Raw genomic sequence first — 72089 nt, 5'->3', positions numbered from 1 at the left:
GTTTTGGAGGTGCGGGGGTTGCTAACGGTGTCCTCATCATTTTATCATCATCGGTGTCCCAATCGGTGTCCCAATCATTTTAAAATATTACACATTTATTAACGAGTTTTATCACCAAAACGAGTGATACATTCATGGTGTATGATAAATGGTGCTCTAGCCAATCAGCTCCCAACTGTCAACTGTTAGAAAAGTGACAGTTGGGAGCTGATTGGCTGGAGCAACATTTATCATACACAGTGACATTTATCACTCGTTTTGGTGATAAAACTCGTTAATAAATGGGTGCCTTTGACTGTTTCCTTTTGTTCTCATCATTTTGAGGTAAATATAAGGACACAAAGGGCCTGGATGGAATTGCAGATCCGCACTTAAGCGCACACAAGCGACTGTGCAATTCTGTCCATTTAAAATGCAAATGCAGAAGGAGGTGTCGCACATCTCCTTGCTGCATTTGCGTGATCTCAGCTCTGTCACAGAGGCCGCAGCCTGGTGTCACCGTCAGAACAATTGCGACTGATGGTTGCTGATGTTCCTTAGGCCAGGCTGCGGGATCTAAAGCTTCCCACAGCCTGGCTGGGTCCTGGCAGCTTGCGAGGCCACAAAGTCTGTGTGCACCCATACGAACTATGCCCTTGCCCCTCCTGGAAAACAGGGGCAACATGCCCCTGTTTCCAGGAACGCTGCCAGGGAACTTCCCCACTCCACCTCCAAAACACAGCAACCTATCAATCAGGCTGCGGCCGGGAGACACTGCAAGCGGACTCGCAGTCAGAGGGCTGCACATGCTCAGTACACCTCCTGCGCATGTGCAGTCCTCCCACCATCGGAGATGTGCGCTAACCATCGGGTTAGCGTTGATCTCTGAATCAGGCCCAAAGAGTGCCATTCCGAGGGAGTGATATATGTGGGACTATACATACTGTAAGCCTCCATAAAATAAACATATAATAAGTATGATTTCAGAAGTTTATTAGTGTATTATATGTTTAAGCACCTACAGGTACAGTAGTTTACGTTAAAAATAGAAACATTGGTTAACATCAGTTAACATTGATGTTTCAGAACCAATGTTTAGGTCTAAACAATGTTTTGTAATTAATGTTAAAAACATTGTTACAGTACTTTCAATGACGTCTTTTTATGTCCTATCCTTAGTGCACACACTCCAAGCAGCTCTCCCCCTCCCCCCATCTCTGATAACAGCATCACTGGCTCTGTGTGCCCCCCTCCCCCACCCACAGCAGTGTAACAGCAGCAGCTCACCTCCTCCTTTCCCCTCTATGAACACAGCAGTGGTGGCTCTGTGTACACCCCTCAACCAGTGCCAAATTAAGTTCTCTGGGGGGCCCTGGGCAACAAACGTGTGGGGGCCCCTATCGATAAAAGTATATAATATATATATTTATTTATTTATTAGGGATGAGCGGGTTCGGTTCTCAGAGAACTGAACTCACCCAAATTTCGGTGATCCGGGGTGATCCGAGCCAAGCTCGGATCTCCCTACCTGCCCTGGATCCCTCACCCGAGGCAAAACCTCACAATCCCGCTGTCGGGTCGCGAGGTTTTGTATTGAGTGGGCTTAACGCTGATTGGCAGAGAGAGCCATCTGTCACGGCTCTCAGCCAAACAGCGTTAAGCCCATTTTATATGCACACAGGAAGCAAAAGAAGATGGCGCCCGCCATCTCCGCTGCCTAACACCGCCTGCACCCCCCTGCTGCCAACAATGCCGGTACCCCCACTGGCAGCATCCCCTGCTGCCGACACCGCTGCTGCCGACACCGCCGGCGCCCCTGCACTGCTGCCCCACGTACTGAGAACATAGTCCGTGACCCCCACACTGCCGACACGACCACACTGAGGACACCACCAGCACCCCCGCACTGTCGACACTGTCAGCACACATGCACTGAGGACACCGCTGGCTCCCCCACTCTGCTGACACCACCGGAAACCCTGCATTGAGAACACCCCTGCAATGCCGACACAGCCAGCAAACCTGCACTAAAGACACCGCTGGCATCTCTACACTGCCAACACTGCCAGTACCCTTCACTGAGGATACTGCCATCCCTGCAGCACTGCCATTCCATGTACTGAGGACACAGTCAGCAACCTCTGCACTGCCGACACAGCCAGCAAACCTGCACTATAGATACCGCTGGCAACCCCGCTCTGCTTACACCACTGGACACTGCCAGCACTGCAGCACTGCCATTCCATATACTGAGGACACCGTCAGCAACCATGCTCTGCCAACACTGCTGGCACAGTAAGTGCACTGTTGGTGTATCCAACGCACACTGTATAACACACTGTATCCATGTTGGAAATTAGAAGCTGAACTGCCACATGTTAGTGCCGCCCACTGTGTCACTTAGCTTAGTCAGCCAGTTAGCTGGATGCAACCTTTTGACCTTAACTAGATGAAAAAAATAATATTGTGAAGTGGTCAAAATTTATTGGAAATGACTGTAAATAAATGTTATTGAGGTTAATAATACTGTAGGAACAAAAACAGGCCCATTTTATGTGATTTTAACTGTTTTTATGATATTTTAAGAAAAAATCCAGATCCAAAACCGAAAAACAAAACACCAAGGAAAAAGATCCAAAACCAGATCCAAATCATGAGGGTCGGCACACATCTCTAATATATATGTATATCGTGGTTCCCCGATAATAAAACCTACCCCGAAAATAAACCCTACCCTTACTTTTGAAAAACAGTCTAAAATAAGCCCTACCCCGAAAATAAGCCCTAACAAAATCCCCATATTGTCCGGTCCTTGCGCTACACTAAAATGACTCCAGCTCCGCCCCCCGAATGTAATGGATGCCGCTGTTAAAGATTTAACAGTGGCATCCAATCACAGCTGCAGTGTCTCACTCTTTCACAGTTGCTGGCAGCTGGCGTGCGTGACAGCGTCATTTACAGCAGCGCGCGGAGGAGAGTAGAGAAAAAGAGGAAAAAAAATAAAGGTAAGTAAAGAATTGTAAAGCAGGACTGAGGGCATGATGTGGTAAAAGCAGGACTGAGGGCATGATGGGGATAAAAACAGGACTGAGGGCATGATGGGGATAAAAACAGGACTGAGGGCATGATGGGGATAAAAGCAGGACTGGGATTCGGGGTATGGACACTTATGATGTTGTTGAAGAAGATGACAAAAGTGTATCAGATGATGTCCCACCTGTCCCACCAACGTGTTTCGTCGCGTGATCTGTGACTTTTTCAAAGGAAGAGTCACAGATCACGTGATGAAACGCATTAGATGGGACAGGTGGGACGCCATCTGATACACTTTTGCCACACTGTTACTCGGTTATACTGGACTCTAGATACATCTACGCTCTCACTGTGTCTATCTGCTGAAGCGGCAATTGAATAACCGGGCAGTACACTGCAATTACTCTGGCTGAATACTAGAGACTCTGATTTCTGGAGAACTTGAGGGGGCCCCCAAATTGGATTCCTAATATCTGTGAGTACTCACCTATTTAAATCAAGATCACAGTCTGGCAAACCAGTAACGGCTTGCTATATATGACCAGCATTTCTCCGCTGAGTTAAGTGGAACAGCTATTTATTTGCACGCATTCAGATACTGGGCCTGATTCAGAGCAAGACGCTATTTGCGCTCGCTCGTTCATTAAAAAGGGATGGCTATTCAAATGAACCGTTCACACTTTGCTGTCTGTTCGCGCCTCTATGTCTGAACGAGCGAACAAAACTTGCGGTTGGAATTTTGAAAAAGACGCCACCTGGCTGCTCGCACCATACGTCATGTCCGCTATCTAATAGATTAATCGAGTACATCGAACAGCGTATGAACTGCTCGCTATTCTTGTGGTTGGTTTTTCCTACCACAATCTTGCGAGCAGTTCTGACTATAAATCAACCAAGTGACGTGGTCAATGAAGCTCCTGTATTAATTATGCACACCCATAAAACGCCCGTTTTGACCTTTAAGCATGCCTGCGTTCTGATTTCCCCTTCCCGTTTTCAAGCACCTTCCCCTGTTACCACCCACATACGCCTCCTCCTGTCACTCAAAATAGCAGGCATTCGCTATTTAGCGAACAAACAATTTTTGGCCGCACTGACTGGTTCGCGCATGCGTATTAAAATCCGTATGCATGCGCAGTTGTGCGAACATCGGTCAGAACGAACGAGCGGCTCTGAATCAGGCCCACTGTGCATAGAATTTATTCAATGGATTGAACATATAATATAGAAGCAAAATCTTTGAAGGATCAGCCTGCTTAATGGCTTTGATATTCAGCACAAACCTTAATTAGCCACATAGTGTGATCAGACACAGTGTGAACACTATTTTTCTATTGACGATTCAAAACTATGTTCCAGTATCAAGAATTCTATGTGGCTCTTTTTTGACCTGTGGAGAACAATTATTGATTTTTTATGATATGCTTTCAAACCATCATACGATATTTCAATATACATAGAGCGATTAATGAGAAATTATCGGTGTGTGAACAGCTACACACTCAGATAAGACACAAATATATCTGCATTGTTTAGTGATTATAGTAACTGGTATTTTACAGGTTGAAGTGTATCAGTGCGATATATATAGTATTGAAATCTGCATTGATTTTTATTCCATTCTTGTTAAATCATTTAATTATTTTTATCTGTATTAATATTATTTTTTTATTCATGTACCTATTAAAATATTCATATTAATTATATTACTTATTCTTATATATATTTGTATATAGAGGTAGCGGAAACCATTGGGTTTTTTTGTTGGTTTATCTTTACAAACATACATAGAGTTTGTTGAGTTTGCTGCAAGCCTACTACAATCCTAATAATAATATCTTCTACTAAGTACAGGCTCCAGAATTATTTCCCTTTACCCTGGGATTCAAACCCTAACTGCCAAGTGTGATGTGCAGTGACTTTACCACTATGCCACAATACCGTTGGATGGGAAGTACAGAATCTGTCTTTTCAGGAACTGATGGCAGTTTCCTAGTGACAGTTTTTTTGGTGCTAGTACAGTGTTTCAGCGACTAGTACAGTGATTTAGCTGCAAATGCATATTGCACCTTAACATAAACACTCCTCAACACTCCTCGTTTGCCCTCTATTAAAATCCAAAGGAGACCACTACTGTATCTTTGCTACAAAGGTGGAACACTATTAAGTGCTACATTACATGGTACACTGGCCATCCAGTGGTGAAAGTATGAATTGGGAGGGAGATAAGTCCTGATTGACTTTGTGAACCTATATGACTGTGTGTTTTCATTTTCTTGGAAGGAGGATCTATCATGGATCAGTAGTGATGATCTTTATATATTAATATGTGACTATTTTATATTTATTAAATTTTTTATTATGTGTAGGTTTATTTACTGAGTATCAATTATATTTAATTATTTTTATTTCAATGTGTTTGAGATTTTAAGTGATATTAAATTGTAATATTAGTACGACCCACTGTCTATTTAGTGATCACTTTACATATTTAGCGCTGGTTTTTTCTATATTTTGTGTTTACCTTTATAAGGGGCTGACATCCCGTATATTTACCAGTAGCTCTCTGGCAGCGCTTGGTTTTTTTTTCCTGTTTTTAAAGTATGAATTGCACCTTTGCTGTACCGCAGATAGCATGGCACAACAACATATGAGAATTGCTGCACCTCAGATAGCATGGCAGAACAACATATGAGAATTGCTGCACCGCAGATAGCATGGCACAACAACATATGAGAATTGCTGCACCGCAGATAGCATGGCACAACAACATATGAGAATTGCTGCACCACAGATAGCATGGCACAACAACATATGAGAATTGCTGCACCGCAGATAGCATGGCACAACAACATATGAGAATTGCTGCACCGCAGATAGCATGGCACAACAACATATGAGAATTGCTGCACCGCAGATAGCATGGCACAACAACATATGAGAATTGCTGCACCGCAGATAGCATGGCACAACAACATATGAGAATTGCTGCACCGCAGATAGCATGGCACAGCAACATATGAGAATTGCTGCACCGCAGATAGCATGGCACAACAACATATGAGAATTGCTGCACCGCAGATAGCATGGCACAGCAACATATGAGAATTGCTGCACCGCAGATAGCATGGCACAGCAACATATGAGAATTGCTGCACCGCAGATAGCATGGCACAACAACATATGAGAATTGCTGCACCGCAGATAGCATGGCACAACAACATATGAGAATTGCTGCACCGCAGATAGCATGGCACAACAACATATGAGAATTGCTGCACCGCAGATAGCATGGCACAACAACATATGAGAATTGCTGCACCACAGATAGCATGGCACAACAACATATGAGAATTGCTGCACCGCAGATAGCATGGCACAACAACATATGAGAATTGCTGCACCGCAGATAGCATGGCACAACAACATATGAGAATTGCTGCACCGCAGATAGCATGGCACAACAACATATGAGAATTGCTGCACCGCAGATAGCATGGCACAACAACATATGAGAATTGCTGCACCGCAGATAGCATGGCACAACAACATATGAGAATTGCTGCACCGCAGATAGCATGGCACAACAACATATGAGAATTGCTGCACCGCAGATAGCATGGCACAACAACATATGAGAATTGCTGCACCGCAGATAGCATGGCACAACAACATATGAGAATTGATGTCATGCCAAATTGAGAGCCAGGGCACAATTTTCAGAAAGGTGTATGTGGACACATCTGTAGGCGTCGGTATTTCGACACCTATCAAGTCCTGTGTCAGGCTTCCTTGTCGGGATTCAGACCAGCAACATGCCGTCTGCCGGTCTGATAACTACATCCCCCTGGAGGATGCCCCACAAAGTCACAACTAACACCAAGATATGGCTGGGACAGCGACACAATATGAGGGCAACTAACAGCATGTGATTCTCACATACAGTAGGTAAAACCTGTTCATCAAGGGGCTGAATTCCACATGGGAATTTGGTTCACAAAAAAATAAAACCTCAGAATATAGACATGGAGAGCCAGCTTACCTCTGAAAGCCGCTAGCTGCTGCGTCTTCATGCCTGTGATGGGCTGGGAGTGCGGTGCTTGGCTATGTTGCAACAGTAAAGTTCCACACTCCCAGTGAAGAGCAATGAATGACACTCCCACCTCCCATCTGCTAAATTAGAAGAAGTGGGGGTGGGAGTACAGTTCCTGAGGAGAACTGTACTATTTCTGATGTGGAGAGCACTCATTTATAGTATATGTGCCCGGAACATATTTAGGTGTGCTATCTTTTATCCAAAAACTTGTTATTCTGACGGGTCAAAAAGCCAAAATAATAATTACTGCTGTTCTATGATCAACAAGTGCTTCTACCTATAGCATGTGTGACTATTCTCAGGGCCGTAGAGAACACTAATGGACCCGGTGATAGGTGAGGCGTGGTCAAATCCCTCTGCAAAAAAAAGAAAGAAAATAATGAATATTACGTACTGAGATGGGGGCATTATTTCCCCCTGCACAGCTAGCCCAGGCCCCTTACACATGCCAGGGCCTGGGTAATTAGTACCCCCTCTCTGAGACCCTGACTACTCTCCCATAACGTCTTGGAGGCTCAAGAATTTCAATTCTGTCCTGAACTCAAACAAGAGTAGTCCACCCTCCTGGATCCAACTTCTCATCAACATGCCTTCTGCAGTTGTCACTCAGACATTTCCTCTGGAAGAGAAGTCCAAAATGTCATATGGGAAGCATTGATAAACAATTTGTTCATCAGGATAATGCCAGAGGCATGTACAATATGCCACCAGGAGAAAAAGTACCAATCAATCAGCTCCTGTCACTTTACAGGCTGTGTTTGATACATGACAGGAGCTGATTGGTTGGTACTTTATCTCCATCCACTTTATATCTCTCCAAGGCTTAGTATATAGTCCTCCTAGTCACCAGAGAGTTTCTGTATTGTAGTAACTGGGATGGGAGCTGGGGCAGATGAAGGCCCTATTTATCAGATTATGATGGCATTGCATGATTTTATGCACATAAAATATATATTTTTGGAGGAGTGTACTTCAAATAAAGGCATTCTTGAAGTTTCCTTTAGGGGAAAGTCCAAATATGTATTTAATAATTAATAGTCATTTATAAAGCACTCACATATTCCACAGCACTTTACAAAGAATATTTAGTAATTCATATCAGTCTCTGCCCCATGTACAATCTATATTCCCTACAATATGTACACACACATCATATACACTAGGATTTATTTTATTGTCAGAAGCCAATTAACTCCCCATTTTTTAGGATTGCAGCAGGAAACTTGAGCACCCTGGGGAAATCCATGATGGAAAACATAAAAACCTTACACAGATAGGGTCTTGGTGGCAATGAAATCCAAGTCTTCAGTGATGTGAGGCAGCAAGTTAACCATTGCACCTAGTGCCAGCTCCAGGCTATAGCAGTGCCCTGTTCCAGATTCGGTTGGCTCCCCCGTTACCCCTGTACAAAAAGGGGTGTGGGCTAATTTCAATAGACCACGCCCCCTAGATGACGTTATTTGGGGGTGTGCTCGTTCAGCGCGCCTCTAATTTTTCTTTAGGCTGGGGGCGAGTTCAGCAACTCGCCAGCAGCTGGGCAGCCCCCAGCCATCTTCCTGCACTGTATGGATGCTGGCATCCATTAAGCTTCACCAGCACTACTGCTCTCTGCTTAGCAAAGCAGAGCTGCGTCGGTGCGTGTCCCCAACCTCCCGACCGTCCGCGTGACACTGTGGCTCACGGGTGAAACAGTGGGGCAGTGCTCCAGAAACGGGACTGTCCCACTAAAATCGGGATGGTTAGGAGGACTGGGCCCTCTATGGAGGTGGCGCACCTGTTCAACCGAACTGGTCGAATGCCCCAAGAACCGGCCCTGGACCAAATATGCAATTTTAAAGTGAGTTCACTGTTATAGGTTACTCAACAAATGTACACAGTGTAGTCACAGTTAAAAAAAAAAAAAAAGCAAATAGCAAAAAAAACATATTGGTCATTAAAGAGTAATTCTAGAGGCACAAATGTAGGCTGAAAGTGAGATACACAGATGTAAACATCAATCACAAACCTACAGCATTATATTTAGTATCATTCCAAAGATATGTGTTTAACATCCTGGCGGTCAGGATGCTGGTGCCAGAATCCCCGACAGCAGTCGGAATCTCGGCGCCAGAATCCTGATCAATGGCATCCTGATGGTAAGTATTAGGGTTAGGGGGAGGGTTAGGTTTAGGGGGATGGTTAGGGTTAGGCTATGGGAAAGGTGGGTTAGGGGGTAGGTTAGAGGTTAGGGTTAAGATACTTACCTTTGGGCTTTGGGATTCTGACTGCTAGTATCCCAATTGCTGGGATCCCGTACCCAACCCATTCCAAATATTTTAAGGCGAGAATAAAAAATAGCTTTTAGAATATTATGCTACACATCTACCCAAATCTGTACCTCACATCTAAGTATTGTGTATGTGTTATCGCTTACAGAGGCTTATAAAGAGATGGGCATATTAAACCAGGAGAAAGCAGTGGTATATGTGCCAGGATAATGTCAGAAGAGGACAGTAGCATAGCATAGGTGAAGTAGGTGGAGCTCAGGCTCTGGGCACCAGAGCCGGCTGTGGTGGGCGGTGTGCCAGTTGCAGTGGTCTAGTCGGATTTGTTTAATTTAAAATTAAGACTTCTGTTGAGTGCAGAGCTTTATCACAGATGGCCCTTAGAGGGCGTCCGAAATCCCTACAGCTGTGAAGAAAGCAGATGGTTTCACGATTTCAGAAGGTAGAGAGCAGGGTTTAAAGGTGAGAAGGGCATTGGGGTGGAATGGACGGAAAGAGTTTACCAAAAAGGGAAGAAGAGGAGCTCAGGAATAGAGGTGCGAGCTAGAGAACACGGTCTGTGTCTTAGTCTGTGGGCTGATGGCACTTATTGAGCAGAGCAGTCAGGGAGGTGCAGCCAGGTGACTTCTGTCTCTGGGTGAGAAAAGGATTCTCACCAGTCATGCAGTGGTTACATGGAGGAAGTGGGACTGATTCATTACGGATTGCAACTGTGATTACTCACTCAGTCCCGCTGCAAAAATATGCTAATGTCAGCTACCACTATACCATCTCAGCCAAACATAAGGATGCCCACTTCCCCTAACACACATCTGTAATACTTTGCAAGTCTATGAAACCATTGGTAACATCGAGTAACATCGGAGCCTCACGCACACTTGCAAGGTTAGCCCTTATTCAGAAATGCTATCCTCATCACACGCAGTGAGAGCTCAAGCTTCGTATGCCATTGCAGTGTCTAATTTATGCACGCCCCTGTAATGGCGTTCAAAAACCTGCATTTCGCTGACCACCCCATCACCACCCCCAAACGTTCACCTCCTGTCAATCACTTTGCGATGGGTCTGCACAGTCTCTGCGATCACAGTACGATCAGAGTGAAGCCTTCGCGCACTATGATGCATATGCATGTGCAGTAAACAACAATCGGCCGTCTGCATGCATAATCGCACTTGCGATCCCTAATGAATCAGGCCCAGTGTTTCCACTTTAAAATTTTCAGATTTCCTTGTCTCTACTTGTTTTTTTCTGGTATTCCTGGTCAAGTTTCCTGTCAAAGGGCCTGATTCAGCATAGAACGCAGTTGCTAATATGCACGCAACCGGCCAGTTGTTGCTACTGCGCATGCATCGCAGTGCGCGAACTAGCCATTGCGATCAGACTGTGGGCCTGATTCAGAGCCGGAAGCTCTGACAAGAGCGCTCGCTCTGAATCAGGGCCCTCCTACCTAAAATTGGAGCGGCCTCCTGGCCGCTCGCATAGCTGTGGGTGACCACCCACAGCTTATGCGAGTGGCCAAAAAGATGGTCGCGATGGTCAAGACCATCGCGACCATCGGCCTTGCGATGAGACCCTGCGGTAGGGTCTTGCTGCCGCAAGAACAGAAGCTGTCGATGTTGATTGACAGCTCGCCCCGTTTGGAAGGCGGGCCGGGGGGATGGCAGCCCAAACGGAGGCGTTCCCATGGGAACGCCTGCCGTTTGGGGGAGGCCCCACTGACATCACTAGTGATGTCAGTGGAGAGCTTCCGGCTCTGACAGAGCCAGAAGCTCTCTGGGGCTTACGACAAGTGAGACCCTACCCTAGGGTCTCGTCGTAAGCCCCGATGGTCGCGATGGTCTATGACCATCGCGACCATCACCCTAGCGGTCGTTAGAGCTGTGGGTGTAAACCCACAGCCTAACGACCGAAACAGAGGCGGCCGGTCAGGATGCAAGCGGCCGCCCAGTTTCTGAGCGACCGCTTGCATCCTCTGACCGCCTCTGAATGAGGGCCTTTATCTCTTTCAGAGGCTTTATACATTTACTCCACTGTGTGAATGTCGTGATATGGACTGAGAATAATTGTGGCTCCATAGTGTTAAAAAGACATGAAAGGTGTTTGCTAAGATTACTACTGTATGCTGTGTGCCAATCTGCACTGAAGCAGTCACTTCTCTTCCTCTGAGGTATGTATGACATATGCTGGCTGTATAGAATCTTGCATCCTTCTTCTGATATTTTGTTAAACTGTTACTTAATTATCTTGGTGAACATTAGTACTACTGTATGTGTATATTTTGTAACAAATTAGGTTGAAGTTGGCTCTGGCGTCCCAGAGGTCTAGTAATTCACATATTCTGTTCTTCATACATCATTTTTCTGTTATTTTTATATTAATCAAGGAGCTTTGTTCTAATATAATGCTTGACATAATGTAATTTGCTGTTACTGATCACAATGTAATTAGAGTCTGTGGCAGGGCTATTCAATTTAGACTTTGAGTGGAGCACTCTGCAAAGTTTAGGAGAGTTCGGGGGCTGTACATTTATGTTATAATATAAGAAGACAATTAAAGTTTAAACTGTATTAGATTTATTTTAAAGTATGTATTTTAAACGTTTAAACTGAAATAAATAGAAAAAAATTTTTAAGTAGTTACTTACATTTTATATGAACGGGAATCAGAGCACAATCCCTTCTTAATGTGACAAATTTAAGTTTTTATCCCGTGCTATTAAATGTAAGTTTGGCTCATGGCAGTGACATTAATCCAAAGGCAGTCTTGCAGTCTCTTGTTGCTTAATGAGCTTCGTGTGCTGCACTGTGTGAAAATGCTGATTCACGAACATAAGTAGTTCCAAACATTGCGAACGACAAAAGGGCAGATTGGTCAGAATCAATATTAACTCAATACTTCCCTTAACTTGTGTTTCTGAATAGGTCAACTATAGATGAAGACTGTACATCCAGGGGCGTAACTAGTTATTAGAAGGCCCCATAGCAAAGTTTGGTGAAAAATGTATATAACACATGTAACTTTGACGAGGAAGATGGGCCCCCTCAGCTCTGGGTCCCATAGCAGCTGCACCCCTTGTACCTATGGTAGTTAGGCCCATGTGTACATCTATTACCTCCAACTGTAGCTGACCCATCAATTGTAGGTAGCAGCTGTTTACACAAGCTAGAAAAGTGCTCACACTGCAAAGGGGAGAATGGGTTTGTAACAAAATATATAATTTAACTTTCCTACACTGAAGCCTTGAACATTTTCTTCAAAGTTATGTTTATGTTAACCAAGAAATCTGTCCTAACTTGACACCAACAGATAGACTTGATAAAATCCCTCAATTTTGGAAAATGAGGATGTTTCCCAGAAGTCAAACAAAAACCGGTCCAATTTTAACTTGCATGCTCTGTCTTTCAATGAGGTGAACAAAGTGTACCCTTTTCTTGTAACTGTTAGCTCGGCATGTTAAGGTGAGAAAATACGTCACATGAAAAATATGGGTTGGGTATTAAATACCGGCAGCTGAATATCAAATCCTGACAGTGGCATCCCGATGGATGAAGATCTCGACAGGGGTGGTAAGTATGCTATCCCTACCCCTCTCCCCCCTAACCCTCCCTTAGTGGTGCCTAACCCTAACCTCCCCCTGGTGGTACCTAACCCTCCCGGGGGGCTGCCTAGCCCTAAAGGTGGCGCCTAACCCTAATCTCCCAGTGAGGATTCCTAAACCGAACCCCCCACCACCACCACCACCCATGGCTAAACCCTAACAAGCCCCGCTGACCTTTGTTCATTGTCGGGATAAAGATAGGCGTGGAAATCCCGGCGCCTATCTTTTGTCCTGGGCCAGCATTACAGTCGTCTGTAATATAACTACATCCTGAAAAATACATTGTCCTCAATTAACTGCTTGTATTTATTAGCATTCGTGACATTCGAAGTGCAAAGGAATTGTTAAAAATGTTGTCCTTACTCAGCCAATGTACATCACAGTACAGCAATCGATCGCTATGTTCAGCAGACATTTCAGCAAGAAACGGTTTAAAAAGTCTGTGCTGAAAACTCTGATGCAGTTAACGATTTTAGTCACAGTATCCATAACATTTTTGCGGTTACTTTATGAATAAGTCAATGCAATGACTGCATATAGGGTGAAACTCCCTTCAGTTTAGCGACCAAGCCATTCTCTATACTGATCATTAAAAGAGCGCTATCTGTGACAAGGAGACATATTTTACAAACATCAATATTATGTTGGTAAAATTCCTAGTTCTCAAACATTACTTGACCAGTAGTATGTGCTTCTAATGGAACTAAAGTGTACATCTGAGCAATTTCTGTACTATCGGTTGACTCATCTGTGGACATTGGGCCTGATTCAGAGCCGTTCGCTATTTGCGGTCGTTCGTTCAAAAACAAGGGGTGGCTATTCAAATGATCCGTTCGCAAATTGCAGTCTGTTCACACCTCTAAGTCTGAACGAGCAAGCAAAACATACGCTCGTTTATTTGTTAAAAACGCCCCCTGGCCGCTCGCACCATGTGTCATGTCCGCTATTTATTAGATTAATCGAGTACATCGACCAGCGTATGAACTGCTCGCTATTCTTGTGGTTGGTTTTTGCTACCACAATCTTGCGAGCAGTTCTGGCTATAAAATAACCCAGTGACGTGGTCAATGACGCTGCTGTATTAATTATGCACACCCATAAAACGCCCGTTTTGACCTTTAAGCACGCCTGCGTTCGGATCTCCACTCCCCATTTTCAAGCACCTTCCCCTGTTACCACCCACATACGCCTCATTCTGTCACTCAAAATAGCAGGCATTCGCTATATTGCGAGCACATGAATTTCGGCCGCACTGACTGGTTCGCGCATGCGTATAACGATCTGTACGCATGCGCAGATGTGCGAACATCGCTCGGAACGAGCGTACTGCCGCTAGCGAGTGGCTCTGAATGAGGGCCATTGTGTCTATTTCTGAATCAACCCCTACAGTATGTCTATTTTTATGCGGATCGTGCAATTGTTTGCCATTGTGCTTGCGTGTCAGCAGCAATGCACACGTGCAGTGATAGTTCTGAGGTTACGCAAGCACAGACGATCCATTTACTCTTTGGGAGTGGTAATGAGGGGTGGCTAGGCAAACGCAGTCGTGTCTCACTGTTTAAACGCCATCTCATGGATGTGCATAAATTGGTATGCAGTCAGGAAGCCAGTGGACCTAATCCCGACAAGCCAGCGTCCCGATTGCTTAATCCCAGTGCGGGTTAAATGACAGGCATCTAAATCTAGATGCCTGTCATTTTACCGTCGCGGGGAAACCGGTGCCTGGCATCCCGATCGAAGTGAAGCCAAGCGTGGACAACCGCAGAGGGGTAGAGTTAGGTTAGGGGCTCCCGGGGGGGATTTAGGGTTAGGCATCCCCCCGGGAGGCAGTGGCGTAACTAGGGCAGGGCGAGCGGGGCATGTGCCCTGGGCACCATGGGACTGGCGGCGCGAGGGACACACACCGCCGGCCATGGTACCGGCCCGCCCTAGTTAGCTATTGTAGTGCTGACCGCAGTGAGTGCGGTCAGCACTACACATTTACACAGGACCAGTGCTAGGCTTCCCAGCGCTGGTCCTGTGCTGCACAGCTGAGCCCCTTCCCTCCCCCTGAGCGCTTGCCCAATAGCACCAGGAGGAGGGTGGCAGGCAGGCGGGCTCAGGCTGTCCTGACACACACATCGCCGCCAGCACTGGCGGTGATGTGTGTGTTAACCAGCAGCCAATGAGAGTCAGACGACTCTCATTGGCTGCTGCTGCTACTGCACACACATCACCACCAGCGCTGGTGGTGATGTGTGTGTTAAACAGCAGCCAATGAGAGTCAGATAGCCTCTCATTGACTGCTGCAGCACCCACTGCAGGAGCCGGCTCCTACAGTGGGTAATGGGAGAGACGTCATGACGTCTCTCCCAGAGTGCCGGGAGGACTGACGTGCGGACGACGGTGGCGGGAGGAGTGTGGATTCAGGTAAGAATTTTTCTTTTATTTATTGTTTAATTTCTGTGTATATTTATCGGGACGGGGGGGACATTACTAAGAAGGGGACTACTACTGGGGCACTGCTTTGGGGGGGGACCACCACTACTGGGGACTACTACTAGGGGGGATACTACTTAGGGCACTGCATCAAGGGGGACCCCTACTGGGGCTGGGCACTATATAAAGGGCACTGTATAGGAGGGACTATTACTGGGGGCACTGCATTGGGGGGGACCACTACTGGGGGTGGGACTACTACTGGGGGCACTGCATCAAGGGGGACTCCTACTGGGGCACTATATAAGGGGCTTACTACTGGGGGCCTGCATAAGGGGGACCACTACTAGGGGCACTGCATAGGGGGGACTGTATAAGGGGCACTGTATTAAGGTGCAAATGGAAAGAAATGTTCCCAGTGACAAGAAAGGGGTGTATCTTGTCACGCCCCATTTTTCAGTGGCCACACCCATTTTTTGCAGCGCGCGCACATAGTGGGGGGCTCCATTTTCAAATTTGCCCTGGGCTCCAAATACCCTAGTTACACCACTGCCGCAAGGCTAGGGCTAGGCTAGGGGGAGGGAGGGTTAGGCACGCCTGGGGGGGACTTAGGGTTAGGAACCCCTAAGGGAGGGTTAGGGGGTAGAATAGGTTAGTGAATACTTATCTGGGGAGGATCAGGATTTTCAAACTTATCGGGCTGCTGCTGTCGGGATTTGAACCGCCAGCCAACCCTACAAGTACTATCTGACAGTGGAACTTGTTGAACTAAAGAAACTATGATGGTCTTTGTTTGTTTTATTACTTTGTTTAGTACAGCTACACAGGGCCGGTTCTAGTGGCGTGGTGTTGGTCCCTAGAGGGTGCCGCTGAGTCCCCAGAAAATTAATAAATTAATGGGCCGGTCTCCACATAATGGGAGGAAGCCCAGCACCTCCATAAGTGCTGGGAACGCCCAAAAGTGTGGTGAATTGGGGGCCTTCTGCAAGGACACGTCCCCTCCCTGATCGGCCACACCCCCTTTCCAGAAGCACACACAGAGGAACGCCATCTATGGGGGGGATGGGTTGTGCGCAACTGGAAACTTCCGCTCTGAGCTCCACAATATCTAGAACCAGCCCTGCAGCTACAATACACTCTTCAATCATCTGATTCTGTAAAATTCTTCTTTTTAGCTAGTATACAAGCCACCCTGTAATGGAGCAGCCATTACTTTTTTCTGTTTATAGGATGCACGCACTAGAATCACAATTCCATGTTCATGGGATGTTCCCATCGTGTACATTTTCAACAAATGCCAATGAGTGACAGACCAGGGTTGCAGTGGCTCTGTTATGGTGTGGGCTGTTGTCAGCTGGCATGCATTAGGACCTCTTATACATCTGAACACATCCCTGACCAGCTAATGCTATGTAACCATCCTTGTGGATTATTTGCACCCATTCGTGCCATGCATTCACTGAGATGGGAGCGAGCTCTTTCAACATGACAATGCGCTAATCCGTACACCAGATTATGGCAGGAGAAGACTTTCTCTGAGTTTGACATAATGTATTTGTCCCCCTTATTTGCCAAATTTTAAACCAATAGAATACATGTGGGATGCAGTTGAATGTAATATCAATGGCGGGATCCACCACTGGCAAATATTAGGGAATTGTGGAGCATTAGTTTAGCCGATGCCCCCTGAATATCTACTCTAGTTCAGAGAGCTCTATATCCCACCAAGGACCTATGTGTATATTTATTTTTTTGTACATTTACTTATCCATTTAATTATAACCACCTTTCAGTTTTATAGTTTTTAATACATTGAAATTTGTCACATAGGAATGCATATTGTATGTTTTGTATCTTCCTGGAAAAAATATATACTTTTTCCTGTCAAGTGGATTTGCTGATGCTGATGCGCTGGACGCTCTTTGCAACTGTCTAAGTAATGTGTCACATTTTTCTTTGTTGGAAAGTTGTTTTACATTGGCCACAATTCACCTAGAATTGTGCTTTCTCACAAAAAAGAGACTGGACATATCTATAATTAGTACACATGGGAACATGCATGCAGGGGAGCCCACACCACACAGTCTGCACCAGGGCCGAAGCTAGGGTAGTGCGGCCGGTGCCATGGCACAGGGCACCACAGGTCAGGGGGATCTGTTTGGGCCTGTCAAATTTCTGTTTATTATCATTCTTGCTTGTAGCTTCCTCTTATTTCATCCCCAGCATCTCCTGGCCTCTCCTATCTCTTCCCTGGCCCTTCACCATGAAGCCATGACCCTTTTTTGAGTGCATTATGTCCCTTTGAAAAATGAGGGGGGCGCCAATGCTCTTTCTGGCACAAGGCACCAAAAAGTCTAGTTATGGCTCTGGTCTGCACCCAGGACTGATTTGCTACTGTCCTCATGCACCCTCCCCTTCCTATATCTTTCAAGTAATATCTATGGAAAAATGACACCTGCACAGGAGCTACCAAAGACTCTGACACTGTGCCAAAAATCCTTGCTCTCTTCTCCACACATCACCAGAAAGATGGCTCCACCGACAACAGGTGTGGGTGGTGCCCACTGCACATGGGCTCCATCTTCCTTAAAATGCCCCTGCAACATGCATCCCAGGGTTAGACTGGCCCACAGGGGTAGAAGGGAAATCCGTGGTGGACCCCACTACCTGAAGGCCCCACCCTTTCCTATAATGTCAGGTTCCAGACTGTGCCCTTGAATGATACATTGTTACTCTATAAGAGGGTCAGATACTTGGTCTCGGATGTCTTGCTAAGCCTCTGTGGGTGCTAGCCACACCCCCTGCTGTAACAGGCCACACCCCTTAAGCATGGTCCCCCCAACTACTGCATTTCCTCATTAGGTTCCTTCATGCACCACTCCGATACTGATGCATCCCATTAAAAGTATAGGTTTGTGGTTGGGTTTCTGGCACCTCTGACAAGACATATACAGTAGTTCAACCTTTTGTGGGGAGTAAATAGCTGCTTGTCTAAATGTACACAGGGATCACTTTGAACTTCTTGCTTTGACTGGTGCATGCTCACATTCAAATTGGCCCCACCCTTTTGGGAGGGTTTGAGAATCAAAACAACTGGGAGATTTTAAGGATGGGTAGCAAACTAATTTAAACTATTATGATTAAAGCTATGTATGAGTCTTCATTAAAATAAATTTCAGTGTCAATTTAATTTTACAACAACATTTATTTTAATTATTTCGCAAACCGTAAATAAACTCAGTGGAAACATCACTACAATAATTTTAGTACTCAAATCTTGCTTAAATATCCAAGATATATTTTAATCATGACTCATCCAGATGACACATTTAGTGCTATTTTCTAGACAGCCACGATATTTTCATAGGTCAAACACTTTCGTGCAAATAGGCATTCACACCTTATTACAGTTAAGCTCTAAATATATCTACTGTTCCCTAACATCAGCCAGAACAATTTTGTAATGCATAAAGCAAAGCTCAATAAGAATGTTTAGTTGATGCTTCATTATCATTGAAAACTTTTACACTAATTAAAAGTATTATTGAAGGTCTTAGATCATTACAATTACAAGAAATAGCTAGCATTACTGCACTCATTTTTCCCATTCCTGGCAAATTATATTATTTACATCTTTAATTATTAATGAGACTATCCAACATGCTCTACTGTTCGCAAGTAATGCACAGGAATTATGACCTAATAAAAGATTAGATTTTCTATTGTGGACATTTTGTGGTGGATACATAATATTATAAGTTTTATTGTAATGTATTATCACAGCTTAGCATTTCAAAGCTGGGGATGATGGAATTTGGGAACTCCATCAATAGAAGCCAAGCGTAGGCAACCCTGTGGTCTCCACCATAGGCGTGCTCATAGGTTGTGCACCTGTACATCTCTTAGGCAGCCTCAACTTTTACTCAAAGCTTCTCTATCCTGGATCTCAGGCAGCTCCCTCGGAAGAGGCTGTCTCTTTTAAAATCCAAGATGTAAAACTGATGTATCCAAATAGAACAGTTTTTCACATCAACCATCTTGTATTCAAAATGAAACTGTCTCTTCCCAGGAGCCAGCTGAGATACAGAGAGAACATAAAAGCAGTGGCCACTTCCCAAGTGAGTAGTCCAGGGCAGTGAGTAGGGCTCCCCGCATATGTTCCTGGGGTGGGGTGGTGGTGGTGGTGGTCAGGGCAGTCATGTTCCGGAGGAAGGGGTGGTTAGGTCAAGCAATGTCAAGGTACTGTACGTCCAGGAGACCTCGCTGTGTACAGTGATAAGTCTCACCCCTCACTGTCTGTAGCTCCATCCTTTGCTCTCTCACATTAACATGTTTAGCTTGTCCTCTCACTGTGGTGTTTCAAGTCCCATCTGTCTCATCTGTGGTTGGTGTTGGGATCAGTGAAGGGAAGGAAGGCTACAGATGAGATTGATGCAAGGAATGGAAACTAGTGATGCGATCGATGGCTATTCTATGTCCTCAGCTCTATCTATATAATAAAATGACTGCTGATAAAAAATGTAATCACATTGCAATGTATTACAGTTGGTATGAACTCTGACCCCTCTCACCAGTGTCAAAGATGCTACTTCCTTAGTGTTCCAGTATAAAACATGGAATGCAGAGATCACATACAGACAAAAGAACACTCTATAGAGAAAACAAACTTAGTACATCCCAAAAAGTATTAATGATTTAAAGAACAAGATTAATACAATGTATCAATAAAATATAATCAAGGCTTTATAAAAAAACACACACAATAAACACAATGTGTAAACACATTGCATGCATGCACTTCAGATCTAATGTGCACAGCATGCATCTACCACTGAGTCTTATTATAAAAACAACCTTTCACATACTCTGAGCACCATACAACCCTGCCCACACTTTCCCCTAAAACACATGCAAAATAATTACATTGGTCCTCCATAAAGTTTAAAAACACTGTTTAAGCTAGAACATTAGGCCAATGAATTGATGTGAAGATCGGATGCTGTAGCCAATATCTGGTCAGCTCGGGAACAACTGGAAAAGTGATACTGAAGATAAGGTATTGAAGTCTAAAAAAAGAGAGAGGGAGAGAGAATGGTTAGGAGAGAAATAGAGATGCTGACACAGAGCAGGAGAGCGAGGGGGAAAAAAGAACAAGACTGAGGGGAGAACAGAGAAACAGAGTAGAAGTAGAGCGAGAGAAAAATAAAGGCATACAGCGAGAGAGAAGAGTGTCAGAGGAAGAGCAAGATTGTATAAGAGAGAAGTAGAAAGAGAGGGTGGGTAGGCACTGAAGAGAGACAAAAAGAGAGCGAGAGAAAAAGAATCCAGGCAGCACAACAGCTAGTACATTTATAAAATGATGAAAGCATATGTGCCCATGCATTTTATATCATTCTGACACCTCACTTGGTTGTGCCTGGATGAAGGCATTCTGACGTACGGATTTATCCTCATTTGATTATCCTTCTGGCCAGGCATTTCTGCTTTGTGTGATATGCAAGACACCTCGCGATAAAGTTTAACAACAAATTATAAAGTGGCATCAAGCTAGTATTCTATAGAGCTCTAGATTATGACACTTTGGGGGAGATGTACTAAGCTCTGGAAAGTGATAAACTACCAGCCACTCAGCTTCTAATTGTCATTTCACAGGCTGTGTTTGAAAAATGACAGTTAGGAGCTTATTGCTTGGTAGTTTATCACTCTCCAATTTATCACTTTCCAGAGCTTATTACATCTGTCCCTTTATCACAAGTTGTGAAATCTTATCACAAGATTTTTTTCATTAGTATGTCACTCAAAGTCACTGCCTGTATCTAATGTGTGTATGGCCAGGAGGATGGTTAAATGAGGATACATCTGTAGGTTGAGAGATTGCCTGAAAGCCAACACAGGTAGACTTGGAATAAGATTCATTTAAGCCTGATAAATGTGTATTATTTGTGGGTGGTCAGAGGAAGGTGCAAATACTGGTTGATTAAGATAGTCCCCAGCATTAGCAAACCTCTACTGATTGGCTGTTTGGGAATGCTATGATGAGGAATGGTGAATTATTTTCTGCTCACTGATATATTAAAGTTTTGTGTGCATATTTTCTAGTCTTACACAGGGAGAAGGTGCGTTTGTTCAGCGGTATTACTGAAACTTTTTTCCTTAATTGATGCATAATGGTGAATTAGTTTGGGACATAAGTATTTGTGATGTTTGCCTTGTGTAAACCAAATGCATGTGCTACTGTTGCAAATCAGCATGCATCTTAAAATAGTTGCTACTGTTTGGGCTTTTGCAGAGTACTAGATGAATACCTAGAACTAGACTTATTGAGGTCAAGCTTGATATGTTTACTGGTATTCAGATGCACACTTGAGTTATGGTTCAGATTAATAAGAGCTTTTAAAAAATGGCAGCTAGTGCAGAAATATGGATACTAACACTAGGTCAAACCAATTAGCAATTGAATGTACCTCGGTCAACATACCTAGGGGTCAAGACAAGTAGCAGATAGCGGATCACTACTTCGCTAAGGTCAGAATAGGCAGTGAATTTCCAGTAATGTTGCTGAACTCAAGATAGATAGCATAAGAGAATTTCCAGTAATGTAGTCAAGATCAGGACAGGTAGCCGACAACAATTTCATTGATGTAACCGAGGGTCAGAACAGGTAGCATACAACAGCAGGAACAGACTGGGACCAATGCACAGCAGGTAGAAGGTATTCCTCCTCATCTCTGTTGCCTGTTGCAGAATCACTATAGGACTGGAAACCTTTAATACTACTCAGTGGCTCACTCCTCAGGAGCATTCTAATCAGGATATTTTAGTTAATGCTGACAACTCCTTGCTGATATAATCCATGCTGCCCTACTTTCTGCATGGGGTGCAGTATAATAGATCTACATGAAAAAGGTTAACAGTGTCTAGATAGACACCAGGGACCAAATGTAACAGGGTGTTAGTTTTAGTTAAAAATCCAACTTACACCTTCTCGCATTTTTTTTGAAGGTGCGAGTTAGTGCAGGGACTCGCCAACGTAATAGCCTGAGAACTTTTGAGCATTTAAAGGTGCGAGTTATATAGAATCTTCACAGATCAGTGAGATCCGTGAAGGCTTCTGTCGGCTAAAAAAAGTCACTCTTTTATAAAAAAAAAAAAAAGTGATGTGCCCCTTCCCCCAGAAGCATAATCAGCCCCGGGCTCTATAGAGCCTTTTCTGGTTTTTAAAATACAGGGGACAATGGCCCTGATTCAAAGGTGCTCGCTATTTGTGAGCGCTTGCTCTGAATCAGAGCAGGCAATTTTGTGTTTTTTTTTTTTTTTTAACCGGCCTGCAGGCGGCTCGCTAAGCTGTGGGTTACCACCCACAGCTTTAGTGGGCGGCCTGGCGATGGTTGCGACCATCGGGCTTGCAACGAGACCCTTGTGGTAGGGTCTCGTCCACCGCAAGCCCCAGTGAACTTCCTGCTCTAATAGAGCAGAAAGTTCACTACTGACATCACGTGTGATGTCAGTAAGGCTGCCCCCAAATGGTAGGCATTCCTTCGGGAACGCCTCCGTTTGGCCAACCACCCCCCCGACCCACCTAAAAAATGGGGCGAGCTGTTGATCAACATCGACAGCCGCCCCGTGTTGCTGCGAGCCCCGAGTGAGTGAAGTTCTCACTCGCTCCGGGGCTCGCGCACGCTCGCACACTGCCCGGCCATCGACCCGCTTGCGAGCACTATGCGCTCGCGAGCGGGTCTGATTCAGGTCCAAAATGTGTAACGGTCTCCTGTATTTTAAGAACCAGTACCGGACTATGTAAGGCCTGTGCTGATTCTAAAAATACAGGGGACAAAATGCATAGGGTTCCCCTTTATTTTAAGTACCAGCACAGGGCTTTTCTGAGCCAGTCTTGGTTGTGGAAATACAGGGGACAAAATGAGTAGTGGTCCCCTGTATTTTCCATAACCAGCACTGGACTCTTTCAGCCAGGGGAACACTTTCAACAGGTACCCTGGCCAAAACATTACCCCTGACTGCTAGTTAGTCCAGGCTGGGGAGGTATATGTATAAACAGAACAATGCATGTTTCTGTATTACTCTGACCTGCCCAGGATGAACTCGCTATTATTTTTGCGATTTCTCAGGCAGTAATATGTGCGAGTGAAGCACTTGCACTATAAAACATCTAGATGCGAGATGCATTTTTGCGAGTTAGTTTTACTTTAGTCGCACCCTATTACATTTGCGAGTGAGTAAAAAATGCGAGTTTAACGTTAAACTCACATTTTTTACAAATTCGCACTCTATTACATTTGGCCGCAGATGTTAGATAGACAAAAGGTTGACGGGGACAAAAGGTCTACACTCTAAAGGCCGACATGAAAGAAGGTTGATAGGTACAAATGGTTGATTAAAATTATATGCGACATGGCTATGTTCTGTGTGCAACTGGGTGTATCTGCATGTGAAATGCAACATTAGTGTCACAGCTGCTGACACTGTAACGTAATATTTTGTATGCACATACACCTGCAGTTGCACACAGAATATAGCCATGTCTCATATAATTGTAATCAACAGAAGCTACTTGGCGTTCTATACCTCTGTGTGAATAAGATGCATTTGAAAAAAGTCGGTGATACTGAGTCACGCCACAGCATGGCACGACTAGAAGGGCTGTTTATTGCACACGGAGGCTAGTTGTATGTGGACACATCTGTAAGAATTAGGGTTAGGCACTAGGGGGAGGGTTAGTTTTAATGGGCCTATCCACTAGGCGACCTGAAAGACTGAACGTCTAGCGTTCAGACCTTCAGGTCGCCGAGGTGCAGTGCCCACACTGAACTGCGCTCACTGAACGTCATTCAGTGCAGGAGCCCGACCTCCTATCTCTGAACATGCCTAACCTGACGAGCATTGTCAGGTTGACAGGCATGTTCAGTAGATAGTCAGGGTCAGCAAGGACCCAGCGTGCATGCGCATCGCTGATCCTTGTTGGCTATCCATTACCCGACTTTGTGAACAATGCGACCAAAACCTCCTGGTTTTGGTCGGAGTGTTCACAAAGTCGGGTAATGGATAGGCCCCTTTAGGCTGCAGGAGGGTAGGGCTAGGGTTAGGCTGCAGGAGGGTAGGGCTAGGATTAGGCTGCAGGACAAGAATGGTCGCATGAATGGTTTCTACCTGGAAAGTCACATGAAAAGATGCTCTGAGCTACCGAGTCACTCACTCGTTGTGTAGCGCGACTTGTAGCGCAGGGAAGAAAGATTTATGTGGATAAAGATTTATGTTGGGATGCCATCCCAATAAACAAGACAAGGAAATACCAAGGTGGTAAGAGGGTCCAGCTGGCAAGCTTACAATCTATATGGAAATATTTATTTGAGACACAAGGACAAATACTACATATTGCATTTCACTCCAACCATATTGCAGAGGTTCTTGGTGGGCTGTATGATCCATTCTAACAGCAATATGGGCCTGAGGTCAGTGGGATGTGTGAGCGTAGAAAGAGAAAATATGTAAAGTTAAGTGTGGACTGTGTAGAGCATAAGTAATTAATAGAATAGATTAGAGGTTGCGTGGGTGACTCTGGAATTTGATCAGCTTGCCTGAAGAGGTGAGTTTTCAGGGAACATTAGAAGATATGGAGACTTATTGTGTATGGCAGGGTACTCCACACAGTGTATGGAGCCTGAAAAAAGTCCTGTAATTGTGAATGCGAGCAGGTAATGAGTGTGGATGAGATGCAGATCTTGCACAGAGTGGAGGGGTCGAGTTGGGAGATATTTTGAGATAAGCAAAGAGATGTTAGCGTAATTCGGTTATTACAGAAAAAAGGAAAAGGCAGGTGCACTAAGAATTCTGATGATCAAAATATTTATAATAAACTTCAACAATTAACATGGGACCAAATGTAATAGGGTGAGAGTTTAGAAAATGTGAAAGTTTAACAGTAAACTCACATCAGTCAAATTTCATCTTCAAAATGGGAAAACATCTGGATGAGGGTTTAAATCGTGATGTTTTTTTTTTTTGTCTAAAAACATGTGAGTTTGCATGTTCTCGGACTCTATTACATTCTCTCACATTTTGTAAACTCTCACCCTATTACACTTGGCCCATGGTGTTTTAAGTAAGGTTCTTAGTACATGTTTGGCCAAAGATGTTTGCCACTACCATGTCATAGTGAACTTCATAAGGTGGGTCCCTAACATACCTAATACTGACCCATTAAATAAATGTATCTAGGACTTACCCTTTATATAGCCCATTTAAATGTTTGTACTGCAATGTAAAGGACCCATACTAATTAAAAACATTGGGGGCAGATGGGAGGGCTGCTAGCCCAAGAGAAGGGGTCTCGCCTTCAAATGTACCTTTAAATACACAGAGGGAAAAAAAGGGGGGGCTTGGGATGCACATCCTACTCTTAAACATATATAAGAGGTGCTATCATAGTGAGACCTGTAGTTCTAATGCAGCTAAAAAGTAGATGCAGGTGCACACTCTAAGCACTAGAAATTCTGATGATCAAAATATTTCAGGTTCACTGTGACATGGTAGGAGGGGAAACATCTTTGGCCAAACATGTACTAAGAACCTTATTTAAAAAAACATGTTAATTGTTGTAATTTATTATAAATATTTTCATCAGAACTTGGCGGGAGGATCCAAGCTAAAACCGAACCGCTCATCTCTACTACGTAAATAGGCGCATATGCTTCTGTTTGGAGGAAGACTACATGTGGGTGCTCAACTTCTGGTACAAGTTGCGAGATGATGATGACAACTGATGGCAGCATCTAAATGTGTCTAAATCTCAATTTATGCAAAAATTCTTATAATAATGTTGCTGTGATTTGTTTGCTGGAAATTGTGAAATGAACGGTTTGCAGTAATTTCCTTTGTTAATGTGTACTTAAAAAAAAAATAATTATTTTTACTAATAGATTTTTTTCATTTAACCTGCTCCCTGTGACTTTTATTAATGAATTACACAGTCTGGCCACATTCTGTAATCCGCATTTTGCGAAGTATGCAGAGGTTGGGTGGCATTTTACGTTTGCAGTTAGACTTAAATTGCATCCAACTCAACATGTTCACCATACAGTAGTCTTTCTCATCCCTACTTTGTATTTTTAGGGTTCTGTGCATATTATTTTTCTTGTTATATGTGTCATCAACACATCGTATTGCCGTTTACCGAAAACACTTTAGGCAATGAAAAGTTAATTTATATGCATGTATCTGTGTATATATTGTGTTCTTGATTATTTGGCTGCTTTCTTTAAATTATGGGATTTGAGATTTATAAAGTTGTCTCATTTTTAACATTATAATAGGTGCATCTATCAATACTTTTTATTTTCATTAGTATTGTGATGTTCTGCAGAATTATAATATCCGAACAGGGCTATAATGGGACAAGAATCATCCATCTACCACAGACAGCCGATGCTCAATGCATTGCATAGCAAAATACTGCCACCTTGTGAGTGCTGTCATTAAACTTTTCTTTTACCGATTATGTACCTTATGCAGAGTTGTATGCAATTTACACCAAAAACATAAATTGGCATAATTTACACAACTTAAATATTTTTTTAATGCAATGTGCAGAGCAGCAATCATTTTAAGATTTTTTTGTAAACGGCACTAAGATCTCAGGAAATTTACAGTAAATGAAGATTTACCATAAGTTATGCATTTTGATACGCAGATAGCGTAAGATATGCTACAGTGTATCTCTTCGCTGTATTACAATGTGATTTCCTCATGGTCGGACCCCACAGTATAAATTGATGTTCTTTATCACTTTAAAGTATTTTGCGGGAGGACTCCATAAGGGACAAGGCTCAGCGCTGTACATGGGGTTATTTTTTTGCCAAGCCAGGATAGTGGATGTCTACATAGAACGAAGCGGACCCTCACATGGATAGAGAAGGCTGTGTGGAGGAGTTTTTATTTGCAATAACATACTTCAGTCTGCTTTTTAAATGCATTCTCCTTGGTAGACTACAGGTCTTATCATGCTCTGGATGCCAGATCATGCTGTACATGTCATTTCTAAGTTTCAGCATGTCTTGGCAGCCAAGGGTATGCTGTAGCTTGTTGTACTACAAACACTAGCACACCCTCTTTACATAGAGGCAGCTGGGATATGCTTAGTGCACCAGTGAAAAAATTATTTTTTTCCCCCCAGTTTACACATATTAACCCAACACCCACTTTCCAGGAGTGTTGGGAATAGGCTGATATTCCTAGGGGGTTCCTGTACTTTTTTTTTTACAATTATGATGCTAGTTACCAATATGGACAGATCCCGCACTGCAGGTCAGTGGCGAAACTAGTGAATACTGGGCACAGATGCAAAAAATGTGGATTGTCCCCCCAACCCTCTGTCACCTCTACCAGATAATAACTGTATTAGTCACATTGTAATGACCTGATGCAAGTTACATCTGTAATTAAAAATCCACCAACTTTTTCTGTATTGTTTTTTCTGTATTGTTGTAATATTTTATTTATTAATGTATATATTTATTAAAGGTTAATTTAGCATGCGACTCATTAAATCACAGAGGCCACAATGTATCATGTGATGTCCATGTAGAACAAAACAAATCAAGGTAAAATCCAAATACAAAAGATATCATACATGAAAACACAAAAATAACTCACTAATTACAGATAGAGAGGGTTACCGTAATAGGTGGGTGTATACTGTCAGGGTAACACTAACTAGCTGCTGAAAGTCAGAATGGAAGGGTTCCATTGACCCACATATGCTAAACTATACCAAAAAGTTAAATGGATAGAAGATTTAAGAGCAAATTTAGTTTGATTTGGTAGGGGGCATTGCCCCCAGAGCCGCAGGCTGATGGACAGACTGCGGCCATTTGGCGGTGGAATGAGGGCAGCGCTGGCCACTATTTTCTGGGAGTGCCGAGGCAAGGGTCTGCGTCTTCCGAAGCAGACTTCCTGTCCTCAGCTATGGAGCTGCGAGGACCAAATCTCAGTGAGTAAACCTCCTGGGATTGTTGGATATAACCGTCTGGTAAACAGAAAAGAACCAAGGTAGAGTGGTAATGTACAAAACCCTTTATTTTAAGTCACAATGCTTAAAGGAATTGCTGTCACTCAGTTGGAGGAATGAGGGGAGGGATATGACTCCTATTGGAATATGTGGAGAACAGTGTAATCATTATTATGGGTCAGACTGTCTAGGTGGGATTAATGAGGGAAATGTCCAGGGAAATTGGGGAGTTAGCGGGAGAGTTACCGGAGGTGGGCTTCCATCACCACCGGTACTTGCAAGCCGATAATATATAGTCAGTGAGTTGTAAATGTGAAAATCCTGGTGAGGCCTCTGCTGTCTTCTGTCCGCTGGTCCTCTTGATCCCTCGGTGCTGGTCTCTGGAGCTCATTCAGACCCTCTCGCTAGATGCGTTCGCTCGCACCCTACATTTGCAAATTCAGCGCACGCCCAGCAAAGCAAGCAATTGCACGGCAAGGCATTAACACGCCCACTATGTCTTGGCATGTGATCACTTTGTGTATGCCTTGAGAGAGCTTACAAACAGCAAAACGCACGTCGGCATGTCCGCGCTGTATGTCTGAACAAATTGGTGTAATTCTAACAAAGAATGCAATAATATAAATTAGTTATGTGGGAATGGTCCTAGTTACAAGGACAAGTTAGACGGTTCCTCAATAGTGATTGCATAACATGTGAAAAACTGCTATAATGTTTCCCCTTTGAATACTTTGGTGACAGTGATCTGAGCAAATGCATGCAGAATGAGAGAGTTCTTAACAAACTCTGCAGAAATAACATGATACAACGTAGTGGACATTACCTTTCTCAAAGGGATTTAGACATAAATGAATTCCCTCATATTATATATATATTCTTTAATAATATGAGCAACAATGTTTCCTCTTTGAGATAATAACAATAGGGAAACTGATACTAATTGCAGTGAAATACAACATCATCTTATATCACTTGACCAGAGATGTAGTGGACAAGTGGAATAGCCTCCCATCAGAGGTGGTAGAGGGTAAGGGCCTGATTCAGAGCTGAACCCTCTGACCAGAGCGCTCGCTCTGAATCAGGGCCCTCCTCCCTGAAAATGGAGCGGCCTCCCGGCCGCTCGCATACCTGTGGGTGACTACCCACAGCATATGCGAGCGGCCAAAAAGATGGTCGCGATGGTCTTGACCATCGCGACCATCGGATTTGCGACAGAGACCCTGCGGTAGGGTCTCCCTGCCGCAAGCCCTGGAGTGATTTTGGCTCTATCAGAGCCAAAATCACTCCCACTGGCATCACTAGTGATGTCAGTGGGGCCGGCCTCAGACGGTAGGCGTTCCATGGGAACGCCTCCGTCTGGCAGGCATGCCCCCGGCACGCCCACCAAAGGGGGCGTGCTGTCAATCAACATCGACAGCACGCCCCCTTTGGTGTGAGACCTGGAGTGATGGTGAGCCCGTCGCTCGCCGGGTCTCGCGCATGCGCACGACGGAGCTCCCTCCGTCGTGCGCATGCGCAGTGGGGAACATCAACCCGCTTACGAGCGTACTGCCGTTCGCGAGCGGGTCTGAATGACCCCCTAAGACCGTAGAGCAATTTAAACATGCATGGGATATCCTTCAGAAAAAATAAGGATCAATAAGGGTTGACTTAATAATATTTTTAAAAATGGGGCAGACTAGATGGGCCAAGTGGTTTTTATCTGCCGTCAAATTCTGTGTTTCTATCACTCTGGAACCATTGTGAACTGATTTTCACAATAAAATAACATCAGAGATACAGATGAGACAGGAAATCTTGAACATAATCTATAAGCCTGACTGGTACATATCTATAACATGTGGATAGAGAAGACAAGCTCACTCTCCCTATTTTTTGGTACAATTAAGGATACAAGTGTAAAGCTTTATACAATAAGATCTCACCTTATCCATTAAGACTATAATATTAACCAGAGAAATATAACTCTGTGTGAGCTAAGCATTTAACTTGAACATTCCTTTTACATTACGCAGCAATAATTACACAGACAAATAGCAGGGTTAATTTATTTTATTGCACATTTTCATTAACTTTTTTTCACCATTATCTCTCAGAATTTTTATTCCGTATTTCGCTGGCCTATGTCCTAAAAGATAAAGGACACTTTTAAAGCATACCTAATAAATGTTAAGTTTTCTTTGTATTTCTGGTATGCAGATGCCCATCAGCAATACATTAGATTCCCACTTGCGCACGTCATCTCCTTGAAGTGCATGAAACCATTGGTACATCGAGCACCATCGGATGTGATCGCAGCACTTGAGGTTGACTATACCCTGGCGCAAGTACGGCGATCCCTTCAGTGTGAAATACAACCAGGTGACGTGTACAATGATGCTGCCTGTTAATTATGTACGCCCCTGAAATGGCGTTGAGACGCCCAGGCACACCTGCGTTTGAACCTCCACCTCCCCCCCCCCTCTTTCTAGTGGCCTGCCACCACACACAATTGGCCTCTCCTGTCACTCATTCAGATGGGCTGTCTATGCTGGGTGAGCAAACACTTCCCGATCTTTCACAGTGGTTTGCGCGATGCATGCACAGATTGCAAATATTGGCCAGCTACGAGCGTTTGCATCTTAGTAAGAGGGTCTGTATGAGCTCCTCTATTCTAGGGATGGCCATCGATCATCAATGATGCACAATCATCGATGGTTTATGGCCGATTTTGATGCTTTTACCATCGATGGGGAGAACCTGGTGGTTTCCCTCCATCGATGTCTAAGCATAACAGAATGGGTTTTGGTGAAACCATCGTTGGTCATTCATTGTATAGTTGGTAGCCATACTTGCTATTTTGCCATCAATGGTAACCATCCATGGTAACCAAACCGATGGCTATCCCTACCCTAGTAGAAGTGGATAGATCCCCTTCAGTTTTTGTACCTTGACTTCAACATTTACTGTCCAATGTTATTCCTTACTATCCACGTGGACATAGAGGGGGAATATAAAGTCTATTCCAGTGAACGCTTGCTGTGCACTCACTGGCGTGGTCCCGCAGTGCTTACCAGGAGTGACGCGACCTCTGGCGCTGCGATCTCGTGAGATCATGCGGCTCGGAAGATCACCGGTCCCAGCGGCAGCTGTGTGCTCGACTCGCCTCACTGGTGAGGAGACTTGATTCTGCGCTCTTGGATAGACCAATGCCGCGGTCTCAAAAGATCACGTGGTCCGAGAGGTCGTGGGTCCCGGGACAGTTGGTACCTCCAGGGTTCTAAGAGAGAATCTTGTAGTAGTGTCAGTGCAGATGGTGCACTGCCCTGCCACCGGCCTCTCGGTTCCAACATGTCCAGAGCCAACAGCACATCACTATCACGTCTTCCTCCACCTAGTCCTGCAGATGGATACATATATATATATATATCCATTATATTTGTGACAAGAATCATATAAAATCCATCAGCAGCTTTTATTGCTCACCACAGGCAGGTACACAGGATATGGCCGTTTCACAGGCAAAATGTCATACAAAGTCTCCAATACAGCAATATTTCTTCAGTGGACTCGCAGGTCCAGGAACCCTAACACTAGTCACCCCCAGGCCTATAAGCTGGGCGACTATTTCACCATCAGGGTCAGTTTCCCCAGTGTCTCTGCAGTTCTTAAACCAGCTTCTCGCAGGTGTCTGTAATCAGCTGCCTTTCCAGGCACTGATTGAGGCAACACCTGAACTGGACATTTACACAATCCTAATGCCTTTGCTCTGCCAAACCTGGGAGATCTGGATATTCCACATTTACTTCAGGTTGAATTATGCTGACCCTCTCACAATATATATATATAATTATAGCAGGGGTGTATAGGTGTTGCATCAGTCAGGTCCCACCCTAACGCATTTCGTATAGTACTTCGTCAGAGAGGACGCCATCTGACGAAGTACTATACGAAACACGTTAGGGCGGGACCCAGGGGCGGATTGGGATTGTAAACCAGCCCGGGAAATTTTTGAAAGCAGCCCTAATGGGGGCGGGCTCTGTTGAAAGGGCGGGTCTGTTGATGGAAGATAACACAGGGAACATCACAGCTACCAGCCTATAATAGTATCACAGCTGCCACCACATAATACAGAGAACATTGTAGCAACCACCATATAATGCAGAGAGCATCACAGCGACCACCAAATACAGAGAACATCGCAGCGACCACTATATAATGCAGAGGGAGTCATAGTCACCACCAAATAATGCAGAGAGCATTGCAGTGATGTATATAATACAGATATGTATTATAATTAATAAATATATATATAATGTCTAACTATATATATATATATATATATATATATATATACACACACACAGTATATAGCAAGTGGATAGGATATATATATATATTCAGACAGGCAGACATATTTTAAATATAGTAAATCAGCTTACTGTCACACAGACTGTGACAGTCAGAAACTTTAGGCTGCCGGCTCCTGTGTGCAGGATGCTACTGTGCCGTCTTGTACTGTGTGTGTGCCTGCTGCTTGTTGTCACGGAGCCGGAGCTGTGAGTGGTGCACTCAGGGCCGGTGCTATGCTTCTAGGCACCCTATTCAAAGCTTCACTCAAAAGCCCCTGCTTTCCCCAGCGCATGTGCTATAGTCACGTGCATCCCACAAGCATAAAACAGTTAGTATATGCCACACATCCCTTGTGCATAGTTATGGATGCAGGGGCATATCTATATTGGGTGCAGGGTGCACACGGACCCCTGGGTCCAAGGGGGCCCAAACTGCACACATTTAGGACCTCATTCAGAGTCGGTCGTTGCGGCCGCACGGTCGTAGGGGAAAAGGGCTGGATATGCAAATGAAGTGTTCGCAAGTTGCGTCGCTAAGATGAGATCGTTAGCTGAACGACCGAGGGTAAGAAGCGGTCGTAAGACTAAATCACGCCCCCTTCTCGATCACAACACACGTCATCTCCTGGGATATAAGGATTAATCGCGACCATCGGGACCCATCGGAGCTGATCGCAGAGCTTAAGGCTGACCATACCCTCTCTTAAGCACTACGATCAGGTCAGTGTAAAAACCTCCCATGTCACATGTGCCATGACACTACTTTGTTAATTATGCACTCCCATTAAACGCCGTTCGCATAGTCAGGCACGCCTGCGTTCGGATCTCCACTCCCCCGTTTTCAAGCACCTTCCCCTGTTACCACCCACAAACGGTTGATTTTGTCACTCAAACTAACGACCTGGCTGTGTTCAAGGAGAGAGAAATTTCTGATCATAGCGGCTAGGTTGCGCAGTTTAGCGAACATCGGCTGTGTACGACCGAGCGGCCGCAACGACCGACTCTGAATGAGGTCCTTAGTCTCATACTTCCCTGTCCGGAGTCTCCACAGTGCTGCTCTGACCGGGTTGGCGCTGCAGAGCAGCAAAAAAAATAAAAAATCACTGGGAATATGACGGCGGCCATTTTCCTGGTGACTCGCGCATGCGCAGTACTGCTGTTCCCCGGAAACCTATGCATAGATACATACACTCGTATACATACATACTCACGTGCAAATATACTCCCTTTTAGAGTGGAAAACATACTGCCATTTGTTTATTTATGCTGTTCATTCATTATTACATAGGTACATGTATACATAAATAAACACACACAGACCCTAACATACATAGGGCCACGTATATACACAGATACATAGGTACATATACTGTACAGTCATATACATAGAAATTCACATATACATAATATATATTCCCTTTGCTAAAAGAAAACATGCTGCCTCTTGTTTATTTATACTGTATTACATACATACACATATATATTTATAAGTAGATACATATTAAATAGGTACATACGGTATATACACACATACAGATACATACAGTAAGTACATACATACTCAATATACTCGTATACTAGATGCTCATATTATAGGTACATACATGCATACAGACATACATATACCAGATATATATCTAACACATATACAGATACAAGATGCGCAATTACATAGGTACATACATACACCAGATATACATAGTTACATGCATACATATACCAGATACATAAATACACACATAACACATACATACAAATACCAGATGTACATATACAGTATATAGGTACATACCACAGTAGTGCAATGCAAGCTTTTAATTCTCACTGCAGGCCTGGCAGCTCGCTCCTCGTCAGTAATATCAGTCATGGTGAGGAGGAGAAAGAAGGGGAGGTGCTGGATACAGGTGCCCGCCCTGGTGCCACAGCGGAGCGGACGTCAGTGCTGTGACTGCCCGGGTGTCAGATGGACCTGGAGTAGTCAGTGTGGGTGGGGGTGATGTTTAGTGGAGAGGTCTCGGAAAATGGCAGCAGCGGGGGCGGCGGCGGCAGCGGCAGAGTGGACACGCAGCTGCTGCCAATGCCATAGAGATGAAGGATGTCTATTAGAGACATTCTTCATTTTTTTGCAGGGGGACTCAGCAGCTGCGCATGCGCGGTTGTAACACTGCTTGATCGGACAGCTCCGATCGCGGCAGCTGGGGCCGGCGGATCATATGCGTGGTGAGTGACGGAAGCGTGCCAGGTGGCCGCCGGCCCCTAAAGACATATATAGGGACCGGCCCGGCGTCCCGGCGGCCCAATCCGCCCCTGGCGGGACCTGACTGACGCAACACCTATACACCCCTGGCAACCTCCAGCTGGCGTAGAGTTTCGGTGGTCACCGAGAGCGGCTTGTGAGCGGGCTCCAAGCGCGGTGAGTGGATGAAGGAAACTCGTGGTGGAGAAACAGCATGCCGGTATGGTGCAGTATTATATTGTGGTATCCAGCCCACAGAGTTTTATAAGCGGGTACGAGCAATATTATCTCGATACCAGGAGCTATATTTTACTCTATGCAAATAAATTGATTCATGCACTATAGAGCACCCCTTTTTTTCTTCTCATACTTCCAAGATTATCCTGAACCCAGTGAATCCCTGGGTATATAAAGGGGAGCTGCGATCCGTAAAGATAGGATCCTGGTGCCATTTATCCTATACATACAGTGGAGGATACGGTTGTGCTGGACTGATTTATGGTGATCATAAAATACAGACGGTTAAAGTGATAGCGCATGGTATTTGTATTTTTTGTGATATATATATATATGTGTGTGTGTATATATATATATATATATATATATATAATATGGAATTGTATATACAGTATTGGAGGGGCATTTAAAAATAATTTGGATGGTAGTTAAGGCCTTTAGAGAATAATGTTCCTAACCTCATAATCCATCTGGATTCACACTGATGGAATTTTTGACCACGACTACCCCCTCTGAGAGAGTCAGGGATGTGGTCGATCATATGATATTTCAGCATCGCCAGGTTATGTGCTGCCTTAACAAAATATCTTGTGACTGGTTGGTCGCTAGTTAAGATGGCGGCTGTAATGGTAGACCGGTGAGCGGTCATGCATTCCTTTAAACATCCTCTCAGTCTTACCTACATATGAATAGCCATAAATTACTGTATCTGATAAATTACGAATTTGGATGTACCAATAATGTGATGTCTGATATATAAAGTTTTACCAGACTGTGGATGATGGAAGATATCACCCACAATAAGATACCTACAGTACATGTCACACAACCACATCTGAAACACCCATTACGAACAAATAAAAACTGTTGAGGTTTTTTACATACCAGAGGGGTCATATCCATTTTTCTCAAATAATCACAGAGGTTTACGGCCTCTGGTGTAACAGGAAATCAAATTACCCTCTGTTAAGTGCAGGTCAGGATCTGACTGGACTAAAGGCCAGAATTTTTTGGAAGCTTTATTAATGTAGTCACTACCAACATTATAAGCATTAACCCATGGTAAGTGGGGTATATCTTTTTTTTCTTAAGTGATTTTATTTCAAAAGATCACTTTGCTTGTTCCTGTGCTGTAAATCCTGCTGAGATACAGGGAAATGTACAGGGAAATGTTTCATTGTGCAACCAACCAATTGTATGGTGAATTTAAGGTACCTCTATGTGGTTCATATGTGTGTGTCAATCTGGCTCTGATAGTAGCCAGGGCATCCCCAACCATTGACCTCACTGCACGTCACTGCAACAGAGGGAGATATTGGAGGCAGATATTTCTGAGGATGAGATTTTACATACTGTACTTTTTCTTCCCTTTCCTCTGGTAAACCCCCTGTCCCTGATGGTCTCAATGGAGACTATTACAAAGTCTTGGGGAAAGATATTGTTCCCACTCTGACTAATTTATTTCAGTCCATTCTTTCGAATAATGTGTTTTGTTGAATTTTTGCAGAAACATATCAATAATAACGAAAGGAGAAATTGGGGAAGGAAAAAACAGAAAAAGAAAAAGGGAAAGGTTAGGGAGGGAATAAGGGTACAACACAATATGCACATGCAGGCATAAATTACAAACTTAACTACACCACATACAGTGGCAGATTTTACCTAGGGCTGCGAGGCTGCAGCTCCCCCCTGCTAAATCCTTTACTTCGGTGAGCCAGCGCAGTTCATGACTGCACTGGCTACACTGTGACTGGAGGTGGCTTCCCATTGGAAGCGCCACCTGCCAGTAACGCACAGGATAGGCAGCCCCAGGGGGAGGTGTCTCTTCCCCCTGGGACTGCCAGTCCTTGCTGCCATAAGCAGAGAGCAGCTTCCAGTGGAAGCCGCTGCTCTGCCTTTTGGGCAGCTACCAATGCATCCCGAGAATCTGGTCTAGTGTTATGGGCATGCGCAGCGCTACCGCCGCTCATGTGCATGACCCGGTGCCTGACATGCATTGTGCAGGCCCCGGGACCAGAAGCAGCGGCAGCCCCGCTCAGGTAAGAGGGCAGGAGCTGCTGACTACATACATGTTATCAAAGACAGCTAAACGTTATTGAAATCTGCAACGATTAAATGTCTGTTCAAAAATGAAATGTCATAGGACTCACTGGATAAGTAACCAGAGGAAGAATCAGATTCCAACAATAAATCGGCCCTCTCCCCAGCAGAAATGAACTCATGCCATCTAATCCATTTAATTAATGCTAAGAAAACAGACGTAGAGTAGGGAACACTTAGAGTTTCCATTAAAAACACATAATGGACTTTATGTACAATCCTATATAGAGACGGGAGATGAGGGCATTTCCAGAGTTGGGCTATCGCTGTTCAGGTAGCAATGAGATTATGTCTCAAAAGGGATACAGCTTATAGACCGGCGGACGTCTATCTGAATCCCGACACCCCTAGGGGTAGCATTAGGGTTAGGCACTCCCGGGGGTAGGTTAGGGTTAGGCACTCCCCCCAGGAGAGTTAGTTTTAGAGTGCGGGAAGAGGGGGTTAGGTTTAGGCACCCCCAGGGGGGACTTAGGGTTAGGCACCACCCCGGGAGTTTTAGGGTTAGGCACCCCTAAGGGAGTATTAGGGGGGGGAGAGGGCAGGGTTAGGGTACTCACCAGCAGGTGTCCGGATCTCCTGCTGTTGGGCTTCTCATATCGGGGATTTGACCCGGCTAAACAGCCGCCGGTATTACATACTGATTCCGTTCCAAAATATAGCTGTCACAATTTTGCATGTCTGTCTGATAATCGTGGAAAAGAGCAAGCGCTGGGGGAGGTTGTATAAGAATGTTCAAAACTTATATACCAGGTTAAGTATCGCGCACCATAAAGGATGTAGAGATGGTCAGCCCCAGAAGATATGATATGATAAATGTCACCAACTTCCAAGCAGTTGCGCCATCAAAATTTGGATTGAGTCAGCCATATGGAGTATAGCTTAACTGGGGTAAAAAATAAACGGTGAAGGATTTTGTATTGCAGTTCTAGATGGTTATGACATTAAGACAATTGATGTGACTTTAAATAAAACTATTCCCACTGTTGTGGTGGGAAAATAAAACTTACGTTTATCTCCCACATTAGTTGGGAGTTAAGTTTGTCAGGGTTATTAGCATTAGGAGGAAAAAATATGTGACTGGCGCCAAGCAAACACCTGTAGTTCAGTATGTGCTGCTATTGCGCTGCACACACTTAAACAAATAGATATCAACCAACAACTACTAATAATATACATTTATTTAGGAATCCTTAGAATAAATGGAGACTATCCTTGCCACATAGGTGTTCAATGAATAAGCTGTGAAGCTTAAAACCTGCCTCAACAGTTCCACATGTAATGCTCACCCAGTAATATGCGATGTGCAGCCTTTATAACAATGTTATGTTCATGCGGATGGATACTCCAAAGATGTTGGTATTGATACTCTGGAGTGATACACTGATGTAACAGACCACACTGTTCTTTATAGATTTAAAAGCAGATGGAAATTTTGCTCATACTTCAATTTAACCAGGAACGCATTCTGGCATGAGAGTGTCTGATAGCAGTGCGGGATCAGGCCCGGCGACAGAGGGATACTAAGGATACACCCGTCCCAGGCCCGAAGGTTCAGGGCGCTCCCAGGTTCAGAGGTGTAAAACCAGGGCTGTAATGCCTAAATGTAATTTATAAACTGACGGGAGTCCGCGCTGCACAGAGATAATCAAATTATCAAGTGGCCACAGGCTAAGACACTCTCCTCCCGTTACCTGTTCTGGTCTGGTCTGCGCGCGTTGCGACATCATTATAATTTATGCGCAACGCTGCGCCCTTCTGTTCTGTACCTGCCTTCCTCCTTGTCACAGTCCACCTAGGAAGAGCAGGGACATGCAGCCTGATGAAGTGCATGGAACCTCAGAGCAGTGGGCACTGCGGGACTTCAGGCAGCAATAAGCTGCAGGCACTATCTGCTCCTTGAAGACACCCTCCCTACCCATGAGGCAGACACCGCAGCATTGACACTGACCTCAGCAGCCTGCACCAGAGGCGGCATGCAGTGTGGTAAGGTAAGTGACAGTCTGTTTTCAGTCGATATAATTTCCATTTTAATTCAATCCTTCTATATCCCAATTAATTAAAATTGCCCCTATAAGTTTAACATATTGTACTGTACACTGAATATTAGGCAGCAGATGTGTGTGTGTGTGTGTATATGTGTATATATATATATATATAAGTGTGAATTGACAGTTGAGCGACAAGTTTGCTACATGTATTAGGCGTATTCTGCCATGTGAATGATACAGTATATCTCCTGTAAATTAGGTATATACCAAGTGAGCATAAATTATTTAAAAATCTATAAGAAGTTCAATTCGTTAGAAGAATGTGCTCCTGGCAAGTGAATGATTTACATCAATTTGAGAACAAAAAAGTGCTAGTGCAGAATTTATTAAATATGAGTATAAAAATATGACAATTTATTAAAGCACAATAAAAGAATAGGTAATTAAAAATTAATAGAATACCATAAGGGCTTGCATGATTCTGGGGGAAGTCCAGGTTTGGCAGAAAATTTGGCACTGTTGACCGTCTATAGAATTTATTTGCTGCCATACCATCATGTGTGAGCCCAATCTCGTTTGATCTTGGAAGCAAAGCATGATTGGGCAGGGTCAGTACTAAGAAGGGCAGCCTCTTAAGAATACCTGGTGCTGCAAATCTACCTGGTCATCTGAAACAAAATCGAGTCACAAGGTGACATTGCCTAAAAAGGGAACCATAACACATTCACAACAAAAAGCCTAATGGCTTATAAGGAACGAATGGTACTAGAATGTCATGTACTTTTTACAACTATGCCAACACATTTAAGCACCAGTTGTATGGTGGAGAGCTGATTGTGTTTTGGGCCTGACCAGTACCAAGATTGGAGACATCTTGGGAATCCCAGGTGTTGTTATTAGTGCACATCCTGAAGGAAGAAGAAACAAAAGGAAACAAAAGACAAGAAGAACACTTAAAAGAGGACTTACAAATTACTAAGGACTATCAAACTCCAAACCATCAGATATGCCCCTCCCTGAAGTTATGCTCCTCCTTGAAGAACCTCAAGCAGAGATATGCACTTCCCTGAAGACTACTAAGGACTAAAAACTCTAAACCATCACTTTTATTGATTGTTCTATAAACTATAATTACTGCTTAAACCACATTTGAACTTACATCTAGTAGTTCTTTACATTTGATTTATTTAAAAATATCCACAAAGATCTACCTTAAATATTAAATACAATCTATACAATCCATCTAAATATGCACAGTGTTTTTAAATGCACAGCATTCCAACTTATTTTATTGGTTATTAATATATACAGCTCCAGAGGGAGTAGTAGACTCTGATAATTAACCTAAATAATAACCAAACATATTTGTTATTTTTTATCACTGAAGACATGTATTGGTATCAAACCCTAATATTTATCCTTTATTTTCTAGTTTTAGAATAAAACTGAAGATTGACCATATATGGGTGGATGTTATCCCTAACATATACAAAGGAAGGGCTGAAGTATTAATGACAAACTACATTCCGATGAAAAAAACAGTAGGGCGGAAGAACTTCACGCTCATGCACAAAGTAAGGGCGGAAGTGACGTCCAGCATAGGACGTAGCCGCGATAAGGAACCAAGTGATGGAAGTGACGGCGCAGCACGTGCCGAGGCGGAGGTGACGCTGCCAGCATTGAACACGTGTGGCAAGGCAGAAGTGACGTGGATCCAAGGAAAGTGCGCAGCCACCAATAATGGATGTGACGCGCCAGAGTGAGGGCGGAAGTCATGTTAGAAAGGGCGGAAGTGGCACCAATAAGATCATTTTAAAACTATTTACAAGGACAATATTTCCATGGGAACTATTGAAATATATAACTTTAAAGCTGATGAACTAATGGAATACAAAAACATATTGTTATGGGAGTTCTTTAATATGCAGGAAGTAACGCGGACACCTGACCTCCATTGAACTCCTAGTGGGGTATAAATACAGGACTACCACAACTATACATCATCCCCTTGATGAAGTCATAAGACAAAACGCGACGGGAGTGTTTGCTGCCCCATGAACTGCGGAATACTACCTCTCTCTTATAATCCAATAAGCTGCTAAAATATAAACTCATTTTTTTCTTAACTTTACACTGCCGTTAATGTTATTTATTCAACTTTTAGTGTCTTTTATATGTCTAAAAGAATCATGCAAGCCCTTATGGTATTCTATTAATTTTTAATTACCTATTCTTTTATTGTGCTTTAATTGTCATATTTTTATACTCATATTTAATCAATTCTGCACTAGCACTTTTTTGTTCTCAAATTGATGTAAATCATTCACTTGCTGGGAGCACATTCTCCTAACGTTTTGAACTTCTTATACATTTTTAAATTTATATTCACTTGGTATATACCTAATTTACAGGAGATGTACTGTATCATTCACATTGCAGAATACGCCTAATACATGTAGCAAACTTGTCGCTCAACTGTCAATTCACACTTTTTTCACTGTTTCCTAAATACTCACACTAGTATTATACTATTGCCCCAGAGCTGACGCCTGAACATTTGTAGGCCCAGTTACTATAATTGTATACTGCACACACTACATTTTGTTCACTCACTAAATATACAAGTAGTGGAGCTGTACCCAACTATTTCTTGATAGATAGATATCTATCTATTATTTTTAGTGTGTATGTGTGCGTATATGTATGTGTATGTATGTATGTGTATGTATATATATATATATATATAATATATATATATATATATATATATATACCTATATTCATCATGTCGACTTTTTCATAGCTGGATCTTAATTGCGTTTTGGGGAAAAGTGTATTTGATAGGGAGAGACTTTTCTTGGGCTTGAAAAAAGCACAATATGTACATTGCAAAAATGGAGGCTGACTGGGGACAACGGTGGCAGGGATTTGGGAGGGGGGCCCCAGAGATATCTGCGTACCGGGCCACAAGATTTCTGTTGCCGGCCTTGTGCGGGATGAACACTGACAGTGCAGTGGGAATGCTGCTTGTGAGCAGAGGGCTGGGTGATCCGGACTCGCCAAGATCTTTGATTCACAGGCTCCAACACAGCAGGACTGGGAAGTAACAACTCTGGATATCCACAGCCACTTCCCGACATCGTAACAAATGGACAATTACTCGAATATGCGTTAGTCTGTAAATGAATGCAAGGAATGTAGATGGTCTGTACACCAACACCAAGTGGTAGACTCCTAGGATAACCACATCCATAACCTTAACGCGTTTCACCGTACACAATGACTTTATCAAAAGTCGGAAGTGATGTTCTGTATCCAAAAAGTCATTTTTTATCCTCAGTGGTAAATTTGGGGCAGCTGCTCATCAGCACTAATTGCAATTTCTCTGTGTGTGCTTAGATTAGAATTCTGCACAAATGGATACAAAGTAACGGGATAAAAATAGATATACAGTATAAAATATGAGTAAAAAGATAACTGTGTACAATGTCTCATATTCACATAACTTCAACTATCCCGTTACTTTGTATCTATTTGTGCAGAATACTAATAAGGCAGATATTTCTGAGGATGAGATTTTACGTACTGTACTTTTTCTTTCCTTTCCTCTGGTAAACCCCCTGTCCCTGATGGTCTCAATTGGGACTATTACAAAGTCTTGGGGGAAGATATTGTTCCCACTCTGACTCATTTACAGTATTTCTGTCCATTCTTTCGAATAATGTCAATAGTATTATTGAATTTTTGCATAAACATATCAATAATAATGAAAGGAGAAATTGGGGTAGGAAAAAACATAAAAAGGGAAAGGTTAGGGAGGGAATAAGGGTACAATACAATATGCACATACAGGCATAAATTACAAACTTAACTACATCACATACAGTGGCAGATTTTACCTAGGGGCTGTGAGGCTGCAGTCCCCCCAATAAAATCCTTTACTTTGGTGAGCCAGTGCAGTCCATGACTGCACTGGCTACACTATGACTGGAGGTGGCTTCCTATTGGAAGCGCCTCCTGCCAGTCACGCACAGGACAGGCAGCCCCAGGGGGAGGTGTCTCTTCCGGGATGCAGTCAGGAAGCCGACGGTCGAGAAGCTGACCACCAGCTTCCCGGTTGTCCATTTCCGGCAGCGTACTGACAGGCATCAAAATCCCGACGCCTGTCATTAGACCTATGCCTGGAGCCCGACGCCTGGCAAACTGAACGAAGGTAAGCCGGGTCAGGAGGAGGGTTAGGTGTCAGAGCTCCCAGGGGGATTTAGGGTTAGGCACCCCCCCAGGAAGGTTAGGATTAGTCTAGGGGAAGGGGGGGTTAAGGTTAGGCACCCCTGGGGGGAGGTTAGGGTTAGGCACCCCCCCGGAGACTTAGGTTTAGGATGCGGGATGGAGTGGTTAGGTTTAGGCACTTAGCGGAATGTTAGGGTTAGGCACTTAGCGGAATATTAGGGTTAGGCACTTAGCGGAATGTTAGGGTTAGGCACCCCTAAAGGAGGGCTAGGGGGGTGCTGGGTTAGTAGTACTTACAAAAAACCCCTGTCGGGATCTTCACCCCTGCCGGGCTTCTCGCATCAGGAAATGAATACATACCAATTCCGTCTCTTCCCCCTGGGACTGCCAGTCCTGGCTGCCATAAGCAGAGAGCGGCTTCCAGTGGAAGACAAAGTGGATACAAAGTAACAGGATAAAAATAGATATACAGTATAAAATAAATGAGTAAACAGACAACTCTGTACAATGTCTCATTTACATAACTTCATTTATCCCGTTACTTTGTATCTATTTGTGCAGAATACTAATATAACCACACACAGATAAATTGCAATTAGTGCTGATGAACAGCTGCCACGAATTTACCACTGAGGATAAAAAACAGCTTTTTGGATACAGAACATCACTTCCGCCTTTTGATAAAGCCGGTGTGGACGGTGAAACGTGTTATGGTTACGGATGTGGTTATCCTAGGAGTCTACCACTTGGTGTTGGTGTACAGACCATCTACATTCCTTGCATTTATTTAAGGACTAGCGCATATTCCAGTAATTGTCCATTTGTTACGATGTGAGAATGATAATAAACAGGAAAATTGGCAGGCCCTGAACAGCACCCCCTGCCATGGCACAGGTCACAATACCCTAGTTACGGCCCTGTGAGTGTTCTTCCCGCACTGTACCGACAGCGGTAGGTAGATAATTGGAAACTTCCAACTGCTTAATTAGTCCTTAGGGGGGGTGCTGCTGTGGTCCGAAGGCAAGTCCCGCTGATGGAGCTGCTGTGGAGGTGCGAGAAAAGAGACGCAGTGATTTCTATAGAAAAGACTGCATTTCATTTTCAGTCTACTAATTGAATAGGCAAACCCCGCAGCTGCAGAAAAAACTCTGTGCTGCAGGTTTTTTAAAATGTCATGCCCGCAATTGGATTCCTCCTAGAGCTGTGTCCATCTCTGCAAGCGGTACAAAATGTCTGTTTCAGGAGCATGTTACCTCTATGTTTTGCCTCTTGTGCATACTGTGCTGTAGTTTCACATATCCAGCACCAACGTGTTTCTGAAAACTAACTGTATATTTTGCTCACTGTGACAGACAGCTTGGTAAGGTACTCTAGGTCCAGGATGGTCCATTTAAAAACACCACCTTATAAAGTGCTTGTTAAATAGTTGAAGACTATTAAAACTAGGGGTGAGCGGGTTCGGATTTCTGAAATCCGAACCCCCCCGAGCCCCCCCGATCCGAGTCCGATCCGAGTCAGGCTCGACTTTTCCCGCCTGACTCTGATCTGAAATCGAGGCAAAACATCATCATCCCGCCTTCCGAGTCTCGCGGGTTTTGGATCCTATATAAGGTACCCGGGTCGGCGCCATTTTCTCACTCTGCTGTGGACAGTGAAGAGGGAGGGTGGGAGTTAGGGCTGTGTAGTGTAGTGTAGTACTGCTGTTGTCCACTACTTCAAAGTCCATAGGGGCTGGCTGTGTTGTGCTGTGCTGCTGTTGTTAATAGGGGCTGTGTCCACTACTTCAAAGTCCATAGGGGCTGGCTGGACTGTGTTGTGCAGTCAGTTCTCCATAGGGGCTGTGTCCACTCCAAAGTCCTGTGCAGTGTCCCAGTCCTAAAGGGGTGCTGTAGTGTTGTCCAGGGGGTGCACTGTCCATCAGGGGTGCTCCCCCCAAGTGCTAAAAAAATAATATATTTTCTGTGTTTGTGAATTGTGTGCGCAGTAGCCGCACGTGCATCAACAAAGTAGTGCCAAGCGTGCGCCTGTGTCATAAGTAAAGGGCCGGCTGGCTTGACCGTTTAAAGGGTGCTGTAACCCCCGAAAGTACACTCCAGTCCAAACCAAAAAAAAAATTATTTTCTGTGTTTAGCCGCACGTATATATCAAATTGATATAACATAAATGGAGGACCAAACTTTCTCCGATAAAAATAAAATAGAGAAAGATCAAGAACCACTTCCTCCTAGTGCTGAAGCTGCTGCCACTAGTCATGACATAGACAATAACATGCCATCAACGTCGTCTGCCAAGGCCGATGCCCAATGTCATAGTAGAGGGCACATACAATCCCAAATGGCAAAGTTCAGGAAAATGACCTTGAAAAAGACATTTAAATCAGCTGAAGAGAAACGTAAACTTGCCAATATGCCATTTACGACACGGAGTGGCAAGGAACGGCTAAGGTCAATCCCTAGTATGTTCATGACTAGTGGTTCAGCTTCACATGACGATGGAAGCCCTCCTCCCACTAAAAAAATGAAAAGAGTTAAGCTGGCAAAAGCACAGCGAAGAACTGTGCTTTCTAAGAAGATATCACAAATCCCCAAGGAGAGTCCAAGTGTGGTGGTGGTTGCGATGCCTGACCTTCCCAGCACTGGACGGGAAGAGGTGGCTCTTTCCACCATTTGCACGCCCCCTGCAAGTGCTGAAAGGAGCACCCACAGTCCACTTGCTGATATGCAAATTGAAGATGTCACTGTTGAAGTACAACAGGATGAGGATACTGGTGTAGCTGGCGCTGAGGAGGAAGTTGGCGAGGAGGATTCTGATGGTGATGTGGTTTGTTTAAATCAGGCTCCGGGGGAGACAGTTGTTGTCCGTGGGATGAAAAAGCCCATCACGGTCATGCCTGGGCAGAAGACCAAACATTCCACCTCTTTGGTCTGGCAATATTTCTATCCAAATCCGGACAACAACTGTCTTGCCATATGTACCATATGTAAAGGTGAAATAAGTAGGGGTAGGGACGTCAACCACCTAGGAACATCCTCCCTTATACGGCACCTGCAGCGCGTTCATAATAAGTTACTGTCAAGTTCAGAAACTTTGGCTAAGACCGTAAGCAGTCCAGGGACACCTAAATCCCGTTGTCCTGTTGTATCCAAGCGCCTGCAAACCACACCGTCAACTCCCTCCTCATCAATTTCCTCCTTAGTCAGGATCGGAAGTAGTCCTGCAGGCCATGTCACTGGCATGACTGACTCTCCTATCCGGGATTCCTCCGGAGGATCCTGCATTGCTACGCCTACTGCTGCCGCTGCTGCTGTTGCTGCTGCTGGGAGTCGTTCATCATCCCAGAGAGGAAGTAGGAACACCACTACTTTTACTAAACAATTGACCCTCCAACAGTCCTTAGCGAGGAGGATGAAGTACGACAGCAGTCATCCTGAAGCAAAACGTATAACTGAGGCCTTGACTGCTATGTTGGTATTAGACGTGCGTCCGGTATCCGCCATTAGTGCAGTGGGATTTAGACAATTGATGGAGGTAGTGTGTCCCCGGTTCCAAATCCCGTCTAGATTCCACTTCACTAGGCAGGCAATACCAAGACTGTACAGAAACGTCAGAAAAAGTGTCCTCAGTGTCCTGAAAAATGCCGTTGTACACAATGTACACTTAACCACGGACATGTGGACAAGTGGAACAGGGCAGACTAAGGACTATATGACTGCAGCCCACTGGGTAGATGTATCACCTTACGCAGCAACAGCAGCAGCGTCACCAGTAGCAGCATCTCAGAAACGCCAGCTCGTTACAAGGCAGGCTACGCTGTGTATCACCGGTTTCAGTAAGAGGCACACCGCCGACAACCTCTTAGAGAAACTGAGGGAAATCATCGCCCAGTGGCTTACCCCACTTAGACTCTCCTGGGGATTTGTGATATCTGACAACGCCACCAATATTGTGCGGGCATTACATCTGGGCAAATTCCAGCACGTCCCATGTTTTGCTCACATAATAAACTTGGTGGTGCAGAATTTTCTGAAAAGCGACAGGGGCGTGCAGGAGACGCTTTGGGTGGCCCGAAAAATTTCTGACCACTTTCGCCATTCAGCGACTGCGTGCCGAAGACTGGAGCGCCAGCAAACACTCTTGAACCTGCCCCGCCATCACCTGAAGCAAGAGGTTGTGACGCGGTGGAACTCAACCCTCTATATGCTTCAGAGGATGGAGGAGCAGCAAAAGGCCATACAAGCCTATACATCCACCTATGACATAGGCAAAGGAGGGGGTATTCACCTGACTCAAGCGTAGTGGAGAATGATTTCCGTGTTGTGCAAGGTTCTCCAGCCCTTCGAACTTGCCACACGTGAAGTCAGTTCAGACACTGCCAGCTTGAGTCAGGTCATTCCCCTCATCAGGCTTTTGCAGAAGCAGCTGGAGAAAGTGAAGGAGGAGCTAAGATGGAGCGATTCCGCTCGGCATGTGGGACTTGTGGATGAAGCCCTTCATTCGCTTTGCCAGGATTCCAGGGTGGTCAATCTGTTGAAATCAGACCACTACATTTTGGCCACCGTGCTCGATCCTAGGTTTAAAGCCTATGTGGTGTCTCTCTTTCCGGCCGACACAAGCCTGCAGAGGTGCAAAGACCTGCTGGTGAACACACTGTCAGCTGAAGCGGAACGTGACACGTCAACGGCTCCTTCTTCATTTTCTCCCGCAACTGGGGCTGCCAGGAAAAAACTTAGGTATCCTAAGCAACCCGCTGGCGGTGATGCAGGGCAGGCAGGACCAAGTTTGGACATCTGGTCCGGACTGAAGGACCTGGCAACAATTTCTGACATGTCTACTGTCACTGCATATGATACTGTCACCATTGACAGAATGGTGGAGGATTACATCGGTGACAGCATCCAAGTAGGCATGTCAGACAGTCCGTACCTGTACTGGCTGGAAAAAGAGGCCATTTGGAGGCCCCTGTACAAACTGGCTCTATTTTACCTGAGTTGCCCCCCCTCCAGTGTGTACTCCGAAAGAGTGTTTAGTGCAGCCGGGAACCTTGTCAGCGAAAGGCGTAGGAGGTTGCTTCCACAGAATGTGGAGAAGATGATGTTCATCAAAATGAATTATCAGCTCTTCCAGGGAGACCAGCCTCCAGAAGGTACAGAGGGACCTGTGGTGGTGGATTCAAGTGGGGACGAGTTAATACTTTGTGAGAATGAGGATGTACACACTGAAGAGGGTGAGGAATCGGTGGATGAGGAGGATGAGGATGACATCTTGCCTCCGTAGAGCCAGTTTGTGCAGGGACACATTAATTGCCAGCTTGTTTTGTGGGGGCCCAAACGAACCAATCATTTCAGCCACAGTTGTGTGGCAGACCCTGGCGCTGAAGTGATTGCTTTGTTAAAGTGTGCATGTCCTGTTTATACAACATAAGGGTGGGTGGGAGGGCCCAAGGACAATTCCATCTTGCACCTCTTTTTTTTCTTTGCATTATGTACAGTTTGGGGCCTAGTTTTTCTGCCACTGCAGTGTCACTCCTAGATGGGTCACGTGTTTGTGCCGCCCACTCGTGTCGCTTAGCATAGTCATCCAGCTACCTCGGTGCAACCTTTTGGACATAAAAACACTATTGTGAGGTGTTCAGAATAGACTGGAAATGAGTGTAAATTAAGGTTATTGAGGTTAATAATAGCATAGGAGCAGAAAAACCTACAAATTCTGTGATTTTAGCTGTTTTAATGCTTTTTTTCAAAAAAATACAGATCCAAAACACAAAACCCAGAACCCAAAACACGGAAGGGTGGTTTTGGCAAAACCAATCCAGATCCAAAACACGAAGAAAGATCCAGATCCAAAACCAAAACACAAAACACGAAAAGTGGCCGGTGCACACCCCTAATTAAAACATTTAAATACAATGATTGATATATTAGATTATAGGCTGTTAATAAAAAATAATGTTAAACTCCCCTATGTCTTTACATCATAGTGTATCAAATACACATATATATTTTAAAAATGCCTAGGGAATGTGACACTCAAAAATGACTGTCCAACAACAGCATCCAGGCTCTATCATGCAGAAAGAGTAGCTCACTGTGAAGTTCTTCTTTTGTCTTGTGAATTGTGAAGGGAGTTTCCCCTCCAACATCTCATGACGACATAGGAAATCCCAGCCACGGGGTGACAGGCACAAGCTCTGACAGAAATGCTTTTTTATAAACACACACATGCTGCTGCAGACATGATGATCACACATTTACTTCCATATCTCATTTTTGGAAATAGTAAGTTAATGTTCATTTACTTTCTTAGTGCATACATATTCACATTTACTGTGTGGCCTGATGTGTGTTTAATTATTGTTGCTTCTTTTGCAGTGTGGTACCTTATCTATGCCATAAAGATCCAAGTTAACCAGGCTGGTCTGATACTAATGTGCCGTGAGAACAGCCTTCTCCTGTGCTCGGCTGACAAGAACCAAGGCTGCATAGACACATCACTGTGCAAGTCTGAAAATGAGACACAGGTGAATTGTTTTACTATATTAGTATACATGCAGCACATTGGGGATTTATGAAAACTGGAGCTAAGAAAAAGGGGGTGCTATGTTCATGGTTAGGTCTAGACTATAGAAGGCTGATGGACCTGTGACGTCACACCCACGTGACCCGGCCTGAAAGGGGGAGGGGCGGGGATGCTAACGGGTAACAAAAAGTGTCCCCTCACGGGCTCGCTGTGCTCGCCACGCTTCGGGCACGGTGGCTCGCTGCGCTCGCCGCAATTATTTATTCCCCCTCTATGCCCTAGTGGATGATAACACAGGAGCGGTCAGCCCTCCTGCAGCGGTCACGTGGTGGATACGTCACAGAGGTCCTTTAGCCACATAGGAAATAGCAGCAACCCTATGTTCATTACTATAGTGCAAGTTACAAAATCTGATTGGTTGCTGTGGGGAAGCCCATCTTTTCTTATGTGCACCACTTTTTTTTTTTTTCTGACCCTCACAGTTGTAGGAATTTTAGGAAATATGTAAGTTTTACATTACAATGAGATTCCTCATGCAGGGGGGATAATAATTTTTTTACTATTATCCTCCCTATGTACTAAATGTAACTCATGGGGACAGTGAGTTAACCACTTTCCCTGTGAGTTATTGCACATGCGCATAGAGTCAGTTTACGGAGGCTGTGAGATAGGGATCGGAAGATCCCTCTCTTCTAAATATGCTTCCGTAATATTAAAACAGTTTGCCATCTGAAGATACATAAACTATCGGGGCCAAACTCTGAAAAGCTTTGCTTTTCGGAGTTTAATACATAGGGGTCAGACTGCAGTCCTCATTGACAATAATGGGGACTGCGTTCTGCAGCAATAGTTAGCCTTTTGTGGGAGATTTCTGTGAAATTTCCTGCATTAGGCTGTTGTTACATAGCTGGGATACCTAAATTATGCAGAAACTTGATAAATAGGACCCAAAAACCCTTAATAGTCATTGCAACTTCTTGTTATGTTCCGTTGATGCCCTCTCAGGATAGCATTAAAAAAATATATATATTTGTATCAAACAACACATGATCACATCTGCATATTAAGACACGTGTACAATCTATGCCTTTGTGCAAGCATTTGATATGTGCAGTATAAATTAAGTTAGTATATGCTAGATATGCTACCGGTTGTTTTTTTTTAATTGAATTGGCTTTGTGGTATTGATTAGTGCTCCCCTGAAAATATTTTATAGATTAAGGGGAGAAACTATGCTAATACAGGTTGAGTCTCCCATATCCAAAATGATTGGGACCATGGGTATTTTGGATATTGGAATATTCCGTATTTTGGAATATTTGCATAAAAGTACTAAATATCTTGGGAATAGGTCACAAATCTAAACACAGAATGCATGTATGTATTATATAAACCTTATACACACAGCCTGCAGGTCATTTTATACAATATTTTCAATAATTTTGTGGCTCAAACAAAGTTTGTGTACATACATGAAATTAATTTATGTTTGATATATGCCTTATACGCACAGCCTGAAGGTAATTTTATACTATAGTTTTAATAATTTTGTGCCTTAAACAAAGTTTGTGTACATTGAACCATCAAAAAGCAAAGGTTTCACTAGCTCAGCCATGCTAAAAATATTCCGTATTTTGTAATATTCCGTATTTCGGAATATTTGGATATGGGAGACTTAACCTGTATATGGTTGAATAAGGGCCATTGTTTGAAAAACATGTACAGGTAGGACTGCCTGAAGGAATCTATTACAAACATGTGCCATTGATTTTTACCTAGGAATCTTTAATTCACAATGCTTTTTTTCTCAATTCAACCTGCTGATACAACAACCAAGAGAAGTGGGAATAGTTCCTGTAACTGTTCTATCACATTTACAAATCGAAATAAAGGAGTAGGTGTAATTTATGGACCAGAGCTAATTTCTTTACTTGGGTGTCCTAAATCTTTATTTGAAAACTTGGAAATTTCAACTCAAAATACACGATTTGCATGCTCCGCCCGTTGACAGTGTCCTGGAGGGGAAACAACAAATATTGGCAACAGGGCATAAGTTCATACCAGGAGCCTGGAGGCGAGATAGTTGTTGGTGCCCCCCGCTGCTTGCATGCACTACTAACATTCCAGTCCCTTCCTGTTCCTGTACATAAAGCAGGACCTGGAGCATGGAGAAGGTCAGTGTGGCCCCTAAAGGGCTGGCGTCTGGAGGTGACTGCCTTCCATTGCCTACTGCATTTACGACCCAGATTGGCAAATATCTCTTTGTCTGAGTGTGGAATCTTCTTTTTCCATCTTTCAGGGTACCTGCTTTCTCTGTAAATGGGTAAATGTCTTTGTTAGGGTTCGGCCTAGGATCGGCCGTTACTCACCCTAGCACCGGCTTCCCCTGAGTTCTCGTGCAGTCAGACGTCGGGTGCGGCTCTGTGTCTTGGTTTCTGAGATTGCCGTCATGGGCGCTGCCATGATGGTCTTTCTCACCTGACTGTTTCTTCACCCAATGGTAGCGTGGTCTTGGTCAGCTGACACTGATCTCCAATAAACTGCTACCTTAGGGTATATAACTAGGCTCTGGACACCAGCAAGTGTCACTACTGGTGTATGCTTGTTGTCATTCCGTTCCTGGTTCCTGTTCCTTGTTCTCAAGTTTTTCTAAATACCATCTCTGTACCACTCTCCGAGGCATCTGGATTCGCACGTTGTGTACCCAGTACACACTACCCAGTACAACCACTCTAAAGTGCATCTGGATTCGCATGCTGTATACTCAGTAGTAAACACCACCCGAGTACAACTACTGAACCACTCTCCGGTGCGTCTGGATTCGCACACCATGTAGTCAGTACACACTAACTGAGTACAACTATGAATCACTGTCTGGTGCATCTGGATTTGCACACCGTGTACTCAGTACACACCAACCAAGTACTACCACTGAACCACTCTCCGGGGCATATGGATTCGCACACAGTGTACTCAGTACACACCAACCGGATACAACTACTGAATCACTCACTGGTGCATCTGGATTTGCACCCCGTGTACTCAGGGCCTGTTTCAGACCTGTTCACAAGTGGGTTGATGGTGGGGCACTGTGCACGCATGGCGTGCGCAATGCGTGTGGTCAAGCCCCGGAGCGAGTGAGAAATTCACTCGCTTCGGGACTCGCTACAAACTGGACGGCTGTCGATGTTGATCGACAGCTCACCCCGTTTTGTAGGGGGGGAGGGGGGGTGGCTGGCCAAATGGAGGCTTTCCCAAAGGAACACCTGCCTGCCGTCACTAGTGATGTCAGTAGTGAGCTTCCGGCTCTATTAGAGCTGGAAGCTCACTGGGGCTTGTGGCAGATGAGACCCTACCACAAGGGTCTCATTGTGGTAGGGTCTCGTCGCGAGCCCCATCACCTGGCTGCTCGCAAAAGCTGTGGGTGGTCACCCACAGCTTATCGAGCGGCCAGGAGGCCATTTTTTTTTTTAAAAAGCGGTCGCCCTTATTCACTTTTTGTGAGCAGCTCTGAATTAGGCCCTCAGTACACACCAATCACACCAACCGAGTACAACCACTGAACCACTCTCTAGTGTGTCTGGATTCGCACATTGTATTCTCGGTGCACCTCCATCCTAGTACTATCTCGGAGTCCACCTCCTGTACCAATGGTGCTCCAATATCTGCACTCCATGCAGTCAGCACTCTCCCAGTCAGCTCACTCACCACTCTCCTCCAGTGCCGGCAGAGTGTCCTACTCCTCTGTGGGTCTTTCCTCTAGTCTCCCATTGTACCACTTCAGGAAGCAATTCCCTTTGTGCCTACTCTCTAGCTGTAGGTATAGAAACCATACTTCCAGTGGGCCCTAGCGGTATACCCTTCTCCATTTCCCATTCGCATTGGATACCTGACCAAAGGACCGCAACTTGTTTGCCAGGATCAGCTGAAATCCATATCCCACTTGAAGGGGTCACTGGTGAACACCTCTCGGCAGGTTAGACTCCGCACCCTTGGTCAGGTCTCGTCAACATTTGATACTTGTGGATGAGGAGAATGTACATCCAGGCCCTTCATCTACGATTTTTCCCTCAACCCGGGACCACAGCTTTCTGCCCCTCAGTAGGGGATTCCATGGAGTCAGGCGTGACAGTCTTTAAGTAGCTTTTAACTCTCACTGCTGTTGGTCCCATGTTAATATTAGCTTATACATACTTGCTGACTCTCCCTAAAATAGTGGGAGACCCCCCTGACTCCCCGTAGAGTCTAGTAATTTCCTTCATGATGAGAGTAACAGTGATTATGTCATCACTCTCCACCCATACTGATAAAAGTATGGATTAAAATACTGAGACATTGGTTGCAGCTACCCTTTGGATTTTTCGACTTCTGTTTCAGATACTACGTATCTACTTTAGGGCTTATTTACATTTGGACGTAAGTTAATTTTATGACCTGTTTCTCAGCCGAACCAGCACACCCTCTCCTTAGGGCCATTCATGTTGCTTTCTCAATCTCCCTGTAATGCTTTTTCAAAAATAGGCAAGTATGTATCCATGCACCCTCTGAAGAGGTTACAGAAACGTGGCTGTTACATTCTTATTCACCTGAAGGTAAATGCATTGGTTAGGGACTTTAAAACTGTTACAGATATTGTACGAAAGATCTCAAGGAGATATTGAAGAGCAGGCACAGGTGGGAGATGTGAGGGTCATACACAGTGAATTGCATTATTACTTCCCATGCTGCTCAGTGCCATAATTTGCAGCATTGGTCTGCAGGGCCATAACTAGGAGTGTGCAAGCGGGCATGCACCCTGGCATCTACATACAGCCACTCTGAGTATCCTCCGGACGTGTCGGGCAGTGTTGCACTTCCCGATGCTGGTTCCCCCATCCCCTCTGCGTGACTTCATGATGTCTTGTGCTTTGGGAGCAGGTCAACACAGGGCACTTCAGAGTCTTGTTACAGCACTGTTGGGCAGTTGGGGCGTGTGACCACAGTGACGTGATTCAACCTGAATTGTACCATCAAGTCGCTAGCTTCTCCAGTGCAGGTGGGATGCTAGACTACTTTCTCAGAAATCCAGTAGAGCTGCCTAACATTCTGAAGTCTCCTGAACACTCCCAGAGAGTAGGCAACTATATTTTAAAATAAAGCTATCCATCCATATGAAGATCACACTGTAAGTATTCATGGTACTTTAAACACTGTACATACACTGTATATGGCAGGCAACCGTTACTGGCAGTGTGATACTTGTACTGATGAATAGATCACTATTTTTACATCCACTTCACTATACAACTACCAATCAATTCTGTAAAAACTATGTGAGTAGGATGATTAATTTCATATCACCTGAATTTCAGAATAACAATATTCCACTTCTTTTCCAGGGAAACAAAAGCACCGACCCTTTCCAATCTTTGAGAGATATTCTATGTAATAATCATTTCAGCAACTGCTCTGTTACAAACAATGGGAATTACTTGTGCAATCTTGAGGAACACCAAAACAACACAGCTCTTTTTAAATTCCCAGGTATGACATTTTATTTAGTTGTTCAATAGCTTGTATGCAAAAGATTGATCACCTTTGGCCAAATTGTATGTATCACTGTATCTCTGAGAGGTCTGTTCATCAATCTTTCATCGCTTGAAGCGATAGTAAAAAAAATTTCTAGCCAGTTTACCGAAAATGTCACTGGGTGAAATGAGCAAGGTGTAGTCACTGGGGATACTGTCTGCCAGCAGTGAAAGGACTGTTGGGGCCTTCTGTCCAGGGCCGGCTCTACAATTGGGCAGCTGCCTAGGGCGCTGGGCTCTGGAGGGAACCAAATAGTCTGCCTATCACAATATTAAGGATGTTCCTGAAAGAGACATTCTTGTTGTACTAAATGCAGGTGACAGCTGTGGAACATCTAAGATGCTGCCTCCTCACTTCACCTGAGGGCTGGAAAGTGGGTCATGGTGGGGGAGGGTGGCTGCGGTTCAGTAGGCTGAAGTTTTGCCTAGGGTGCCGAAACGCCTTGCACCGGTCCTGCTTCTGGTGCTACGTATGTGTGAGCCGGCTTGTCAGATCGCACATGTGCAGTGGAACCTGAAGTCAATATAATGAACCCAAAAACTTACCGCCAAGTAAAAAATCTAACAAACATAAATGACTTGGTGAGTGATAAAATATACATTATATAATAACCTAAACGCTAGTCAATGTCCAGTCATATGTGCTGGTAATCCACAATTCCCAAGCTCATTTAATGTCCGGTAACCACTTACCTGGCGGCATCACATGTGGTACAACCGCAGGCTCAACTCTGCCCCTAGGGTTTGTCGCAAGTAATCTCATGTTCCTCCACTCCACCCTGGCACTTAGAACAGCGGCTGTGATATTGACTGTCTATGATCGCCAACATCACATGCTCTTTTTGCACCCCAGAATGCCTAGTGATTGGCATTCTAGGGTGATCCCTCTGTCTGACCACAATAAGTATTTGGAGGGGAACTGAAATTCCTCTCTGAGCAGCACTATATAATTGCAGATCGACTGCAGAGCGAGCTAATGTATGATCATCAGCCCCTCTGCTTCTTCCTGCTCAGAGGGGACTGATCAGTCCTCTCTGAGCTACATATTACTCACTCTGCTGTGCTCTGCATGTAAAGGAGGGGGAGGGTAGGAGGTGGCAGTGAACACTACAGGGGCATACATTTTTATAATCTAAATATATTGACCTATGGCCATAGGAGTTGGAATTGATGATAATTAAAGAATCTATGACACCACCTACAGATGTATTCACAAAAACCTTACCTCCGTGCCCTACAAGTCTCATTAAATATAATGCATGAGCGACGTGTGACTAGGTAGCACCTTTTTACCTTCAAATGCATCTTATACGCAAAGTGATGCAAATAGGACATACAAGCGGCTGTGACACTGTAATGTAGTGTTTTGCATGCAGAAACACCTGCAGTTGCACACAGAATATAGGCATGCCTCATACGATTTTAATCAGCAGAAGCTTGTGCATCCCATTCGCATTGCTTTGCAAATAAGACTTATTTGAAGGTAAAAAATTGCATGAAAAGATGCTCTGTGCTACCGAGTCACATCATGGCATGGCGTGAAAAGAAGGACTATTTAATGCACAAGGAAGTAAGATGTATGTGGACACATCTGTGGGTAGAATGTTTCAATAAAATATTTTTAAAAATAGATTTAAAACTATGTTTTTAGGCCAATTAAAATAAAAAATTGACAATTTCTTATGAATTTTTGGAATAAAAATTTGTCAGTCAAGTGGTTAACTACTATACAGACTACATTGAGGTTTTTTTAAGCTATTTTATTAAAATGGATCAACAATCTTGGCATCCAGATAAGATACAGTATATATTAAAGTCCATTTTGGAGAATAGTTCAATGCCACAAGGTTAAAAAAAAAGGAATAAATTAGGTTATCTGTACCAGCATTTGAACTTGAAATATTGAAATAAAACAGACTACATATTTTGCCAATGTACCTTGGGGAGAATTCAATCCCTATCGAGGTGTACAAGAAAATAAGCAATGTATTAAGCAGCAATGTGTGCAACAGAACTTTTATGTAATACGTAATGCTTAATTGATTTCCCATTGACTAACTGCGCTGAATATTCCCTTGCTGTGTGGCCATGTTTTGATATGACTTCCTACTCAATTTTTTATCTGACTTCCTCTGATGGAGATTTAAAATAATTGGAGTTCTATTTAAATGTGCTGTTTCTGTTATTTATTTGTTACTGCAAGATTAAAAGTCTCAAATTACATATGTAACTATATATGAGCTCTGGACAAAATCCACCATTTCGTATCAGTGCTGAAATCCATTAAGAAATATGTTGGCATACAGATTTCCTAATTTTTATATGAACCATTGATTTATCAGCATCAGTAACCAAAGACAATAAAAATAATTTCTCAACCGTCTAAACATTTAAGTTTCCGACATCCTGAGATCAAAATGGATTCAAATGCAAATTTTTACCTCTGATCAACAAAATAATATGTTAATTATGTCAAAACAATAGTTACTGTAATGTTTTGTCTTTATTATAAATAAAAACTGAAAACTTATTATAGAATTATTCAACCCTATCGCTAATAGACACCTAAATACAGTAAAAGTTGATTGAGTTGATTTTTTTTTTGTGCTAATAATTATAATGTTACAAAGTAAAATCTTACAAAATACTAAAGGGGGTGAATGTTTTGTAACAATTTTATATGCCATTGTAGTTTTAGGGCCACTAATAATTGACATTTAAGTGGAAACAATTTCAGGTAGTATTGCAGGTGTGACAATCCAGATTAAATTTATAAAAATGTCCAAAGTACAATATATCTAGTAATCTGGTTCCATTTGATATGAGAAATTCACTCCTGTTACAAAGACATTGTCACAGTGGGGATGTAGTTATGAGACCGGCGACCGTGATGCTGCCAGTTTCAATACCGACAGCGGAATCCCAACAAGGGACTTAAAATAGACATTGAAATACCGACACTTATCTTAATCCCGACGCTGGAATGCTGAAGGACGCCAGCATGAAAGAGGTAAGTCCGGGGCGCTCTTAGCGCTAGCTGCGTGGGGGGAGAGGGTTAAGTTTATGGAGTGCAGCGGTGTTAGGGTTTGGTTTTTTGGGGGGAGAGTTAGGATTAGGCACCCCTAGGGGGGAGGGATAGGATTAGGTACCACTGGGGGGTTTAGGCACTAAGAGGGGAGGGTTAGAATTAGGCATGAAGGGGGGAGGCTTAGGTTTAGGCATAAACAGGAAGGGTTAGGGTGCGGTTAGTGTTAGGCTACAAAAAGGGAGGGTTAGTGTTGGGGGGGTAAGGGTGGAGGGTAAGTATACTTACCCAACAGGATACCAACCATCAGGATGCCGGCATTACATACACATTCCATCACAGTGCAAGTTTGGGTATCTTACAAAACTCTGATGCTACAGCTATAGTACATTTCACATATCCACGTAAACTATTTGCTGTTATTCAGAGTTGGGTGAGATCCTCAAACTTGCTTCAGAATATTATTACATTTAGGCCATATATGGGAAGGTTAGTGCAAAACATAAAAGACTAAAATGTTTGTCACCTAGAAAAGACTTTAGAATCTAACATTATAATTTTTTCCCCTCTTTTCTAGATTGTTGGGAAAAAAACATCAAAGAAACGCATCTTAACTCCGAAATCATTTTCTCTTTAATTGTTTTATTATCCGTAATTACAATGTTTCTCAGTTACGTAAGTATATCTACATATGACATCAATACTATTTTCTTAACTAATTAACTTTTATGAGAGGTATCAAAGCACCAGTGATAAATGTAGAGGACTAATCTTTTTTATAAACAATTTATATTGTACCAAAATTATTTTAAACAAGGAAATGCAAACTAGAATACACTGACCATAAAAGCCCTTCACAACACTAAAATAAGCATTTTGATGTCAGTTGTCACCATTACCTCATAGGTCGATAAAGTCATCATAAGTGTTTAGTTTTCAATAACTACTTAAGTTGCATCAGCAAGTATCAGTGATTTTATTTTATAGTATAGCTACTTTACTTTTATTACATTGGATATTATTGGCTAGATTTACATTAGATTGTGTGTTAAACATTGACACAAAATGCAAACTTATTACTAACACAGTGGGTCTAACTTAGAGTTTGACGGAAGCAATTTATATGGCGTAAAAACTGCATATTAGGCACGTGTGCCAAAATGTGTCCATATATGAGTTTGTGCATATACTAGACTTGCAACTTTTTAAACCTGGATAATCATAATGTGAGTGGCCAGGAACAAATTGAGTGCACATTAAAAGTAAAAAATGTAGATGGAACTGTAGCATGGCCCTTTGAGATAAGATCTAATTAGACTTGGACTTCTCACTTGATGATTATGACATGCTATAATAAATTAGCTCTATGCATGTTGACCTCTTCAGCTGGTAGCACGTCACCACAACATCACACTATGCTATATCAAGTTGTGGCCATCTATAATGATTTCCTGCTTGTCATTTCCATATGGACTACTGCAAATTCCCGTTGGATATATAAAGCAGTAAATTATGGTGTTGGGATATTTAGTATTTTACAGCATTTTATATTTAACATTCAACTTTGACATTTATTGATAAGATTGCTACAATACTATTCATTCTGGTTTATAAAATATGACACGTTGGTACATTATGTTGTGTACAGATATAGAGTAATGCAACAATGGAGGCATTACATGCTTCATACTCTAACATGTGCCCAGAATATATATATATAGATATATATATATATATATATATATATATATATATAGATATATATCTCTATCTATATAGATATATATAGATATATATATAGATATATATCTCTATATAGATATATATAGATATATATATATTATATATAATATATATATCAAAAAGAACAAAATATAATTTTAGTTCTTTTATATAGATATCTGGTATAGGTTGAAATTCAATATAGATTAAACAACATTGTCAGACACACACTTTATTTGTACAATTTGTGTCTCTAATGGTGAGCTAACCATGGTATATAGATTTATATCCATATTTCTAAAACATTGTATTTATTTTAAAGAGTGACGTCAAATTCTTCTAGCACTTGGCTTTATTAATTCATGTTGCACAATGTTTCTATGCTACCAAAACACATTGAAATAGCATTGGCGCCTATATGAGGAATATACAGTACTATAGAAATGTAAAGACGTGATAATACCAGCCTTATGATTGTCAGAATTATAAAATTAAAAGTTTCAAATTTGCCATTTTAAATGTAAAAAGACAAGAACATGTTGTGCTGGCCAAGAAAAAATAGCATTTTCATTTTTTTTATTTTTTTTTCAAAGTGTGCTTTTAACGTCATTGGAAAGCACTGGTGTTAACCAAAAATTTCACATCTCAAAGGGCAAATATAATATTCTCCAGAAAGATTCAGTTCCCCTTTTATGCATTTCACTTTTCATCGCTGCATAGGAAAATGTCAGCAGCATGTTCTGCTTTTCTTCATTAGTATTTGGAAATGTAAAATAATAATCTCTTCCTAAATCAGTAGCATAATATGACAAACAGCATGTTTGCATGAGCAACTGCTTTTATTCAGTAATGAATAGATTACATATTTTATAGTACATACCTTTTTAAAACCATATATATACCTTTTTAGAATGATAAAATCTAAAGCTACAGAATACTGATTAATGTAATCAGTTATTTATTTAAGTGAAAGTATATGGGGTTTGGAATAATTTTCCTCTAGCAATTTGCTATCTAACCGGGCGCATACAATACTACTGGAAAATTCAGGTTTAATTAAATCAATGATCTGTGACAATTAGCTTGCATACAGCATATTACGTTGTTAAGCAGTGATCTGTAAATGCTTTCCTTTGTATTTCCCCCCAAATTGCTCAATATTTAGAGAAGTGATGTTCAGCTACAAATGGTTGCAGCAGAAAATTGTTCATGCCAATAAACTCAGCAGTGTGAAAATGTAATAAAGCTACATTTTAAAAATGTTATGTGTACGGTTACACTTGTCTAAAGGCAAACTAACTTATAGGTCTTAGCTAGAGCAGCTGTGACAAAATGTGAGGTCACCCATGTTCAGTGGAAAAGGCCAGCTGTCAGTCCAGTGGAAAGTTAGGAGTTATAGGTATTACAGGATTATTTGAATGGGTCCAGATCAGTACTAAACCCAATCAACAGCATGAACTGGAAGCAATAGCCAGTGTCTCTCACTTCAGTATTTTATACAGAAGAATATTTTTAATCTAGGCTAGAGGTTCCCAAGCACGATCCTCAAGACAAACAGTCCAGGTTATAAGGATAGCCATATTTGAGTACAGGTGACTAAATTAGTACTTAAGTTATTTTGATTTAACCATCTGTGCTCAACCATGGATATCACTAAAACCAGGACTGTTATGCTGGCCATACACCTACACGACCAGCATAAGATCAGATTCATCATATGATTTCCCTACGATTCCCCAGAGCTCCCTGGCAGTATCGGCAGCATATTTGTTGTTTTTCTTAGCACACGATCTGTCGTAAGATCGATCCTGTGTCTCACAGGCTCATAAGAGAAACAGTCATTGAAATGATTTGAATTGCTGCACGATGGATCACATGAACAAAATAAATGGCACGATCTGCACACGATGCGATGGACAAGATGTGCTGCACATCTGATCATAAAATCCGATTATAGGAGCTGCGGGAGCGCGCATCGGATCATATCTTACTAAAATAATACACGATTTTCACAAGATCCATCTTATGACTCATCGAAAATCAGGCAATCGGCCAGAAATCGTGTAGGTGTATGGGCAGCATTATTGTGCCTACAGGACCGAGGTTGGGAATCACTGATCTAGGCTGTAGATGGTTGATCTTCAGATGCTGCCAGCTTCACTATGTAGACAAAAGTGATAGGACACTGACAGCAAATAGATCAACAAGATGTTATTGACGTCAGTACTTTGTATGTCCACCACGTGCAGTGATTACTGCAGACACCCTTCTTGGCAACTGTCCACAAGTTCCTGGACAACAGCAGGTTGTGTGTTTGCCGTTCTGCCCTAAGTGCAGTAACCAACTGTGACACTGAAGAAGGTCGAGCCAGCCTAGACTGCACCCATTGCTCCAATTCGTCCCAGAGGTTCTTAATAGGATTAAGATCTGGACTCTGAAAATGAGAGAATACCTAAACGTGTATCAAGATCACAAACCTGTTAATCTACAGTATAACTGCATTTTCTTATGTGTATGTTGCATTTTTTTTCCACCTGATATGATGTGCCGCAGTAAATGTTCCCAATAGGCGGTACCTAAACAAATGCTGACAAATTACCGTCAGTTACAGTGGTGAGGCAGGTCACATGTGTTTTAGACTCTGTAATATGACTATGACTCTGTAATATGACTGACTGACTATGACTCTAATATGACTGACTCTGTAATTTGACTATGACTCTGTAATTTGACTATGACTCTGTAATATGACTATGACTCTGTAATAGATAGTTGACACAAGGCACATTCTATTTCTTTCTTACAGCTCTGCCTACAGAAAACGTTAAAACAGTCTGTCAATAGGAAACAAACTATATTATTGCATTGCAATGAACCAGAGAGAATTGAGCTTGGGTTGCATGAGGTAAAAACACTATAGTAATTCAGTAGGGCTCATTTACTAACTGAAAGCCACCTTTGGTCCTGCTCTTCATTATGATTTGTGCAAAAATTCAAATTCCTGCCAAACCCCAAATGCTTGTAGTACAAGATGGCAGCATTTGCAGAGAGACGGACATTTGCTCAGGCTGAGGAGGTGAGTTGGGCTAAATGCATATTTCTAGGAAAATTTCACTCTGCAAAATAACTGACATTTTACCTTAACTCATAGGTAGCAGGCTCTGGGACTTATCCTACACATTAAGTAGTGGGACTCCATGTTGCACTTTGTGTATGAAGCTTTGTATTCCATTTTACTATATACCGAACAGTGCAACACAATAAAAACAGTGTTAATATTCTCTAACTCTTGTTGTTCAATTAAGCCATAAATGAGGCTACACAGATTATATATCAATATTTTTTTAAGTTTTATTTAATGAAAAGGTTGGTACTAAAGCAGTAGGAGGTTGGTCTTTAATGGGATGTTTGCACAGTGCGCTTCTTCAGCTGTTTCCTCCAGTATAGGCCTAAACCTTAATGTGCTCTGTGCAGAACATCCAGTTTCGTTGGTGTGAAACCAAGGTGTTACGTGGTAGACCTTGAATGTGAATCATGAATTAGGACCTCTTCATTGAAATACAAAATTTGTAAGTCATATCAACCAATCAGTAACTTTATTTCATTGCACGAGACGGGTAAATTTAATTGCTGATTAATTGCAGTTGTTCAGTTAAAACTTCGAACCAAAATGAAATGTTAGTAAATGAGCTCTAATGATGTAAGAAGCATCATCTCCATGTAAAAGGCAGGTACTCTTTACAATGCTTGAACGTGGTGGAACATTCTCCATTTTGATGTATTGGTTAAGAAGAAAAGAGCAAGGCATTCTGAGAGAACAAGACCACCCATTGGGATGATATGTACTCTTCTGAGTAACTAAGAAAAGCAGCTCAACACCATGCAACAATGTATCATGTACTAGACTAGAGCTATTTAATTGAAGATTCATATTATAAATAAGCTATCAAATGTTTTATTTTATCCTTAAATGGATACACATATTGAATGTAATTGTCACTGTGTGATTGTTTACATGTGGTTCCTATCTGTTTTTGCCAAAACATAAATATACAATTTCATACTCTGGTCTACGCTTCCTTGTTCTGTTAAGTTTATTTAAAGCCAGAAATATGACATTTAATAATGTCATTTAATAAAGTTGACATTCACAAGACAGAAATGCATGACATTCGGCTTGTTTCCCAACTGTGATGAAAATATATGACTAAAAAACGTTCATTGTGTAATATTCTATTAAGACCTTTTGTGTGGGAGCTACAAAACTATGACATTTAAATAGGCAAGATGTAATAATCTCAATAGAAGCAATAAACTGGGGGGGATGTAATGGATGACAAATTTACAGCTACTTGTAAGTTTTACCATGAAGAAAAAGATAAGCTGCGCTACTGTGACTGGATAATGACATGTGCTTGATTAATCAGAAAATCACATTAGGCTCTCTGAATCAAAAATAAACAACATTTATTGGACATACAATAAAATTCATAAAATATAACTCTTATATGAGAGTATAGATCACAGTGATACAGTTGTTGCAACAACTCATATGGCCATTTAAAAAGTATCCATTTAGTAAATCATTACCCAGTAAGGGATTTATGTCCTTGACTTGAGTTCAATTTGTGAAAATAAAGGGTCAAATGCTCACCATTTTCCACATACAAATACTTTTGAATGTCCAGCAAATGCCTGATGTAGGTTGGCTTCCAACTGGCACTTGTAGTGTGCCGGAATTTGCTAATAGAAATAGCGCTGGAGACAGTGGAGTGTTCCGCAAGACTACATTGCACTCAGCAGTGAAGGAGCCGTGAATTGACCACCTAGCATATGAGGCTAAGTAGCGGCTGTGCTGAGGCCAGTGTCCGTCCGACACCGCGGTCTGTATGCCAATCTCCCGTTGCTGACAAGCAGTGTGTGGAGCGGCACTGTGCTACATCCTGGGCTGCCGGCTGCTGATGCTCCGGTCTAATCCGAAGCTCCCATGAGATCGATCTTGAAAAAGCTCCAAGAGGGCAGCGAAATGCGTCGAAGGGGTTAAGACTGTGAACAGTGTTCAGCAACTCTCAGCACATCTTGTTACCTGCCACCACCATCCACAAGTACACAGAGAAGCGGGAGCTCCGGATTAGACCAGAGCATCAGATGCTGGCAGCCCAGGACGTAGCGCAGTGCCTCTCCACACACTGCTTGTCGGCAACAGGAGATTGGCATATAGACTGCGGTGGTCGCCTCATATGCTAGGTGGCCAATTCATGGCTCCTTCACTGTTGAGTGCAACGTAGTCTTGCGGACCACTCCACTATCTCCAGCGCTATTTCTATTAGCAAATTCCGACACACTACAAGTGCCAGTTGGAAGCCAACCTACATCAGGCATTTGCTGAACATTCAAAGTATTTGTATGTGGAAAATGGTGAGCATTTGACCCTTTATTTTCACAAATTGAACTCAAATCAAGACATAAATCCCTTACTGGGTAATGATTTACTAAATGGATACTTTTTAAATGGCCATATGAGTTGTTGCAACAACTGTATCACTGTGATCTATACTCTCATATAAGAGTTATATTTTATGAATTTTGTCTTATTGTATGTCCAATAAATGTTGGTTATTTTTGATTCAGAGAGACTAATGTGATTTTCTGATTAATCAAGCACATGTCATTATCCAGTCACAGTAGCGCAGCTTATCTTTTTTCTTCATGGTTGTAGCTTTTTTCATGTCAGACTAGCAATTGACATTTAGGCTTTGCAGCACTGTGAACTGTGACAATTATATAAAAATATCTAGATATATTTCTATATTTATATTACAATATTATATTCTTACTACAATTATTACACTATTAGAACTGTGTTCTTTTGAGCGCCAGGCGTTGGCTGAGGACGTCTGTTTTTTGGACTAACTTCAGGTGATACAGTTTGCTCTACTTGTAAGTTTTACCTCTAAATTGGTGGATGTGTTACCCAGCAATTTAGAGGGTTAAAAATCAAGTTGCCAGTGATGCATGGCAGGTTTAAAACAGACACATCACTAGCGACTTATGCTAATAATAATAATAATAATCACACATGAGGTCACCCCATTCTACAACAAGTCCATGCTATTCAGCATAAAACTCTTGACCCATTTTTCTTTTTTATGCCTGAGTAGCATGGGCCAGATAGCTCTAATATCAGCCTTGAGAGGATTCTGGCAAATTCATGGTTTCCTTTGCATTAGCACATATAGAACTTTTTACCAAAAACTTGTTGGTCACATCAGTGGGTTTAACATTACCTGTGTGGAGAAATCTCAGATCATAAGAGAGGCAGTTTGAAGACTTTATAGAGTCAAAGCAGTAGGACAGTTCCAGCTAATGTAGCTGTATAGAAGATGTTGTTAATGTATGGCAATCTACTTTTACTGTATGTCTAATAGCTACCCATGAGGCACCTCTGTATCTCACCTGTTGCCTAATACTTTAGTCTTTAGGCAAACCCATTTTATTTATCAAAGTTGAATAACGTCTTTTCTACAAAATACTGTACAATATTAAGATGTCTGGTAATCTCTGTAGTGTTGGTCTCTCTCTCGTTCTCTCTATCTCTCGTTCTCTCTCTCACTCTCTCTCTCGCGCATTCTCTCGTGCTCTCTTTCATTCTCTCTCATTCTTTCTTGCTCTTTCATTCTCTCTCTCTCTCTCATTCTCTCTCGCTCTTTCATTCTCTCTCTCTCTCTCTTATTCTCTCTCGGTCATTCTCTCTTGTGCTCTCTCTCTCTCGTCTAGTTTACCAATGTTACAAAGGTAATAAGAATGTGGTAGGTATCAACAAAACTGCAGTAACTTTTACATGATTTGAGCATAAAACTGAGCTGATATTAGCCTAGGTCCCTATTCCCACTGTGAATAGAATAAAGGTGTCATACTCACCTGCAAGATCTCCATGATGTCAATGAGACCTCTAACATGATGGGGTGTTAGGACTTTTAAAATAAGTGTTTAGCCTGCTGAACACATCTTCTAATTGAAACAGTCCTTACCAGTGCTTGAATTTTAGTTAAACATGTACTGTATGTATTTTATGTCTATTGTATAATTCTTAAATTCTGCCAGGTGGGGTGGCACACACAACTACTGTTGTGTAGACATGCCTTTGACCTAATTGTGTTTGCATCTATATGCAAGTCTGAGAGAAATCCGCTTGCTGTCTCTGTAAGAGAATAAGAATGTGTGAAGAGTTTTGAAAAAAATGCTGATGTATGACAGCTCTCTGTTCTCGCGATATCGCTCCTCTCTTTTCTCCACACCATAGCAGAGAGGCAAGGGTTCCCACTTCCACAGATACAGTAAATAAACACTATGGGGCATAATCAATTAGGTGCGAAAAGTCCCGTACTTTTCACCGACTTGGCTGGTTTTCTATGCGGAAAAGTATCACGCTCGTCCCTGCTTATGCCCGTATTCTATTACAAATCGGCGAAACGGGACCCGGCGAATTCATACCTGGCGAAAAGTCCTATCAGATTTGGAGAAATCAGCCTGACACCCCCCAAAAGAAGCACTGACATTGGGGATCACTATAGATACCCCCAAATAGGCCTGCTGAAGGTATTTGGGGTACTTAAATTGGCTCAGTAGCTGCTAATTAGCGTCTTTGCAAAACTGGTGAAGAATAGCATTTAGCAGGTTTTTTTGCAGAAAATAAGTAGTCCCAGCAAATTTGGGGTACACGAAAATGAATGCAAGCATATTTTAAAGTTGCTAAAGTGAAGTTTTAAAAAACTATAAAAATCCACCTGTCGCAAGCCCCTGCAATTCTAAAAACACCTGGGGCATACTTAGGGGACCCCCCTGGAGTCCATTTCGCTAGTTTTTACATTTGTCCCCCAACTTTGTACTTTTTCGCACCCTTTTTCAAAGTAATTTTTTGGGTGTTAAGTATTTTTGAAACTTTTTTTTTTACACAGTTTACCTTTGGGGGGCTGGCCCAAGGGTGCAGGGTGGTTCCCGCAAGTTTGCACCCCAAAATCCCAATTCTGCACTTTTTTTCGACAGCTTTCATAGGCAGTTGCTTATATGCACGCAATTGGTCGATTGTTGCGTACTGCATCGCACTGTGTGAGCCGGCCGCTGTGATTGGGACTGTGATTGCAGAGGATATACAGACCCATGGCAGAGTTATTGACAGGAAGTGCCATTTGTGGGTGGTGACGGGGGGTGGTCGGGTGAACGCAGGCATGCCAGTGCGTTGGGACGGCGTTGCATGGGCATGCATAAAATAGTCACTGCGATTCCAGACGCAGCCTGAGGCCTTTTAGCGTGCGCTGAAGTAAGCAATTCCTGAGTGTGACCTGCCTGGCGAGGGGCAAAACACAAAGGCTGTTCTAGAGCTCAACCACAAAGCTCTGCTCTGTCAAGCAGCAGCTCACAATGTGGGTTCTGCTCCCCATAAAAATGATTAAAATAAAGACAAACAAAATGGAGCACTCAGCCTGAGAGGATTGATGAGTACAGAACAATATCCTTTAATAAACAGCAATTTAAAACATATACTAGCAGCACCTAAATTGCATCAGCAGTGATAAATAGAAAAAGAAATTAATGAGTTAATAAGTAAGCCTAACTATTGGCTATAATGGTTCCATGTACTGAGTGACTGTCCATTCAAATAAGTCATACTATTTAGATACAAAATATTGTGGATGTAGAGAATCACTGTAACCAGCTTACAGTCAGGTGTGTCCCAATGATCTAAGAGATCGTAATTAATGGTTAACAGGAGATGTATTAGTGAGATCTCTTACAGCATGATGTCCCTTTAAAAGGTAACGGAGAGGGAAATAAAAAGTCCTGTGCAGGGTGCTGGTTCCACTATTAGACTATACTACTGCAGTATGTGTTATTTATATATGCAGTTGTTGCGGCTATGGTTCTAACGTAGAGAGCATCCTGTGTTAGAAGGCAAGATCCCAGCCACTGGAATACCCGGCACTCCCTGTAAGGGGAAGCCTGTTGTAGTCCTGCTGGTATACCGGTTAGCCGAGATAGAGGTTAACGATGGGGCTGTCGAGGGCCATTGAGAGGGGCTTGGGTGTCAGCAATGTTGATTTTGTGCTGGCCCACCAGCTGATTACAGCTGGCACACAGGCAGGCTGTAATTGGCATCCCAGCCCCTAATCACACCTGCTGGCTGCTGATGGCACACTGGTGTCAGGCGGGAGGCTGCTGGAGGGACACGGGGAGGTGAATTGCTGGGGGGGCATGTGTAAAGGGCACTACTATTGTGTGGAATAATGTGTTATGTGGGGCACTACTGCTATGTGGCATAATATATAAAGGGTATGATGTGTAAGGTGCATTACTGTATGGCATAATGTATAATGGGCACTACTACTGCATGGCATAATGTGTATAAAGGGTACTACTATGTGGCATAACCTGAATGAGCTCTGTGTGGCATAACCTGAATGGGGTTTGTGTGGCATAATGTGAATGGGCTTTGTGTGGGGGCAAATGTATGGGATTTTTTTACCTCTGGGGGGACCCTTTTAAGATCTTGCTATGTGGCCCACAGAATTCTACTTATACCCTTGCATTCAAACGCAGAGGTTCTGGATTTAAAAGTACTTGCATGAGTCATCAAGTTTGCTCAGATTGAGGTGAAAGGAATACTTTTGTAGCTTTCCCAGGTTTTTGGCAGACTGCCAATTCGCATTGGAGCCAGCCCCGGAACCTGTGTAATTTAAGTGTCCCCAGTTTTAGGGTTTGTGTGAGAATGTGTGGCCCAGAATAAGTTCAAACCTAGTCAAAAACCTAATCCTTGTCAAACCACCACCATGCTAAAATTGTTGGAGTTAGGTCCAAAACTCTGTCATGCATAAAGAACACAACAGATAGACACACTTTCTCACTTATTATATACATCATTGGCCCAATATTTTTTTCTGTATTGTAGCCTCCAGAATAAATACGTACCTGAAATCCTCTTGTATTTATCCAGTGTCATTGACACATTACACCATCAAGTAAGACATAAGCCGGGTACACACTAGACCATATGTCATGCGATCGGCCAGTATGTACCTGCTATGTCGCTGACAATGCGTGCTCCCGTCTCACATGCATGGTAGTCGCATACAAAATCGCATATTGTCTACCTAGGCACACTATATTAATAATTGTGTTGCAAAGGAATTGGTAAAAAGTTGAGAATTAAGTAAAATAATAAAATACCCAAATAGGTATACACAGGCACTGGAATGAGCTGTTGATCTAGCAGCTACTATAATAAGGGATCGTCACTCCCTATATAATAGAAGACACCAACACAGATAGTAGAGCTATAAATAAATATATAAATAAATAATAAATACAATTTGGTGCCAATGAAAATGAGCAATAATTTAATAATTAAAATTGCATGGTATTCACCATGTTGAACTAGGGTATAAAATGAACATATACAATAATGACAAACAATCTCACCCACACTTTTAGGTTTGGAGTGTCCAGATGATAATGGACTGATTAGTAGGTTCTTATAAAGTTAGCCAATTGAAGAATAAAGATGTTTAAAGCAGTGTAATCCTCCTGGTATCCGCTAGAGGGATGTCCCTTAGTCAACTCACTGGGTCCTCAATATTGCGGTGTCCATGGGAAACAGATTATTGTCCAGCAGAATGTATCTCCTTTATAGCTGGTGGCTTAACTTTAAGGAACTCAATTGGTACAAAGCAATATGCTTTTGTAGGCATCCGCTAGAGGAAGATCCCTTTTGATGACAAATCAATATAGTAGGTCCTCAAAATATTGCGGCGTCCATCAACAAGCAACTGGCCATTGGGTGATATAGAGCTCCTCCGTGGCTCAATATATGTGAACCCAAGAGTTAGAAATATGGAAAAGATTTCTGGACTGCACAACATGACTATATATACAATGGGAGGTGCTACCTGATGAGACTAATTGCAGGCACAGAGACAGACAAAATCTCAGGTGCACAACTCCAAATCATCAATAATATATATAAATGCAATAAAATTTTGCAATCAATAGAGGTTTTTAGCATAATCATGGCCAAGCTTATGGGCCTACCCACCATATCCAGGTAACCTCTTTCGGGTAGGTCCCTAACATACTAAGGTTCAAATCCAGAGTGCAGGACCCCCCAAAACCAGCCAGGCTAAGCCGCCCCAGGGCACCACCATAGTAAGAAAAGTGCATCCAGGTGCAGCTTTATCAAAGGTACTTTGATTAAGCTGCACCTGGATGCAGTGAAACGCGTTAGAACTCATTGAATTATCATTCTCACCAACTACCTTGACTTGGACTCACCCAATTGTTATTTCTAACTCTTGGGTTCACATATATTGAGCCACGGAGGAGCTCTATATCACCAAACGGCCAGTTGCTTTTTGATAGACGCCGCGATATTTTGAGAACCTACTATATTGATTTGTCATCAAAAGGGATCTGCCTCTAGCAGATGCCTACAAAAGCATATTGCTTTGTACCAATTGAGTTCCTTAAAGTTAAGCCACCAGCTAAAAGTTTTTTTGTACAAGCGGCACTACAGGGGCCTTATATGGGGGCACTACTACAGGGGCATTATATGGGGGCACTACTATATGATTTCCTTCCTTTCAAATCAAGGGGGTAACGTCGGCGTATCTAAATATACTTTGGGGTAAAAGGTAAAAAAGTTCCGACTCCTGGCTTAATTGGAGTCTCTCCCATA

General features: G+C 43.0%; 1 protein-coding gene and 1 pseudogene across 1 annotated transcript; both read left to right on the top strand.

Annotated features, from left to right (window-relative positions):
* The first annotated feature begins 34788 nt into the window (after positions 1 to 34788).
* LOC148524716 (uncharacterized) lies at positions 34789 to 64399 on the top strand. The gene is made up of 6 exons (XM_088471753.1): positions 34789 to 35196; positions 35354 to 35477; positions 49900 to 50048; positions 55426 to 55570; positions 59217 to 59314; positions 63168 to 64399. Exons 1-6 carry the CDS (start codon positions 35191 to 35193, stop codon positions 63279 to 63281), a joined length of 636 nt encoding a protein of 211 aa, XP_088327879.1. The 5' UTR covers positions 34789 to 35190; the 3' UTR covers positions 63282 to 64399.
* Positions 39840 to 39958, top strand: LOC148524717 (5S ribosomal RNA; annotated as a pseudogene).
* Positions 64400 to 72089: the final 7690 nt, after the last annotated feature.

The sequence above is a fragment of the Taudactylus pleione genome, unplaced genomic scaffold, assembly GCF_031769625.1.
Source record: "Taudactylus pleione unplaced genomic scaffold, aTauple2 ptg000116l, whole genome shotgun sequence".
NCBI lineage: Eukaryota > Metazoa > Chordata > Amphibia > Anura > Myobatrachidae > Taudactylus > Taudactylus pleione.
The sequence above is the reverse complement of the archived record's forward strand: the minus strand, read 5'-3'. Positions and strand labels throughout refer to the sequence as shown.

Coding starts and splice junctions, on each gene's coding strand:
- LOC148524716 (XM_088471753.1), top strand. Junction 35,478..49,899: donor TTGTGCTGGACTGATTTATG/GTGATCATAAAA, acceptor CTTCTTTTGCAG/TGTGGTACCTTATCTATGCC. Junction 55,571..59,216: donor AGCTCTTTTTAAATTCCCAG/GTATGACATTTT, acceptor CCTCTTTTCTAG/ATTGTTGGGAAAAAAACATC.